Source organism: Barbus barbus (assembly GCF_936440315.1).
Source record: "Barbus barbus genome assembly, chromosome: 8".
NCBI lineage: Eukaryota > Metazoa > Chordata > Actinopteri > Cypriniformes > Cyprinidae > Barbus > Barbus barbus.
In genome coordinates this window covers 11,120,242-11,192,330 of record NC_136736.1, presented here as the reverse complement: position 1 = coordinate 11,192,330, position 72,089 = coordinate 11,120,242, and the positions used below count along the sequence as shown (strand labels likewise).

Here is a 72,089-nt window from a genome sequence, read left to right as displayed (position 1 = left end):
TACAGATAAGACTTTCACACACATCAACCTTCACATGTCGAAATCCTACAGTCTTACATTGCTTTGTTTGCTTTCTTTTGTACTTTTGTGTATTTACATTTGTGGCTATATGTAGCTGTATTAACCTGAATTTAATGTTTTTTGTATTTAATAAATCCATTGATTTGAAATCACTTTGACTACTGTACATTTTTGAAAATATAGACCAGGGGTGCCCAACCCTGTTCCTGGAGATCTACCTTTGGGAAGCACTGCTCTAGACTCTAGAGCAATCTGCACTGCAACTATATGAATATTCAGGCATGGGCAGTATTTCAGATACATGTATTTAAAATACATATTTGAAATACAAAATAGTATTTTGTATTTTAAAGCCTTTGGAAAAAAAATCTAATGTAATTTGTATTTAAATACATTTAAGATGAGTATTTTTGTATTTTCAAAATACATAAAATACTTTGTGCCAGTCAACCTCTTTATCAGGATGCTGATTTAGTTCAGACACACCCCCTCCCCCAACATTAACATTCATGCACGTGAGCTGCAGGCTGCAGCATGGATCAGCGACTTTTCTCAGTTTTCTGCAATTAGGTAAGGGTGTCATCATGATTGTAGGATATTAGAGACCGAATCAGACAAAGTTAAGATTCGATCAGAACATCGAAACATGAGAAGCTGAAATTCCACTGAGAGGCCCCAAGGAAACAGGACAACGTCGTAAATCAGATTCCTAGCTCCAACTAGTCTCAAGCAAGCAAACTAACCAGCAAGCCTCTTTCACAGAACAGCTTATAACCTTGAGACAAAATAATACTTATTGATAATTCCAGTTCAGGAAGGAGACTGTCAAATTTGGGGCAAGTAATCAAGACTGATGGTCAAAGAGATGGCCTGTGATAGAAAATCACGAGCTACAGACTCTCTTGGGCAGGTCTCCCCCCATACAAGACAAAGACTTAGACTGGAATTCCTTAGGAGACCTTTTAACCTCTCTCTGGTCATCACAGAATATGCCTCTTATTCTCCATAGAACTACACAGAGGCAATCTTTTCATATGCACTAAAAATCATCTTAAAAGGCCTTGTGAATTATTTTTCTGCATAGAAATAACCTATATCGTGTTTATAACCCACATATTAGATTATCATGTTTTTATCAAATATTATGTATGGTTTTTTAATCACTATTGAATAGCTGAAGGATTCAGATGGGTGTTTGTTATGTATGAGTTTGAAAAATCATGCTTTAAATGTTTCTTCCAATCAATTCTTTGTCAAAGATATCATAGTCTTGTTATAGAAAATCACGTTCAAAAGTATACTTCGCAAGAGCTTGTAAAGTTCGGACCTCTGACTGAACAGATAGCATGTTGATTTATTGATTGGGTGGAGAAACAGAGCAATACCCCAAGCAAGGATAGTATCTAATTGGTCAAGACGTCCAGATGGGACGGTCTGAAAGCCGAGTTTAAAAACTCAGGACACAAACCCTTTGTTTATTTTCTCCTCTGCTACTCTCTTTTGCCACCGCGTTTTGACACTGCTCTTTGAGCGTGCTCTGGCCTACGTGCCAGCTGCTACCACAATGAGAAGAAAAACCACCTAGTCTCATTAAATCCTTTTATTTTAGTTTATTTTCTTTCCGTGGAGTTTCGTGTACTCAGCTAAGTTTTGCCGCCACGCCTCGTCTCCGAGTTCAACTCGAGTCTGTGACCACCACAAAACTTCTACCAGCCACAACTCCGCATCCTCAGCCAACCCCAACCATCGGCTTCCCAAGACGTCACTTCAACAACTACTGAACTTTCAGCCAATCAGCAACTTCGGGGAACCCCCTTTCCTGCAAGGACGATGACATAAGGGAACCCCTTAACACAGGCAAAACAAGCAAGTAACCTCCAGGTTCTAACTGAATCGGTGCAGTTAATATAAATTTTAGCCTCATTGAGAAACTCAATGCGAGGGTTAAATAAGTGATTGATGGATGTTCAGGTCTATGCAATAGCACATATTGCTGTAAACTTGGGATTTCACATTTTCATTCTCTTAAACATCCTTTCCTCTCTCTCTCTCTCTCTCTCTTTCTGCAACGTGTGAATGTGTGTGTTCATGTGTTAGATTAGTTTATGTTTTAGGTTTATATAAATAAAGTCTTATTTATATTGAAAAGAGAAGTATCTTGTGTTTTGTGCTCACAAGTTAATGTCTTAATCTGCCGATTTTGTTACTATGCAGTTTAATAGTGTTTTCACTATATTTTGGATTTTAATAGCCAGTGCAGAGTTTGTTGTACGGCTCGTTCAGTGAATCGCCGTAACAGTGAGTCTGTTTAAATTCCCTATAAAATCATAAATGATTCCCTTTGAGTTAAATTAAACTATTTATTTAAATTGCATATTAATACTACGTTATTACGTTACATGATCAATTCTCCTTGTTGATTAAAGTTAAAATGGTGCATTATTCAGATTTGCCTTCAGTAAACATGAAAGAATAAAAAACACAGACAAGTGGAAAAATAGCATTAGCCAATCAGTTTTGATAGTTGTCGGTTGTTATTTATTTATTTTTATTAACCAGAGCCGTTGAGAAACAGAGTTGCGACAAAACGCGACAAAAAAGTTCAAAACGCTCGATCGTCAAGTGATTCACGTAGACCTCAAATAGTTCCAGGAAGTTCATAGTGTAACCAAGCCTTAATTACACAACGATGTATGAAACTGCATGTAGATAATGAATAACATCCCATAAATCTACTAATTAAGTGAGGAATAATAATAACGATTTGTTTTAATGCACAAGGCAATTTGATTAGCTGTGCTGATAATATACAATTTGTTTCTATAAATGTCTTACACAGCGGTCTCTTCTGCTGCATCTCTATGGTGCTGATAGTATTAGCGCAAACTTCCGGGACCTATTGAGCGGCTCCACGATCCGCCCTTGCTGTAAAAAAACGATCCATTGGAGTCAACGGAGTTGTCGCAACTCTCTCTCTCTCTATGGCTCTGTTATTAACTAGCTAGTCAAATGTGTTTAAAGCATTACTGCATGTTAGGGCTGGGTGATATGACAAAACTTTATAAATCATACACAGCGATGATTTAAAGTGTGAATCGATTAAACTTTTTCTAAATCGTTTACATATATAGGCCTATGCCTATCAGAGTGAGCAAATATATCCGTGCAGCTTTTAGTGGGGCAGGAATTACTGGAACGTTGGAGTGGATAAAGAAGCATGGATGAATAAGTTATAGAGTGTGATGTCCTTGGTGCAAATTGTACTTATAACTGCAGTATACTGCGAAAGGAAATTCAGATTTACACTAGCACGTTGCCAGGTAGATTTTTGTGCGTGCACTCTGTGACAGAGTGGAATGCAGACAAGTAACATGCCTGGTTTATATAGCCTACTCGTCACGTCTGAAAAAGACATCATCGTGGCTTTTATTTGACGCGCTTGCCGTTGTATAGTTCTGTAAATCGGTAATTGTTCGCCAAACCAAAAGAATCAAACAATCCTGTTAAACGCAGTAAACTTTAAATTGTAACTTGTGATATTACAACAGGACATTAATATGATAACATGTATAACACTAAATTGAACAATACTGTCTTGTATATGTTTTTTTTTTTTTATATAGTTTTTATTTTCTTTTAATTAACGAATGTATGAAACACGGACCATTACTTTATTCAATATTTCTGCTATGCAGGCGCAAATCGTAAATTTAAGCATTTTACAAACATGTTGCTTAATGAAAATGCCATTGGTCACATAATATTTCCAAATTGTGATTGTGTTCATCTATCTATGCAAATGTTTATGTAGAGACAAAAGAAGGTAAAACACTGTCTGTCACCATCACTTTAATGTAGTGATTGTGTGCATTTGTTATGACACTGATGAATGATACACCAGAAAACATCTTCAGCTTTTAGTTTTATATAAAAAAAAACCTTTGGGTAAATAGTGTTAAATTAATCTAAATGAATAATAAAAAATAAAAAAATTGACATTTTTTAATTTAAGTAGTGATGTCTTGGGAAGCCAATCATTGGGCGTTGGCTGGAGATGGTTCCAAAGTCAGTTGCTAGTGGAAGTTTGAAGCGGTTGCAGTCGAACTGGACTTTGCGGCACACTTAACTTTTGAACACAAAACTCAAAAAGAAAGAAAAGAAACTAAAGTAAAAGAATAAAATGATGTAACGAGACTAGGTGGTTCTTCTCATCATGGTAGCAGCTGGCATGCAGGCCAAAGCATGCTGGAATGGCGCTCAAAGAGCAGCGTCAAAACACTGTGGCAAAAGCAAAACAGAGAAGAGGGAGATGAAAGAGATTTGATGGTGTCCTGAGTTTTTAACCTCGGCTTTTGGAACCCTTCCCAACTGGTGTGTTGACCAATTAGACTTTATCTTAGCTAGGGGTGTTGCTCTGTTTCTCCACCCAATCAATAAATCAACATGTCATGGTCAGTCACATTGTCCGAATTTTCCAAAGTATTGCAAAATATACTTTTGGATGTGATTTCTATAAACAGAATATGATACATTTGACAAAGAATTGATTGGAAGAAATGTTTAAAGCATGATTTTTCATGATTTTTGAACTCCTAGGCCGTTCAATTAAAAAGACATACATAATATGTGATTAAAATATGATAGTCTAATGTGTGGGTTACATACATAAAATGGAGTTATGCGTATAAATCATTAGTTGCTCATAAGTCCTTTTAAGATGATTTTAGGTGCATATGGAAAATGCAATGTCTGTGAGGTTCTGTGTAAGACATATTTGTTCTGTGAACAAAGGAATTTCAGTCTGGTCTGTGTCTTCTATGTGGGGGAAAAGTCAATCTAAGGAAACTCGTGATTTCTATCGTGGAACACATGTGACGGCCATCTCTTTGACCATCAGTCTTGATTACTTGCCCCAAATTTGACAGTCTCCTTCCTGAGTTGGAATTATCAACAAGTGTTCATTTTTTTTTAATGTTGCAAGCTGCTCACTGACAGAGTTGATTGGTTCGCTTGCTTCAGACGAGCTGAAGCTAGGAATCTGATTTATGACGTCCTGTTACAGCCTTGGGGCCCCTCAGGAATTTTGGCTCATGTTTCGATGTTCTGATCGAATCGTAAATTTGTCTGATTCGGTCTCTGATATCCTACAATCTAATAGGTAGAAAATTAAATTTATTGTTAGCTTCCGGTTTTAGCTGTATCCCTTGTAACCACAACCAGTTCCTCCGTTGTGAGCCTGTCTGCTCCTCTAAACTGTCCGGGTGCTGCAGTGCTTTCGCGGTTGACTGCTGCAACTTTTTTCCTACAATATCACATTATTAACTACCCTTTTAGAAAATGTAATCCTTTGTGGATCCTCCTGATCTGTTCGTCTTTGTCCTATCCATGTTTCTTTGACAAATATGCATTTATCTACATGTCGTGGTATAGGCCTACATGGCAGAGATGTTCACAAGTCTTTAACTTGGAGTCCGAGTCAAGTCTGCCTTTGTCACCAGAGCATACCTGTCAAGTTTTGGATTTGAAAATAAGGGAAATTTTCCGGCACCCATCGCGAGCAGTCCCACCACCCCAACCAAGCTCCAGTATCCCTTACATTTTAAGACAGGTGACAAGAAAGCTAAAATCACCACTTGTCAACCACTTATAAACTACAATTGGCTTTATGCACAGCTGCACTACTTCCTGAACTTCAGGCAGCTCATTTGTTTCCTGTCTGCCATTATTGGATAAACTGATTAATCCAGGTGATCAGTTTGTCCAATAATGGCAGACAGGAAACAAAGGAGCTGCCTGAAGTTCAGGAAGTAGTGCTGCTGTGCATAAAGCCAATGATAGGCCTACCTTTGTTGACATTGACATGCTGTGAACATTCATAGCCTAAATGAAAACACAAAAGGGTATATATGAAGAGCATTTATTTAAAGGCTTATTTGCATATTTTCTGTTCATTTAACATTGCGTCTTTACATTTACATTTCATTTTCATTCCACATTCTTTTCACATTCACACACTCATTCATTTCATATTGCTTTTTTGTACAGTTTTTCTTTTAATTTCACATAACTTTTCTTTACTCTTTTAGTGACTTATTGTACTCATTTGTTGCAGACTTTGCATTCTTTAAGACTGTTTTGGCAGGAGTGCCTTCCTTCTCTGTCCTGGCGTCCATCATCTGTCTGTTTTTTCTTCTTTTTTTCCCCGCGTCGTCACTCATCAACTCATCATCTGACCTCACACACTAACCTGTAGTAAGCTACTGCAGGTGGCAGTTATCGCAAGGCTAGTGACAGAGCTCAGATTTTTTTGTGGGGGACGTTTTTTTTTTAATAACGCAGGTTAAAATATGGGAGATTTACGGGAAAATACTAATACGGGAGGACGGCGGGAAAGAAGGGTAAATTACGGGAATTTCCCGGCCAAAACGGGATACTTTTTTTTTTTTTTCTTTTTTTTTTTCGTGACGTATTGTCAAGTATGGTGACCCATACTCGAAATTGGTGCTCTGCGTTTAACCCATCCAAGTGCACACACACAGCAGTGAGTAGTGAACAAATGCACACACACACACACCGGAGCAGTGGGCAGCCATGCTGCAGCGCCCGGGGAGCAGTTGGGGGTTCGGTGCCTTGCTCAAGGGCACCTCAGTCGTGGTATTGAGGGTGGAGAGAGCGCTGGACATTCACTCCCCACCTACAATCCCTGCCGGCCGGGGACTCGAACCCGCAACCTTTTGATTACAAGTCCGACTCTCTAACCATTAGGCCACGACTTCCCCATACTTGACAGGTATGCACCAGAGTCTGAGTCAAATCTCGAGTCTTTGGTCACGAATCTGAGTCGAGCCTCACGTCATTTAATGGCTCGCTAAGAAAATCCCATTCAGAATCCTCATGTATTGAAATCTTCCTGATTACGAAGCTGTTATAATCTATAGACAAAACATATGAGCTATGATCTGCTTTGTTTAAAAAAAAAAAGGTGTTAAGATGTAAAGTTAATGTATATCCAGCCTGTTACTTATGTTTTAATTCATTACCATGTTCAAGTTTTTCTGTAATAATTCTATAATACGATTCCGATCTACCATGACACATGGAAATATTTGACAGATATTACAAAACCATGCAAATAAAGTATTTCTTTATGATATATATTGTATTTTTACATTTAGATAAATGAGAGGCCTTGTGACAAAAATAAAATAAATAAATGTTTTTTTCAGGATTCAGGGTTTTCCTCCTGAAATATATACTTTTTTAATATTTTACTTAAAAGCAGTATCTAACCTACTAAAAACAATGTAGCTACAATAATCAAAATAATCTCATCTTGAGCAGAAAAGAAAGATAACTAACAAGTTTAAATTCCATCCTAGCCATCTAACAAAACATTTCCCAATTATAATTAGGCCTACACAGGCTCTCTCTCTCTCTCTCTCTCTCTCTCTCTCTCTCTCTATATATATATATATATTAAATGTTCTTAGCCTACAGATTAATAATGCTAAATGTAGATCAGAAACGTGTTGTCACATCTGGGCTGAGTTCAGCCCCGACAAAGCGGTGCAAAAATGTTGTCAGTCGACTATGCATTACTTTACGGAGAGCTTACGAACTACTAGCTACGTCCTGCCTTACGAACAACTGGTGCAACCAAATAATTTATAGATTTAGTTACAAACTATAGCTTCGTCATCCGTGAGAGAGAAAGCGCTTGAATAAAGATGAAAATTAGATGAAAATCTTAGACTAGAGGATAGCCTTGTAGTTATATAAGTTTTTAAGGATGTAGGACTCAAGTTGCTTTTAAAATATTCACGAGTCCTTTTCCTCGAGTCTGAAGTATAGTCTGAAGTCGAGTCACTAATTTGAGTGCCCATCTCTGCTACACGGAATAAAAAAAAAAAAAAAAAAAAAAAAATTTTTTTTTAAATATATATTTACATTTATTCATTTAGCTGACGCTTTTATCCAAAGCGACTTACAATTGCTATATATGTCAGAGGTCGCACGCCTCTGGAGCAACTAGGGGTTAAGTGTCTTGCTCAGGGACACATTGGTGTCTCACAGTGGATTCGAAGCCGGGTCTCTCACACCAAAGGCATGTGTCTTATCCACTGCGCCATCACCACCCCATATATATATATATATATATATATATATATATATATATATATATATATATATATATATATATATATATATATATATATATATATATATATATATATATATATATATATATATATATATATATATATATATATATATATATATATATATATATATATATATATATATATATATATATATATACACATATACACATATACATATATATATATATATATGGGTCATTCTAGAATTGGGGGTACATTTTGCGTCTCCTAGATAAACCTTTTATTATTTTTCAAAAAAAAAAAAATTATTGAAACAGTTTTGAATAATTACACAAATTATATCAAGCTATCACTAAAAATAATATTTATGTGTATTTAGGAACATTTTTGTCTTGAAAATATTAAATTCAAGATTCCCTCTATACCTATTTTTGACTGTCTATGCCGCCTGAATCATACATTCAGCTTCAATTATCATGAAATAATTACGTCTAATTTTTATATTTTTTGTGTGATTACTCTACTATTTCATGTAAACAGTTGCATAATATATCTATTTTCTGTATTATTTGTAATTTTAGTAATTAAAAAATACATTTTGTGTCTGTCCCTACGTTCTGGTCAACTCTGTTAACTCTGTTATAAAAAGGCATAACAATCTTTAAAGCACTGATAGAAAAAGCATGTGACTTGCTCCAAGTGATGTCACTTCCTCTGGTGGGAAAATCTGAAAGGCACTGAGGTATGTCATTATTCCTCTCTCATTAATTTGTACAAAATGTTTAGGATACACCAATAGTAGATTAAATATTTGTCAAATCTGTTATTGTGATATTTCAGTGAATCTCTCATTCACTTTTTTAAAAACAATAATATGATGAAAATGCATAAATTTCTGTTTTAGACATGCCATGTGGTATCTGGTTTGAGGTTAGCATCTTGAGCTAAAGCACAAAATGGAGGAAAATGTCAACTCTGTTATTGTCAACTCTGTTAGTGGTCTATAAAGTTTAATGATAACAGAGTTGACAATGATTAACAGAGTCAAATGTTCCCTATCACATTTAAGCGTTTTGTATTATTTTACAAATATGGATTAATTTTACTGTAAATTATACATTTGTTGTTGTATATCATTCCAGGTTAAGGAAAAAAATGATAGGTAAATGAAGCTGTCAGCAGCAGAAAGGCAGCAGCAATACAGGGCACGGCGAGATGCCAACCCTGTAAGGCAGGCAGAAAATTTGAGAAAGGACAGAAAAAGATGGCACAAAAGGAAAAATGCAGGGCAGACAAATGAAGTGTCTGATCTGTGTGAAAGGGAGAAAAGGTACAAGCGCAGGTATTGGAGAGAGGCACACCAGAGGTGCAGAGCAAAAAGGCAGAGACTTGTAGAGATGACACCACCACAAAGTCCTGAACCAGACCCTGAACCACAGATATCCAGGTAACATTAGGTCCAAGAGTAGAATTTTATTTAGGTTATGTAGACACATGCAGATTGAGGAAAGTTAAGTTCTGTGATAGGACTGTCAACATAATAACTGAACTGTTTCCTCCAAGATGTTGTGTCTTGAAGGTATACTCCATAATTTCGCATGGTCTGTTTACACATTTTAATTAATAGTGCACTGTGCAACTTTGGAACTGCATAGGAATTCTCACCCCACCATTACTTAAAGGGTTACTCCACCCCAAAATGAAAATGTTGTCATTATTCACTTACCCCTATGTCGTTCCAGACCCGCTGGAGCTTCGTTCGTCCTCGGAAAACAATTTAAGATATTTTAGATGAAATCATTGTTAAATAACACTGTCAAGGTCCAGAAAAGTAGTAAAGACATCGTCAGAATACTCTATGCTGGATTTCATCTAAAATATCTTAAATTGTGTTCAGAAGACAAACAAAGCTTTTACGGGTTTGGAATGACATGGGGGTAAGTGATTAATGCCAAAATTAGCATTTTAGGGTGAGGTATCCCTTTTAAAGACAAGCCTGTTTTGTTCTAATGTTTATAAATACAAATGTAAACATATGGCTTACAAGTAAATCTAAAATTCTAGCAAACTGCTATTTCTTAGGTTCAACAGTGCAGATTTAAGTGAAGTGAAGTGAGATTCAGCCAAGTATGGTGACCCATACTCGGAATTCGTGCTCTGCATTTATCCCATCCAAAGTGCACACACACACACACACACACACAGCAGTGAACACACACACACACCGTGAACACACACCCAGAGCAGTGGGCATTTATGCTGCAGCGCCTGGGGAGCAGTTGGGGGTTCGGTGTCTTGCTCAAGGGCACCTCAGTCGTGGTATTGAGGGTGGAGAGAGCGCTGGACATTCACTCCCCCCACCTACAATCCCTGCCGGCCCGAGACTCAACCCCGCAACCTTTGGATTACGAGTCCGACTCTCTAGCCATTAGGCCACGACTTCCCACAAATATTTAAATACTAAATACCAAAATATGAATTGAAATAGGCTACTTAAAATTTGTATTAATTAATTAATTAAACAATTTTCAGACAAAGGCAGTCAGAACGAAGAAAAATAAAACGGGAAAACTCCAAATTATATAGAGAAATTGAAAAGTTGAAGATTTTGAACTACTATCCGCAAATACTAGAAACGCCTCCAGAGACTGACTTGTGTGTCTGAATCCCCTCGATCAAAAACACGGAAGGAGTTAGGAAGACATAAAGTCCCTGCAGAGATTCAAAAATCCCTCTTGTTTCATAATGCAGAAATAAACAGACATATGGGCAGAAATTGCCAATAATTGATGTGCATGCCCAGATTGAGAGAAGCTGTTGAATTTTATTTTCCAGACACATGCAGTTAATTTTCAAGTTCATGAAAGATCTGTAATTTGTATTTGTTAAGATTAAATAGTTGTTTTTGCATTTAAAATGGTTTCAAAAGTTTCAGAGTGTGACAGAAAACGTTGTTGTTTTTGGACTTATAACTATGGGTGGTCAACTCTGTTATTGATATCAACTCTGTTACCATCAGTGTCAGCTCTGTTTGTTTAAGATTTTGCTTTAAAAATATAATTATATGCGTTTTATTGTTAAAAAAAATTATTAGAAGCTGATTAGCCTAAATAGTTTTCTTACTACATGAAATGTTGTAGAATTTCAGTCATTTTTAAAGCTATTTTTAGAGAAAATGCACAATACCTTGGCAACGTTTCAGTTAAAGGTGTTGATATTTTTTACTCTAAAATAAAAAGTCAAAAATTTATCAGGCTTAAAGTTGAATTAATTGATGAAAAGACAGAAGTTCTCTTAGTGTAGAGAGTGTTTTAAATTTTGTCACATTTGTTAACTGTATATATTTGACCCAGTTTGTCTATAACAGAGTTGACAGATTTTTCTGTTCGTACTTAGATTTTCAGAATAATTTTTTAAAATCTTACAAGTTTAAGATCAGCAAATATTGAAAATATTAAATTTGAAGTGTGTTCTATGAAAATAAAAAAGTTTAACATAAAAAGAAAATCCTATTTTTTGTCTTCTTTTTCTATTTGAAATGTACCCGCAATTCTAGAATGACCCATATACATATACATATATACATATACATACATATATATATATATATATATACATACATATATATATATATATACAGACATATATATATATACATATACATATATATACATACATACATACATACATATATATATATATATATATATATATATATATTACCCTTTACATTTTATACCGTGGTTATGATACATAGGCCGCCATACCGCCCAGCCCAAATTAATTTCCAGCATATTAAGAGTTGGATGTAATATCCAGTTATATTCTGAGAGCTACTACATGCAGAATGTTGCTGCGCTCCAGGCAGGTTTTTTGGGCCCGTAAGTCACGACTTCAAACCACGACTCACGACTTTGTAGGGTTCCTGGCAAGTCACGCCAAACTACCTGAGCGCAAGGAATTGTGGTAGCTACAAGTAAACCAGCATGGCGGACCCGTACGGGGCTTATGCTCATTTCTATCGCCAAAGGTTCTTACTCCTTGCTTATTTGAAGGAAACGGAGGAGGATAAATGGCGCATAAGGCAAGATAAGCTGTTTGGTACTAAACTGTATCAAAGAGTGTCTCTCCTATGGTCTTTTGCTTGATATTTGAAATTCGGTGTGTAATGTACCCAAGCTCGAAGCTCCTCAGATTACAGTCTAATAATACTAGTTTTGGGGAAACCAGCTATTTTTTTTAATGAACAGTTCCAGATTCAGTCACCAGATGGCAGCACTTGAACGCTTCAATATGCCCTTGACAGTATTTTATTTGGATACACACTATCACTGAATCAACACACCAAAGCATGTATTGGTTGTGATAATGTGCCAGAAACATATACAGTTTCTTTGGAATTGAGTTAACATTCTTCTTGTTTTCACACAAATTGTAGGTGTGATGTAAAATTTCATGCATAACTCTGATATTGTCATGTGTGAACTCAGTTCTCCTGAATCTAAAATCACAGGAGTCATTTAGACAAAACTCACTAAAGCTAATGTGGAAAACATGAACCAAATGAACCAAAATGCTATACTCCGCTTTCTTAATTGTCTAAAATGTGTCAGTCACACAATAGTTTTTTTGTTTTTGTTTTTGAAATGCCAAGAAACAGAACATTGCAATTTAAAAAGATGAAAATTTTTTTTTTTTTGCGGACTGGCTCATAAATATTGAGGTCACTCAATATTTGGCTGAGGAACCAGAACCAGAAGTTATTGCATAGAAACAATAATTTGATCACATCCAAATGGCATGATAACACTTGTTCCTCCAATCAATGGCATGACAGAATTTTCATTGTTTTGTAATATAGTCATGTTTTATTTTTATGTTGAGTGGAGTGTCCATATGTCCAGATATTCTACTTTCAATATGCAATTCATGTAACAGTGCATGAGGTTTGGAACAAAGACACTCAATGAGAAAGAAAGAAAGAAAGAAACAGAGGGAAGTAACCCACAATTTGCCCATCTAATTCCTGTGAAGGCAACATTGCATCACACAAAAGAAACAAAAGATCAAGGTTTCTTATTCAGTGAGAGCACGTGAAAGGAAATAGGCTAAATATTTGTACCTGAAATTCAATTTCTCAACATACGTAATAGAAGTAATTTGAGCAATTCAAGCTGTTTTTCTAGTACACATGGAGTGAATAATAAGAGGAAATTTACCATCATTTGTGTGAGCCATTTGGCCCAAAAGAGAACGTTCTGGACATTTTCACAAAATAAGATACTAAAATGAGGTGACTGTAGTGAATAAGATAGATTTTATGCTATAATAAAACCAAATGATCACATAGCTGGAACTTCTCTCCGTTTCTTGAAAACACAAAGCATGTCACCGATAGATCAGAGAGGGGAGCTAACATAGAAGATCACAGGCCTTGTAAACTGAAAAATCTGTGATTCCCTGTTTACCACAAAACTATCAAATGGCTTCAGAAGACATGAAATATTACACAAATGGTATGAACTGATTCTTTGATGCTTTTTGTCAAGCATGAAAGATGGTCACTTTGATTATCTGCTTTTACTTTTTTGATGATGATGATAGAATTTAAATAAGATGTACGTTTATTTTGATTCACATTAGCATATCAAAAAATGGGGTTAAGCCTTGCTTTTTTCAAATACATTGACCATTTTTGACAACTTCCTGTCCTACTGTAACATTTGTTTGTTTAAAAATGTACTCTCCAGAGAAATTAAAAACCTTCACAAAAGTATAATACACTCTTAATTTAAACCAGTTGTACTGTTTCATGTTTTACGATATTAATGTTGAGCATGTGTTTTGAAAAATCACCTAGAATTCCTTTAATGCTTAGAGAGTTAAATAGGCTAAAATAATGCCATTTAATAAAGATCACACTAATTAAATGACAGCAAAAACATTTGGAGGAGAAAATGAATAGTTAAAACAAATTTAAATCTGATAAGAAATTTCTCCAGGCCATTTAAGATGTAGAGGAGTTTGTTTCTTTCAAAAAATGTTAATAGATAGACCGGAGTTACTTGTGGATTATTGTGATGTTTTTATCAGCTGTTTGTGCTCTCGTTCTGCCGGCACCCATTCACTGCAGATGATCCATTGGTGAGCAAGTGATGTAATGCTAAATGTCTCCAAAACTGTTCAGATAAAGCACTTATTTACATCTTGAATGGCCTGAGGTTGAGTAAATTTTCAGCTGATTTTTATTTTTGATGAATTCGTCCTTTAACAATAACAAATACTTTGTTACACATACAAATTTTATCATTTGCTTGGTCCCCAGTCCCATAATACCACACAGATTCTTTCCAACATGAACAGTTCACAATTCTAAAAACACAGTTCATGTATTTATGGAAGTGGACTGTGTAAACAGGAATTAATAACAGATTCCAAGGCAGTTCATTCCTGTTCTGGAGTCAGGTGGCAGGCAGCACCACCGGAGCACAGGGACTTGAGTAAGCAGGGACACATTGTTTTAAAGTCCTTCAAACAGAATGCCACAGATGCTGTTTGTGTGAATCGTGCCTTGTCTCCATATGCTCTTCCTCTAATTCCCAATGCAATTCATTGTAGTAGTTGCCATTATTTTGGGCTGATGTCCATCTGTGGCATTTAAGGAATTCTGCTTCCTGCCATTTCCTAGATAGATAAATTCATGCCACTCTGTGATGTGCTGTTGTGGTTTGTTTAAATGACTCGTATATTTTTTTAGCCTCCGTGCTACACATTCCACTTGTGTGATTCATTTAACATTGAAACACAAGTACGCAGGTATAGCGATTGTAAATTAAATAACAAATTCCTTGCTTGGAATAGATAATTGTGTATTCTTGCTGGAGATTCCACTGTTATGTGTCAGTGTTTCGGATTATAGGCTACTGTTCTCTGTGCAACATTTTGGCAGTTCGTCTTTTGTCTCTGAAAGGAAAATGGCCAGTCTCAACAACAATCACTCGATATTTCCTTTCCAGCCCATGTCAAATTCAGCGTTCAGTGTATGTGCTTGTTTGTCTTGAGGGGAGAGTACGGAGTGCAAAGGATCTTCAGTTTTCCTTCCTAAGACTCCAACAAGCTTTAGAAGACCTTACGTATGAAGTGCACGTATTGTGCTTCAGGAGCGTCTCAGGAGAGTGATGATATTCGCTAAACTCAAACCTTAAGTTACCTACATGATAATGCCAAAACTCATGTTGCTGCAGTGTTGGATTGAACCTTGCCTTTTTATGGAGAAATACAAGAAATATGTACTGTATGTGTAAATATCTACATATGTATATATATTAGGGGTGGCATGGTACACAGATGTCACGGTTTGGTACGTACCTTGGTTCGGGGGTCACGGTTCGATACGATTTCAGTACAGCAGGAAAAAATCACCAAATCTACTATGCTTAGTTTCTTTTCATTTATTTTGAACAGATAGTAGTACAGTAGTAATACTAAATATTATATTACAGTGGTGTGAAAGTGTTGGCCCCCTTCCAGATTTTTTTTTTTTTTTTGCATGTTTGTCTCACTTTAATGTTTCAGATCAAAACATAAAAAAAAACATGAAAAAGTGCTTGCCCCCTAAACCTCAGTTATGCACTCAATACTTGGTCGGGAATCCTTTTGCAGAAATGACTGCTTCAATGCGGCGTGGCATGGAGGCAATCAGCCTGTGGCACTGCTGAGGTGTTATGGAGGCCCAGGATGCTTCGATAGCGGCCTTAAGCTCATCCAGAGTGTTGGGTCTTGCGTCTCTCAACTTTCTCTTCACAATATCCCACAGATTCTCTATGGGGTTCAGGTCAGGAGAGTTGGCAGGCCAATTGAGCACAGTAATACCATGGTCAGTAAACCATTTACCAGTGGTTTTGGCACTGTGAGCAGGTGCCAGGTCGTGCTGAAAAATGAAATCTTCATCTCCATAAATCTTTTCAGCAGATGGAAGCATGAAGTGCTCCAAAATCTCCTGATAGCTAGCTGCATTGACCCTGCCCTTGATAAAACACAGTGGACCAACACCAGCAGCTGACATGGCACCCCAGACCATCACTGACTGTGGGTACTTGACACTGGACTTCAGGCATTTTGGCATTTCCCTCTCCCCAGTCTTCCTCCAGACTCTGGCAACTTGATTTCCAAATGACATGCAAAATTTGCTTTCATCCGAAAAAAGTACTTTGGACCACTGAGCAACAGTCCAGTGCTGCTTCTCTGTAGCCCAGGTCAGGCGCTTCTGCCGCTGTTTCTGGTTCAAAAGTGGCTTGACCTGGGGAATGCGGCACCTGTAGCCCATTTCCTGCACACGCCTGTACACGGTGGCTCTGGATGTTTCTACTCCAGACTCAGTCCACTGCTTCCGCAGGTCCCCCAAGGTCTGGAATCGGTTCTTCTCCACAATCTTCCTCAGGGTCCGGTCACCTCTTCTCGTTGTGCTGCGTTTTCTGCAGCACTTTTTCCTTCCCACAGACTTCCCACTGAGGTGCCTTGATACAGCACTCTGGGAACAGCCTATTCGTTCAGAAATTTCTTTCTGTGTCTTACCCTCTTGCTTGAGGGTGTCAATGATGGCCTTCTGGACAGCAGTCAGGTCGGCAGTCTTACCCATGATTGCGGTTTTGAGTAATGAACCAGGCTGGGAGTTTTTAAAAGCCTCAGGAATCTTTTGCAGGTGTTTAGAGTTAATTAGTTGATTCAGATGATTAGGTTAATAGCTCGTTTAGAGAACCTTTTCATGATATGCTAATTTTTTGAGATAGGAATTTTGGGTTTTCATGAGCTGTATGCCAAAATCATCAATATTAAAACAATAAAAGGCTTGAACTACTTCAGTTGTGTGTAATGAATCTAAAATATATGAAAGTCTAATGTTTATCAGTACATTACAGAAAATAATGAACTTTATCACAATATGCTAATTTTTTGAGAAGGACCTGTATATGTCATACTGACCAATTAGATGAAAATTTACCAGTAGCCATTTTTATTCAATAAACACGCTCTATTTAAATTACGATTTTGTTTTGATTTTCTGTGATTTGCTGCATAATTTGCCTGTACCTCAAGCTTGTTAAAAGTACAGTTATACATTTATATAAGTAAGTTCCACAGTTGTCACCTTAAGGACCATATTCTGTACCTTACAGGGTACTTTCGTGGCAAATGTACCTTTAGGTACAGAAACGATACCTCTTTTCTGTGTGTTGGCTGGTTTAGGCAAGGAGTATGGTCTTCTAAACTCTTTGGTTTAGGTCTGTCATGGATAAATGAATATGACAATAAAACCGCCAGTAGGTGGCAGGAAGTCCCTGGCTGTATCCGAAATCGCCCCCTATACCCTCATTCACTATTCCCTACATTAGTCCACTCATACAGTTCACTTGAAGGAGTGAATGAACATGAGTGAGTGAATTCGGACACTGAGTGCACCGGAAGGACTGCCGCTTTTTGCATAGTTTGCTTGCTGTTTAATAATCATTTGATAAGGGCAGCTCCAGTAGTAAGATTGAAGTATTTATCTTGAACTCTGTCACGGAAATTATGTATAAACCCTAATAGTCAATTTTAAATTAATTTTTTGTACCGTGTTGTATTACACTGCATTACGCTGTGGACGAGCGCTTCTAAAATGAATGGATGGATGATTCAGCTGCGGGCGCCATCTTCTGGCGAGACGTGGGAATTCATTCGGCACACGACTCTCACAGTGCATTATGGCGATTCTCTAGCCGTTGAGTGTACATCGGTTGTACACTTGTTTTTGCGGTGCATTGTGGGATTGAATGAGTGCACTCGAGAATATCCACTATGGTTTCGAACACAACTTAAAATGGCTGTCCCCTCAAATAGTGCACTATTTGAGGGTATAGGGGGCGATTTCGGATACAGCCCATGTTTTAATAAATGACTTGCTGAATCATATCAAACTATTCGTTCAAAATTTTTACATGTATATACACACACAGTGGGTACGGAAAGTATTCAGACCCCCTTAAATTTTTCACTCTTTGTTATATTGCAGCCATTTGCTAAAATCACTTGTTCATTTTTTTTCCTCATTAACCCTTTACCTGCCCCACCAAGAAAAAGACAATTGAAAAAATTTTTGTTTGCATTTCTGATCTTCTTATGTCACTAGTTACCACACTCAATGTATTTTTTTTCAACACATCCAATAATTTTTAAAATATCGGCCTCTACCAAATGGTTGATATGTCACTTTACGGTAAAAGTTCCAGAATTCATACATATACTATGAAAATCTGAAAATATGAACTATAATACTAATTTATTTAAAAACAATCAAAATAAAATACTTTTGTGTATTGAATCTTCTTTATTTATTGAAGTATGCCATAAAATATTTCAGGTTTTCATTTTAACACAGGAAATTATGTTTTTCGTGTTTTTTTTTAACAATAAACAAAAATAAATAACACATAAATAACTAAAAGTAACAAAACCAAAAACATTACATTCTTTCTGCATTCAAAAAAAAAAAAAAAAAAAAAAAAAGCAAAATATAGTAATAGTAATATATGTGACTCATGGTGCCAGTAATCCTCCAGCGATGGAAATTTGAAAACTCCCATAAAGAGAAGCATGGAAAGAAAATCTTCAATCTCTTTTGGGCTGGTCTTGATTGGATCTCCCAGCTCCTGGGCAGAGTACAGGTTGGTATGATGAGCAACTTGCTGAATCATCTCATCAGTGAAGAGCATTTTGAAGTATTGGAAAGGTGACTGTACATCCACAGGGGGTTGAAATCTTGATTCTGTGACCTGGAATTCCTCAATGTCTTCATGCTTCCAGATTCTTCTTGTGCCATTGTGTGGGCCTGAGGGGGAACTTCAGCCAGGGGTATCCTCTGGCTCCTTCAAAGAAACGGTTTTTAGAGTGTGTTTTCCTTTTCTTCTTTTTTTACGTGGAAGCTTTGTCGAGGATGTGCTTGTTGAGGGAGCATCATCTTCATCCAGGGACTCAAAAGAACTGTCACCAGCTACCTCTTCTCAGATGGGGTGATAATCAGGATCCTCTATTGGGTCATCTAGATCACTGAGATCAGCATCAGCATCTTGGGGGTTTTCTGGTACAAGGGCCTGAAGAGTGCGCATTCTTTTACCATAGAAACTGTTGACATCCATCTAGTAATTGTAAAAAACAACAACAACAAACAAATAAATAACAATCACTTCCAATTTTATTAATGTTAGTACACCAGCATTTGTCATTTAAGAAGTAAATGCCACTGACAATTATGATTTCCACACATTAATTCTAGGAATTCATTATATTTACTTCAAAAAATGTACAAAAGTGGCAAAAAATGCATACTTAAGAAATTAACTCAGTATATTCATGAAGAAATAACAATAGCTGTGTCATATCCATAGCTATGACTGATCAGAAGTTTATATTTCTCAGCAAATAGTCCATTCTGACTGCAGAAATGGATGATCTGAAAACATTAGCTTAGCTTTTCTACTTTTACCATAAAGTGACAAATCAACCATTTGGTTGAGCATGTTTTTGAAAAATTATTAAAAACATTTTTAATAATGTGATATTTCAGTTTTTCTTTTTTAATAAATCTGCAAACATGTCAACAATTCTGTGTTTTTTCTGTCAATATGGGGTGCTGTGTGTACATTAATGAGGAAAAAAAATGAACTTAAATGATTTTAGCAAATGGCTGCAATATAACAAAGAGTGAAAAATTTAAGGGGGCCTGAATACTTTCCGTACCCACTGTATATACACACACACACACACACACACACACACACAAAAGTTACCTCGAATTTGATTGCTTGAGCAGCATTCTAAGTCTAGTCACTTTCCGTTACAGTCATTGCTGGGAATTTTTGGTGACTAAAAGTCACTAATGGGTCTATGAGTGGTTTTATGAGTGAGATAATTTGCTCAACCGATTTGTTCAAAAATCCTGATTCATCCTAAAACCATCTTTATAAGTCAGTCATTGAATCATTCATTCAACTGATTTGCCTAAAAGCCATGTTTCATTCAGGGACGAAACCAGAGACTGACTGCGTCCGAAATGAGTGGGTACTACTTTTGAATAAGTACTTACTTTGCAACCATAGTAAATATTAAGTATATTAAGTATATAATTTGAATGTGTGTCGTATGCATCAGTTCCATCATTTCATACTCTCTCATGGCCTCATGGGATAGTAAAGTATTCATTAGACTTGCACTTTAGAAATTCGCTGAAAGTAGTAGGTCATACAGGTATTTTTTGCCTACTGCTTTATGAAAACTGTGAATTTGGACATAATACATACTGTTTTTTGGCTATTCTATATAGTAGGGAGCTATGCATATCCAGATGCAGCCACTGTGTTTATGGATGAATCATTCATTCAAACACTTTATTCATAAATGCCGATTCATTCAGGAACAAGTGATTTTATAAATGAGTCGCTGAATCACTCGTTGAACCGGTTTATTTAAAATCTCATAATTCCCAAGTTTTGGGCTGATTATAGTAAGCACTGGTTCCACCTTCAAAACCCAAACCATACACAAAGATAATATGATAGGCTCTACACGATTCAATCCTTATGCTGAGAGAGGACTGTTAATTCACAGACTTGTTTTATTAGAAACTCTCCCCTTTTTATTGTTGTACATCCAATCCAGCACACACCCATCTCCTGAAACACAAGCTAATGCATATAATGGGATTCTCAGTGGCTCCTGCCTCGCCCCTTAAAAAGGTCATAAGTCGTGTTCAATTTCTATAGCAGGAAGAGTGCATGATAGTATAATGGGTGCTATGATGTAATATATGGTGTGAACGGATCGCAGTGGCATGAAGACTATCTGACAATCTGGAGAGCAGGGCAATTGACACCGTTTCCTTCCCTCCTTTGAGGATTTTGGCCATCCTTGAAAGAGTTTCTTGGACCCAGTCAAGACTCTTGTTATTGTCTTAAAGTATCTAGGACACAAGCTGACAACAAACTGTTTTTGTGCAAAAAAAAAAAAAAAAAGTGTTAAGTTTAAACGAAATCCTGAAATTGAACTTTTGAGCAACAGTGTTTGGATGAATGTCAAGGTAATGATAAACGTGTATGATAAAAATGATTGCCGAGAAAAGGACGAAATATGAGAGAATAATTTTAATTTCACCTTAGAAGCTGGATTTAATTTTAGTATGTACTTTCAGTGACATACTAGTAGACTTTGGTTAAAGCTGAAATAACACTTAGACATTACTTATGCTTTGACAAAAAAAGTTTATCTGCTTTGTAATAGCAGTGTTCTGTGTCCTCTGGGGTTTAAGATCATCTTTCTTGAAAATGGTATAAAAGTTAAAACTTAACTATTTATATATATATAGTAAAGTATTCATTAGACTTGCACTTTAGAAATTCGCTGAAAGTAGTAGGTCATACAGGTAATTTTTGTCTACTGTTTTATGAAAACTGTGAATTTGGACATAATACATACTGTTTTTTGGCTATTCTATATAGTAGGGTGCTATGCATATCCAGATGCAGCCACTGTTTTTATGGATGAATCATTGAATCACACATAAATATATATATATATAATCAATTATTCCCCAATTGTAAGTTGCTTTGGATAAAAGCGTCTGCCAAATGACTAAATGTAAATGTAATATACATATATATAATTACTTAATAATTACTTAATTCTTTCTTTATATTTGTTATATATATATATATATATATATATATATATATATATATATACACACACAAGTAATTTGATATATATATATATATATATATATATATATATATATATATACATACATAACAAATATAAATAATTAATTAATACACATCTAGATTAATATTGTGATAATTAATAATAAAATTATGCCAATTTATTTAATGCATAACCACAAGTTCAAATAATTATATGCACTATAATTGCATAGTTTATATATATTTTTGAATAAATGATTAGATCCAGACAAGGATCACTGACAATAATTTTTAATCAAAAAGTGATTAAAATCAAAGGGCTTTTTGCTACCAGGCTTTAGGACAAAATGTGAACCAGCTAAAGTCAAAGCAGGTGGGCTGAGGTGGTCTGTCTTAACTCAGTTGCTAATGCAAATAAATCGCTTTCAACGAACCTCTCCTCTTGGCTAGTTTTTTTTTTTCTTTTTTTCTTTTTCATAAAGCCACACAGGAGCTTGTCTCCCACATGGAGCTCAGTTGTGAAAATGAGTTGCAAAATGGCTTTCTTCAAGAGTAGTAAAGTTGAAGTGTGAAAAGCAAGACTGCATATTTGTGTGTGTGTGTGTGTGTGTGTTGTTGGGCACCACTGGTTGTTTCAGATGTATTCAGACTACATCTGGAGTGTGCGAATTACATTAACAGGCTATAGTAGCCCCAAACAGCCTGAAGCCATGCATTTATAGATCCTGCCTGTGTCTTAGCTCATTCTTAAAGTTTTAACAACCATTGTAGACTCCAATATAGCTGTGGACCTCAGTAGAGAGCAATAAGTAAGTCTCCTCTTGTTTGTGCAAGCAACTTGTGACTTCAGAATGCCAGTATCCGACCAAATAGACAGAATAAGCCTAATATAACCTAACAATTCCCAGATGACACAAAGCAATTCCAGAAGTAAGGGTGAAGCTTTGTCTTTTAAGTAGAGCTTTGTGTTTATGGCTTGAAGAATGGTTACTTGTAAAATCAGCGTATACAACTGGTTCTATTTGAAAATTGTTCCAAATAGCACACATAGTCCTCTATAGACGATGGAGGAATTTCCAAAATACTCTGGTGGCTGAGAACAGATGGAAATGATCAGATGGATTTAGAAACAATGGATCATATTCATAAAGGCTCCAGATAATTCTACTGTCCACAGTAAGATGATGCAGAAAGTGTGATTAATAGATTCTGCATTGAGGATGATCATGTAATCTCACTGACTTTGGTTTTGACCTTTTAAAATGGCATAAAATACTCATTGTACAAACAGATCTATTTACATTTTAGTTTATTTGAGGCTGATCACAATCAAAATGAATCTGATTATGATTTTATTGCACAATGATGTGACGTCTGGAAATTTCCATGCTGAATAGGACAAAAGACAAACTAAGTATTAACATCATGAAATCTCAAATGGGACCTTTTGAAATGATTCTCTGAAATTTTAATTAAAGGGTTGTTTTAGTGAATAATACGTTTTGAACGCTGCCCTGCCTTAATGCCATACATATGCTCAATATCATCTTTGTCGTGGTTTTAAAAGAACCAGTGAGCTCAAGAACATACATGCTGAAGCTGTGACAAGCTGGACTTGCTTAACTGTGGTTTTTTGACCAAACATGTTATTTCAACCAATTTTGAGCCAGCCTGAACCAGCAGAAAGCACTCTTTTATAACATGTATATACTGAAATGATGCATGCCATTACTTTTTTTTTATTAATGTCTTAAATGCTTTAAGGGAATTTTTATAAACGCCATTTTAGAAGGTAAATCTACAGAAAAGGATCAACTGGATAGCGTATCTGTGAATGAGAACTACACTGCTTGAACTAATTATAGGATAATATGAAATAATAATAACCATTAATTAGTCAACTATTCTCAGAGAATAAAAAAAGGGAATTTATTTTCTCAAATTTTACTCCGTCTTTATCCATGGGAGAGCACAAGTTGTAAAATTAAAAATTGATCAAACCAAAACATCCTCATGCAGCCAAAGGAACCAATCGGCATGACTGTAAAAATAAGACCACACTAAACTGAGGCTTCAACTATCATAGTCTGAAATAAGACCAATTTGAAGTTTACTTTCCTACTGATTGTCAAAATATCACATTGTAGATCTTGTTGCGGGTTGAACTGGTCATTGATATTTCTGTCCAAATGTGACCATTGTTTTTATTTTGACTGTAATCTGATGATTGGATTGGATTGGTTTAGACCACCGGTGTAAAATGTGATTACATTTCTAGTTGTTCCATCCTTATTCTCCTTGAAATTAACAAAGATGTGCTAAAAATCCTGTATCTGCTAGAAGCTTAATATATCCACTGGATCTTAATGTACTCTTATTTATTCTGGGCCATAGTTTCCAAAGTATCACAGACTTTATGGCTTGAAATGGCATCTGCTTTGAAAACTTATCTTGATAGATTATAACTATTTTAGGCTCTCCAAAAAGAAGGAATGTCATGTTTAAGTTTAAATTACATTGCATAGAAAAAGTACCAAGACAGATTCTGAGAAGTCTGTGTCTATAGCAGGGCGTCTTTTGACCCCTAGCTGTTTCTTCACAGACGTACATGGGGTGGCTTTAATTGTTGAAAGGAAAAACACCCTCCCGACTTGCCAATATCCACATCCTCTCTTTCTTGCCCTTTCGATTAATTTTTCATAATCACTTAATGGTTTCCTTTTCCCACACGCTAAAAAAAAAACAGGCCCATCAGGGCACAGGCACACTGATGCTTATTCTGGCCTCTCTTGTCAGCAAGGCCTCAGCGGAATTCATGTCAGACCGACTTGTTGAGGAGATGAAGTTGGGCGCTGTTTAGTGCAGACAGCTCATTTTTCTGCACCCAAAAGCTTCTGTCATTTTCAAGAGATTAACATTTAGACCACAGCCATCATCCTGAAACTTGTGTGGGATACTCTGTTGGGGTCGACCTGTGACTGATTGATTCACTGAAAGGCAGAGACGTGGGAAAAAAGGCGACGTCCTCCTTTTTCCTTCGTGAGCTACTCCAGCACTGGGTGTAGTTTGGAGGAAGTCTTAATCTTTTAGCGGAGGAGTGTTTGGGAGGTGTTTACCCTCTTACACTTGTGTGTTTATTGTGGCGGTTTGGTGGTTTCAGGCAAGGAGGAAAATGTAGGAGGGGGCGCTCTGGCTCGACTAGCTGGGCAGGAAGAGGGTGAGGTGCTATGGAAGTATTTGCATCCCATAGGTCAGGTTGCCCAGGCTTATTGTACTTTAATATGTACTGTTTCATATGACTGTACTTAGTAACATGCAACTTTGAGTGACAGCAGGACAACCATGACTCCCAGTGCTGCTAGATCCATCAAAGCAGCCAAAAGGCCAAAAACGGTGACCCCTCAGGAACTCAGTCTGAAATATCTATGATTTATAGCCTCTGAGAAAAGAGAAAGGAATGGGGTCTGTTTTCCAGGCCAATCAGTCAGTCATTCCATGTTCCACCTCTGTGTATTTGTTCTTGGGTCTGTCAAGGATATTGAGAAGCAGTCATTCCATATCTCAATCATTTGAAGAGCACACCCAGCAAATACGGAGCAATCCTCTAATGTTATTACTGTATATGGTTCCCCTTTCATTATGTCTTTGGAACACCAACTTCTACTGTTTCAGTTTTGTGTATATGTGCATGGGTGTGTAAAGAACATATAAAAAAAAAATCAGTAAAGGTTCATTTTAAGGTTTCACTTTTAATACTCAAAAAGTAACATTCTCAAATGTTGCAGACACAAGCATTGTAATATAGGGATCTCTCTTAATTTAGTATATATTATAAAATATAGCCTACATATGTGACCCTGGACCACAAAACCAGTCGTATGTCGCATGGTTATATTTCTAGAAATAGCCAACAATACATTGTATGGGTCAAAATGATAAATTTTTCTTTTATGCCAAAAAGCATTAGGATATTAAGTAAAGATCATGTTCCATTTAAGATATTTTGTAAATTTCCTACCGAAAATGTATCACAACTTAGTGATATGCATTGCTAAGGACTTCATCTGGACAACTTTTAAAGGCGATTTTCTCAATATTTAGATTTTTTTTGCACCCTCAGATTCCAGATTTTCAAATAGTTGTATCTCGAACAAATATTGTCATACCAAACAAACTATACATCAATGGAAATCTTATTTATTCAGCTTTCAGATGTATAAATCTTAATTTAAATAAATTGACCCTTATGACTGGTTTTGTGGTCCAGGGCCACATATATGTAAAATATTCTAAAAAATGCAAGGTAAAAATAAAACTTTCACTCATGTACCATCCACAACTTAACATTGTGGCCAGATGCAATTGGTTATAGTTAAAACGCCTTAATGATGGATTTGTTTATTTAAAACACAGATTTTTGCTTCACACACTGCAATTTGATGGACTGGAGTTGTGTGGATTACTTGTAGATTATTGTTGTTTTTATCAACTGTTATAATATACTGAACATAAACTTGACAACTGGAGTTGTGGAAGTGATTTAAAGTATAAATTGGGTATAAACAGGTTGGCTATTTAGACAAATGAGGACAGGACTCAGTTGATTGCCAGACCCGTAGTAATGCCACAAACAGATTCCACAATCAGCTCTGAAAATAAACTTTGCATTTTCCCTCAAGGTACATGCAAACAATGCAGGCCTGTTGGTGTCATGTGTGGATAGTGTACCTGTAGGCAATGATATCCCTAACCAATTGCAGCTTAGTTTTGTACATCTGAATCCATATAAAAATCATGCACAGGTGAGTTAAGTTACATAACACCCAGTTCGTGATAGGACAGCACATATACAATGCAAAACCTGGCAATGCAGCAGACACTTAAATGATGCCAGGTGCATGATACTGGAGCCCGTTCAGGTGTAAAATACAGGCAGAAATTATAGCTTTTATGGACTTGAGGATTTACTTCATGACCTTTAGCTGAGGTTCCCAGGACCACACACGGGAAAATATATTTCTAAAATATTTCTACTTATTGACATGTTCTGGCTACCACAAGTTTTTCTACACATAATCAAATTTACGTTACTCCGCAGATCTCCATAAATTCATTGTTGTGCTGCATTTCTGTCGCTGCTTATTTTGTTTACATTGTATAAACATGCTAGCTGGGACGTCTGAAACTCTAGTCCTTTAAATGAACAGAACAAGCCACTCATTTATTTACACGTCCGTACTTGTTTTCGTTTCTAGTTCAGTGGAATATACAGGCACCAGACGAAAACCCAATGTTGGCTACATGTTGAAATGTAAACTTCATCCTCATTCACCACTACGAACAAGGTAAGCAAGCCAAAGCAGAGGGGGAAAATAAGGCTAGACATGGCTTTCCCCCCATTCTCAAATACTCATATCCACTGACTGGGCGGCTGTTTCTAGTTATTTCACTGTGAGCACACACGTTATTTTTATCAGGTCTCTCTTGGGATTGTGCAGCGGATGCAGATGCGGCTATGGTACAATCTGTTGCAATCCAGGTTATAGGGAAATCCTCATTTCAGCTGGAAACAGATAAATGGTGCACAATTTTACAGCATAAAGTCCATGGTATGGTCAGAGTATGCAGTGTTAGAGAAGGAAGAGGTGATATAGCCCAGATGCAAAAGTGATGCGATCTTAGTTCTAAAGAGCCTTGCTGAAAAGGAGAAGTGATTTGAGTGCATATACATGGCTTAGCTTAAAACACCAGGGAAGGAGGCCACCTGCTGTATGAATATGCTTGAAGACAAAAGATGTGCTGGATTTAGCTCCACAGCTTGTTTTTGATCCTTCCCATCCGATGGCTGAAGATTGTGGATCCATTATGGAGCTACAGGGGGGTTCTATGGAATGAGAAACAGTGAAAAATCACACGCACACTTTTGGCAGACACAGACACAAGGACTGGGATGGAAGCAGAGGTGATTTATTATATTTACAGTGTCAAGCTGAAACAGTGGGCGGATACCAAGTGGAGTTGGGCCAATCACATTGCTCCTATGTACACATCCACTGAGGTCAAAAGTCTTAAAGACCACTGATCTCCAACCTTGAGGTCATACGTGCACCACTTTCTCCACTTAATACTGCTTTTAAGGAGGCAGGTTGGATGGGACGTAAGTGGAATCCATTAATCCAAGTGTACATTGTCACCAATCAAACTTTTATTGAACTGCGTACATGTAGCACCGTTTTTTAAATTGTCCGTATCCAGGTTAATGTGCTGTATTTCCCTGTTCAAAGTCTTCAATATTGTTGGTTGACTTGCGTAATGATCTTAGATTGTCAACAAGCAATGCTTCCAGCACAAACAAAATACATGTGTTTGCCGGCTTGCACTGTCAATTTGATAGAATTTAATCTGGAATGATGAGTGCATATATTTGGTAGTCAAAACTGAATACATTTGAATCATGTGCAGTATTATTTCAATAAGATAGTCTAGCTTATAAATAAGTTAACAATATATAATACATGTTATACTTTATTTTACGGGACTTAACATGATACAAAAATATTGATCACAGTGTATTTTTCTTCGCAGAGATTCGAAATGAATGCTATGAACTAGGGAGTTTCAAAACATTTCATGGCAATAAATTATGTAATCATTATCTGACAAATACGTATAGACAATTCAATTAAAACAATGAAAAAACATGGCTCCAGCCTTTAGAAATCTCTATCGGTCCTTGATAGCTCACCCCATGCTCGATATGTGGGGTTGAATGTGGACATTTCTTGTCTCCCGTTACTTGACGCTAGTCCACATGACTAGCATATGTGAGTCAGATAAGCAGCAGCCAAACACAGCACTGCTCTAAATGTCAGCGAGTCCGTTAGCATTCAGCTCCACCTGCGCTTAGCTGTGTTTAGTTCAGTCTCCCCCAGTATGTGGGTATACAGCGACACAGTTCTTCACTGAAATACAAATTATCGTTACATCCTCTTTTCTTGGGGTCCACATTACATGGTGGCCTGACACAACTAAGAAAAAGAGAGGGGAAAAAACTGCTATTACTATCTGATATCATCACTGTAGCATTTAAGTGCATTTTGTAAAGAACTATTAAAATAATAAAAAATAATCACCATTCACAGTATTACTTATATAAAGTTGATCAATGTGAAAAAAATAAGATAATATATTTGAAAAATAATAAAATGATGGAACTGATAGAAATATACTGTAATTCTCTGACACTTTGACAATAGAGGCTGTGAATTAATATAAACTGTATTGTGAGACAATATTGAAAAATTAAACATTTCTTAACACATTTCCACAAACTGTAATATTTGAAAATAAGGTTTAATTTTAAAAAAATATATTAGTTAACATGAATTAACAATTAACAATACTTCTACAGGATTTAATAACCTTAATGCTAATTTCAACATTTAATAATACATTTTTAAAATCAAATTTTGCATATGTAACATTACTTGATACACTAAACTAACACGAGCAATGAACAAGTGTATATTTATTGTTTTACATAAAGATGAATAAATGCTGTAAAAAAATACATTGCTTATTGTTAGTTCATGTTAGCAAATACATTAAATAATGCTAATAAATTAGACCTTATTGTAAAGCGTTTCCCCACAAAATTTGGGCTCTACCATAGACATTCGATTCCTGCTGTCCTATGCTGCTACATAAAGCATAAATCACCTTAAAATGAGGTAATGGTACAGGGCCTTGGGGTTGAGAAACTGAAACTAATAGAAATTAAGTTTATTTTTTTTGTATCAGTTGCACAGGTCAGAAAGGAAAAGAGCATGAAAAGCCATGTCATATGAAACATTTAGCTAAGGTTTAAAGCAATACTATTTAGGAAGCCAAACATTTATTTTCCCTCCCTGCTTTCTGTATATTCCATATATAACAGTCCGTGAATTTTTAGAGATATAATCAAATAAGAATGGGAAATTATTTGAGTAAATGACATTTCAATTAAATTAAAATATCAAAATAATAACTAAAATTAAAAGGAATTGTAATGGTAATATAAAAATGTTTGTAACAACATCAAGGTGAGTAATTAATGACTGAAATTTCATTTTTGGGTGAAATATCAACATGGACTGTGACAATTGTGTGAGTTTGGGACATTTTGGCAGACTCCAATGGCAGACTAGTATGGTATGACACTCTCTCAGTATCTGAAAAGACAATAATTTTACATCTGAGAAATAACAGCAAACTCTTTCTCACCTGCACGTGGCCAGATGGAACCGCCTTCCTTTTAAGAAGCACTTGTTAGGGGTTTCTGTGCATTCACACACACATTTGGTGCGGTTGAGAGGCAGACTGCTAGGACACACCTTGGCGCAGGTGCACTGGCAGGTGTCTTTGTTGAAGCTCTGTTGAGGCCTGCAGGAAGAGGGCTTTGCTTTACACACACACTGACAGGTGTTCTTGTCCAGGTAGCGGTGAGGTCCACAGCCTGCCATTCGCAGCTCTTTTTGGCAAACACACTGACAAGTCTCCTCGTCCAGCTCTTTGTCGGGGCCACAGAAGTCTTGATCAATGTCTGCAGATGGAGAGAAGAAGAGAAATAAAGAAGTCCTTGTTTTATGTTACGATTTATTTTTACATTTGTGAGGAAATCTTTTGTCAATGCTATGGAATGCCTGGCTGATTCCCAGAGCGTTACACAAGTAAAGAACAATGTCCAGCATGCACATTTGTCTGACATGATAAACTGTTTGCAATACAAACTTTCTACCCAGCATTCCTTATGCTACCCCCAAATGCCTAAAGAGATGTTTTTCTTTACAACGTAATGAAACCATTACATTCGGTGGCTGATTCAACTCTACTACAGTATATCTTCCTTTGTTTTGGTGTGTACAAAATGGCCTAAGAACTTGGCTGGAGAGAGAAAGTGAATTCCTGTCACAAGAGTTTGTGTTTTGTAATGATTAAACTAAACATGGCCATATTATGAAGAATCAGAGTTATGTAGAAGGAGCTTATAAACAGCCATATAAACTTTTTGTTAGCATGTTGTTGCTATACAAATATGCAGAGAACCTTGCAAAATAGACAAAATGTTATATTATTTTAACCAGAATGGTTTTAACTTTAAGTTGTTGTCACATTCATGGCGTGTAAATGGTATTTTTGTAGTGTGGTTTGCTGTTGCCTTTTCAAGACATTTCTCTTGGGAAACTGCTCAGTTACGGTAAATAAAACAACTATATTTGGTTTTCACTGGAAAGGTACCATACTGGTCTGGTTTTGTCGGAAAAACCACATTTAAAAAAAACTTCTTTCACAACACAGGGATTTTTTTTTTTTTTTTTTTTTTTTAATGTGTCACTGTGGATTCAGCTCACATATATGATTTCACACAATGTATTCCCTTTGAGAGATATGGGGGTTACCTCACTTACCATACTTGAGATTCAAGTCAGCATTTATATTGGTTAGAATAACACAGAGCATTTCTGCAGGCGTTGGATTTAGGTGGTTGTTCTGAAACACTTATTTTATTCAGATGGATAAATGGTTTTTATTAGAATATTAGGAGATTGGCTAAATGAGGCTGGATATATAATTTGCTTCACTGGACTCGAGCAGATCAGATGCATTCTGTGCAAGATCATTTTTTGGCACCAACTTTTTGGGGGGCCAATGATGACACACCTTTTAAATGTTTTCAAAATATATATTAAAAACTGCATTTCAAACTTGCAATTGCAATGAATATGCATTTTTTTCTGATGAATAATATTTTAAGTTTTTTTTTTTTTTTTTTTTTTTTAATTAAAATTAATTTAGATTTTTTTGTGGGCATAAAGTTAAATATATCTGGATGATACAACTGTTTTGATATCATGAAGAAAAAAGAAAGAACTGAACATGGTATGGTTAGTTCAGGTTATGAGATGCCATGCGGTACAACGTAGTAATAATAATAATTTTGGCAAATAATTATATTGTTACCTTCAAAAATATACTTAAATAGTTTTTTTAATACAAAGTGTAAACAATGTATCATTACTTTCAAACTTTTAAAATCAATAAATGTTTTATTTATATATATATATATATATATATATATATATATATATATATATATATATATATATATATATATATACAGTGCCCTCCAAAAGTATTGGAACAGTAAGGCCAATTCCTTTATTTTTGCTGTAGACTGAAAACATCTGGGTTAGGCATCAAAAGATGAATATGAGATTAACTTTTCAGCTTTTATTTACAGGTATTTTCATCTGGATCTGATACACAACTTAGAAGATAGCACCTTTTGTTTGAACCCACCCATTTTTCATGTTACCAAAAGTATTGGAACATGTAACTGACAGGTGTGTTTTGTTGCCCTGGTGTGTCCTATTAATTGATTATTCAAACAATAAATAGCACTGAATGTCTGCGCTCAGTTTCAGATCCGTGCAGACTGCATTTATAGTTAGTTAGACGTGTAACCAACATGAAAATCAGAGAGGTGTCTATGGGTGAAAAACGAGCAATTGTGAAGCTGAGAGAAGATGAAAAATCAATCAAACCATTGCACAAACACTGGCAATAGCAAGTACAACCATATGGAATCTCCTGAGGAAGAATGAAACCACTAATGTACTAAGTAATACACCTCAAACGGGTAGATCAAGGAAAACATCTGCAGTTGATGACCGAAACATTGTGACAGCTGTAAAGAAAGAAAAACAACTGTTAGTGACATCAGCAACAACCTCCAGAGGGCAGGAGTGAAGGTATCACAATCTACTGTACATGAACAAAAGTACAGAGGCTACACCAGAAGATGCAAACCATTCATTAGCAAGAAGAATAGGAGACGAGCCTCAGAAATTCTGGGACAAGGTTTTATGGACCAAAGTGATGGAAAGGCTAAAGTTTTGGAGAAAGAAAGGATCTGCTCATGATCCCAAACATACAAGTTCATCTGAAACACAGTGTACACAGGTGTACATCATAGTACACATTACACAAGTAATGTAATGGCTTGGGCTTTCATCGCTTCTTCTGGGACAGGCTCATTAATCTTCATTAATGATGAAACACATGATGGCAGCAGCAAAATTAACTCAGAAGTCTACAGAAATATTTTGTCTGACAATTTACAGAAAGATGCAACTAAACGGATTGGGAGATCCTTCATCATGCAGCAAGATAATGACCCAAAACATAGTGCCAAAACAACAAAGGAGTTCATCAGGGGCAAGAAGTGGAAGGTTTTAGACTGGCCAAGTCAATCTCCACACTTAAACCCTGCAGAGTATGCATTTTACCTGCTAAAGAAGAGACTGAAGGGAGTAACCCCCTAAAACTGAAAGAGGCTGCGGTGAAAGCCTGGAAAAGCATCACAAAAGAAGAATGCAAAAATTTGGTGATGCCAATGGGTCACAGGTTTGATGCAGTTATTGAAAGCAAAGGATTTGCAACTAAATATTAAGTCTTTTTCACTTTAATCTATGTTAATTCTATATTTTCCAATACTTTTGGTAACATGATAAATGGGTGGGTTCAAACAAAGGGTGCTATCTTCTAAGTTGTGTATCAGATCCAGATGAAAAATAAAACCTGTAAATAAAAGCTGAAATGTTAATCTCTCATCTCATATTCATCTTTTGATGTCAAACCCAAATGTTTTCAGTCTACAGCAAAAATAAAGGAATTGGCCTTACTGTTCCAATACTTTTGGAGGGCACTGTATATTTTCTTTATCTTGGACACCCTTATTTATCATTGACACTTGAACAATCAAGCCACATATCTGAAAAAAAAAAGAATCCATTCACACCATACAAATAAAGTAACAGAAGAAAATACAAGCACCAAATAAAATCCAGCCAAAGTTACACGCTCTGACAGCAATCAGTGTTTTTGCAATGGTCCTCTGTCATGGTCAAGCCACATAACTGCTCTCAAAGCATTTCAGCTATGTTTATGTGCCTCAAAGGACATACAGAACATACTTGGGCTGGAGGTGTAGAGAGAGAAAGTACTAGTGGTGAAAAAAATGACCCTTTATATCAGTATAGCATCAGTTCATCTTATGCAGCCTCCCACTGCAAGTTGAGGAAGCTCTTGCTACCTTTGAGCATTTATATGTTTGAGAGGGAACATGAAATTACACAACTGGAAAGAGGTGAGTCCATAATGCTTAGGTATTCGTAGTCAAAGTAAGCTGACCCACAAGATAATGTGCTATTACAGTATGCATTATAAAGCTTTTCTGTCACAGGCTGCGCCAAGTAAAAGGAGATGTGGGACATTTCCATGAAGTATAATATTCCTGACACATTCCTCCTAGTGTGTCTGCTTTAGCAAAGATTCATTTAACCTGTTTCACTCCCCAACCGCTAAAGTGGAGCTGAATGCAAATCTATTATTCCATTTCACTAGGACAGTCAACAAAATTGGCCAGCATGCTATAGCAACATAACCATCCACACCAAATCAACCTGTCTTTTCAAATTTAATATAGTGTCCCAATATGTGTGCAGCTGTTTTATCTGCACTCACACATGCACTATGTATTTATGCCTATTTTAGCCTTAGGGACTTCAGACTGCAGAGCTTATGCATTCTTATGCTGTATGCATAAACCAACAGACTGCTGTATCCACATCAGGTTTGACCTGTCATATTTACTAAGCGTAATGAAGACAAGTATGTCACTACCATCACACTGAACCTGATTTACATCATGCTCCATTTGAACAAGAACTCAGGTTTGCGATCAGATAGAAGGCTGAGAATGAGCGATTATCCTATTTTAACTGAGCACACGTTGCTGGGGATGTTTTTGTTTGGCTTGAACGATTGCCACAAAGCTGAAAGCAGCTATTATGGCAGCTTTCCTCTCTGCAGAAACTCAACCGTGTTTTTGTAGCCTTTGTTTTGTTGACATGTAGTCAGGGGTGTTGATTGCGGAGTTTCGCTCTGTGATTGCACTCTCCCTTCATGACAAACTATTTCCTTATTTCCAGAGTGGACACCAAGGTTGCACTTTCACCACCCATTCTAAGAACAGCATATTTATTTATTTATTTCATAATACATATTTAATAAATAAACAAATTCATAAATAAGTTCACTCATTTTAGTCACTGCACATTTTGGCATATTAATACCAAATATTTTGTTTGTATTTATATCAATAAATAATATGCATTAAATAAATAAATAATACAATTTAAATTTAAATAAATAATACAATAATACATTTCTGCTTTAGTCAATGCATATAATACCAATTATAGCTATTTAATAAATAATTAAATATGCTGTTCTAAATGCAACTGAAGCAAATGTATTTATTTATTCATTCTTATTTATGCTTTAGTTACTGCATAAAAGTCAAATGTAATTAAGTGCAATAAATTGAACTGCTTTAGATTAGATATAAATAATTTATTTTAAAAGAATGCCACAGTTAACACTGAAGAGGTCTGTTATAATTCAGGTATCGGGTTTCTTCTAAGGTGGCCGACAGACTTGCCCAATAGAAATAGGTTTTGCTCAGCAAGAACTAAAATTTGAAGGAACACTGATTACATGCAAAGCACAATCTTCCATAACATACTAAACTGCTTCAAATAATTTCAGCGTGATTCATGATATCTGAGAATACAGACTTAAATCAGCATGCCAAAACCGTTAATATAATAATTCTACATACTTAAAAAAAAAACTTGTATAACGTATATGGATATATTTCTGTAGTGCTGATTGTCTTCCAAGTTATGTTCCAATATTGCTGAATAAATTAAATTAATATTCATCAAAAACTTAAGTTAGTAAAGAAAAGAAGTTCTCTCATTGGTGGGGTCCCTCTTTCAGTATAGGTTTGTTTCTCTCTTTCATACGGTCATGCTCAGACTCACATGCAAAGCACTGCATTGTAAGGCTGTAAACATGTGCATTAGCACTTACCAGAATGTGGTTTTGAAAAAAGGGTGTCGGGCAGTGGCACACATCTGCATAAGCGATTGCTCCAGCTGTGATTCTTTGGGCATGTTTTATTTGCCACATGACATCTGTGGAGGAAATAAGTGATTAGCAAGGAGACAGACGGTAGCGTGGGTTTAAAAAAAAATCCACAATAAAAGGCAAAATAACAGTCTCAATTCAACAAGCGCTGACTCACATAAAAAATGTTAGCTGTTGACTTAACTTATAACTCAGAGACTGATTTCTATACATAAGAGGGTGGTAAAATTTCATAGACACATCTCTTTTGATCACAGGCTGTAGGTCTTAACCTCACTGCAAATTAGCCTGCTTGCATTCTTTGATTCAATAATAAAAAATAAAAAAACTTTCAAAGAGGACATGGAAGATGACCTCAATGGCTACAAATATATTTCAATCTGATCACTGACTTCATTTCTTAAGTAAACACACCTCAAAGGAACAGTCCTGAAAAAGCACAACATGTTATACTGTGTTCTTAGTTTGGCATGACTCTGGCAGTCTGTCAACAGGATGGAAGAGTCAGAGTTGTTTCAGACAGAAGGAAAGAGGGAGTGATGCTATCAGAGTCCCTTGCTGTCCTGCTGACCAGTAGCACATGGTGTTGGAATGGAGGTCTTACTGACTGAAGTAGAAGCACGCTACAATCCTTTAAATCATGAATAGTACGGATCAGATTCTTACAAATAGCTTCTTCAGATGCCACAAATACTGCAATATATTTTAAGAAATCAAAATGTTCTGAAGTAACAAACAAAAATGTATTTTTGCGTCAAGTGTTCATATGGATTTTGCTATTTTGCCAGCTAACACATATAACCGGAAACAAGTGAAGCAATATTATTTCAAACAGGAAGTTTTTCCATGAAAATTGTACGTGCAAAGTAATCAAAAAATGAGACATGGTGGAAGGACACTCGCGTGAAGTAATTAAACACGTTTTGCATGCAGTGAAACAGATTTTTACCATATAAAGTTATAGATGTGCCAGGATCAACTGCATGTAGGAGCAGAATTTGCCAGAAATTACATGTTTCAATACTTTCCAATACACAGGTCCCAATATAGCAATTGTTATTTCAATATTGTGCAATATACTAAGTATTGTGATTCATTTCTGCAATTCAGTGCGATTTCTTAAACTTTTAACCTCAAAAGGTATATTACACATGCCTTTTCTTCCCTGAAACAGTGAAAATAAATTAATAAAAAATAATAATAATAATTTTAAAGGAGAAATGCATTCTGTTATAAATAAAACCTTGAAATAAAAAAATAATAATAATAAAATATAATTGTTTAAATCAGTACATCAATTCAAAATTAATATCAACAACCAACTGGCACATCTATCTTTTTCCATTTCATTTATTTTCCAACTCCAACACTGCCTACTATGAAGATCCAAACTGAAGTCACAGATGAGCTCAAACTCATCTTCTTGTCTGCTCCATTATCAATCTATCTTCTCATGGCCTCAGATTTTAAGTCCAGGCTGCAGCTACTGGGCAGTGAAATCACAGACTTCACCCAAGATAAACTTTACTCTGGCTTCTCTTTTGTGAAGTGATATGAATCTCCAAAATGGGAAAGTGAGTGTTACGCTAAGAGTGGATCAACACTGGTGTGAAGTGTTGCTTTGCTTTTCCATTAAGTGTGGACTGCAAATCGTCTGGGATTTGATATTGTCTGCAGGCAAGAAAAATGATAAAGAGCAACCCATTGAGGAGAGGCCTGTTCTATTAAACAGTGTGAGGAGGTCATTTCTAAAGCCTCTTTGAATTTCAAGGCATCTTTTCCATTTGCATTGAGTGTAAACCGTGTATAAGCATATGGTTTTAAACATCTGCAATGCATTTACATATATCCACAGCTGTAAGGCATCTATAAACTTCAACAATGTGCGGCCTAAGGAGATTTAGTTTTAATTACGACTTCATCCGTAGATTATTCGACTATCGATGTTGGAAGTCAAGCCATAAAACAGATTCTAGCACGCAATATTTTTAAATTATTATTAGTACATCAATAAATCTAAGAAACTGATGTAAGAGTAACACTCTGTAGTTAAACTGCCACAATCCATACAGTCCAGTGAAACTGAAAGGCCAAGAGCAATGCTTTTCCTGACCCCTAGAAAGACTCCATCCACTAAAAATATCATGTAGTGGCTCACTATGAAGGGAAGCTGGCGAGAATTCTGGGAAAACTACTGAATGATGTGTTTAAAATGGCTTTCTCTCATATTTAAACAAATAGCCTGTGCATATTTTCAGCATGGGGACAGAACTTATAGCTAACATGTTAAAAATGTTTAGCTTGAACATTGAAAGAAAATTGCCTCAGATATCTTTGACATGTCAATTGTTATTACTAATGTCAATTAAATTATTAATTTAACTGAGTTGGATACAATTCAAACACAAATACACAAAAGCTGAGGTTGTATTAAGTAGAAAGGTAGATAAATATTTGTTTTGTTGATGCAGTACATATAATGGAAACTATGTACACTATGGAAAATGACTACACAATGACCAATAAAACTTTGGTACAATCAAATGCTCTTAAAAGCATATTTTTATTCATTTTGTTTAAACACTTGTAGACATCCACGTATATTGCAACCTCAATCATTCATGGTAGCATATCATACACTGTTTTGCATAATGCAAGTTCAGTATTGATTACAAAGTATTGCTGTTTAATTATAAGGCCCTACATGGTTTAGCTCCTGTGTATTTATCACGTTACAATCCATCATGCTCTTTTAGGTCACAAAACTCTCGACTTTTGGTAGTACCAAGAATATCAAGAGGTAAAGGAGGTAAAGCAATGAAAATTACTTCTGATAATATGCACCCATTGTATGTTAAGTCTGAACTTTTGCCTTCAGGTCGAAGATTTATGATGTTTAATATTTTATCAATTATAGTGGGAGAAAATCCTTTTTACCATGAGCAGTGAAATGCTTAATTTTTTTTTAACACTTACATCTTGTGTTTTTGTTGATATGTTTTTTGTCTTTCTATTGTTTGCGAAACACACGTTGAAAGTCACTGAAACAGAATTTCCCCAAGGAGATAAATAAACTACTACTACTACTACTACTAGCGCGTTTTCACATTTGGCTGCTAAAATCTGGAATTGCCTTCCTGATAATGTCTGTGGCTCAGACACACTCTCCTGGCTCAAATTTATTTTGCCAAGCATTCACATAATGCATCTCATAACCTTGTACTATAGTTATATCAGTTCAAATGTACATGATTATCTTGTTTGAAATATTATGAACAGCAGCTACATTATTCTCCATTTGCTTTTCTGTCTCTACATTAGGATATAAATGAAGTTCATGCCAGCTCCAGTTTGGATCCAGCCTATCATAAAGATTTAGTTGACCCCAACACTCATGAAGAGATGATGCCCACCCCTTGTGAGGGCTTCAGATGATGTCAACTCTGAACCAACAAAAAAGCTTCCAACTCTTTCAAATATTGTAATCATTATGATCACATCATTTAGCCATTGCTTTAATGTTTCACTTTTTCTGCTTAAATGTAACGTTAACTAACTGCATGATTTATATAACCTTTATTTCTTCCATGTGGACATTATATTGACACAGTATACGGTGAAATACTAATATGAAAGCTGAATAAATAAGCTTTCCATTGATGTATGGTTTGTTATGATAGGACAATATTAACTATTTGAAAATCTGGAATCTGAGGGTGCAAAAAAATCTAAATACTGAGAAAATTGCCTTTAAAGTTGTCCAGATGAAGTCCATAACAATGCATATTACTAATCAAAAGTTAAGTTTTAATATATTTATGGTAGGAAATTTGCAAAATATCTTCATGGAAAATGAAAAAAAAAATCGATAATTTTGACCCATACAATGTATTTTTGGCTATTGCTACAAATATACCCCAGCGACTTAAGACTGGTTTTGTGGTCCAGGGTCACATATATAAAAGCAGTAAATGCTGTGTGACTCGCATACAAAAAATGTGAAGACGGAACATTTTATGCCTAGAACCAAATTCAAATTTACTGTGGGTTAACTTTGAACAAAGCCAATCACAAAGTCAAATTTAGACCTAGAGACCCCTCTCTCACCAAGTCTATCCTAAAGGAAATACCACTCATGAACAAGTCCTTGGAGAGCAATTTTTTTCTGAAAAAAAAAAAAAAAAAAAGATGTGGAAGTGAATGATCAGGTTGGGGCCATTCAGACCCATGTTATTTATTACTTTGTCACCCCCCCTCTCTCCCTCCTTTTGTCTTTACCACCCTCCACTCTCTCCTCCTCTCTGTTTTTGTGAGTTTAAGTGGCTCAGGCATAATGTCAGGTCCCCAGGCAGATTTGGCTTCAGAGTTATCCAGCGAAAAACCAGGCTCAGATGTGGGCTTCTCCTCTAGATTCAGAGAGACACTTCACGGTCTGCCCTCAACCTTTGCACTGGAAGATATGTGTGTGTGTGTGTGTGTGTGTGTGCGTGTATGTGTGTGCATGTGTGTGTGTGTGTGTGTATGTGTTTGTGTGTTCAGTCTTACACCCTGCTGAGAACTGACTCGGATGTAACAGCTCCAGTTACAGGTCCACTATCATTAACCTCCCTTGGCTAAAAGGTGAGAGGTCAGGACCAGTTAGCATGACCCAAGGCTGGATCAGGCCCAGCGAAGGACCATTCTCATGTATAGATCAGCCCTCCTGTCTGGCTGTCCATGAAATCACAGCTTTTCTACCTAGACAGTATGGGTGATATATTACCCATGTAGAACTGTTTGTCATTAAGGGTTTGTTCACACTGCACACAAATCTGAACTGGGTTTCACATCTGATCTTTAGGATGGACTGTCCACATTGTCATTTGCAAATGGTGAAATATGATCTGTTTGTTTTTAGTCAAAATGCAATGTATCTGCCTCACTTGTTATAGTAATGACAGAAAATAGCCAATATTTCTGTCTGATACTGAAGCCAATAATTATTTTCATGTTAAAACCAATACAAATAAATGGCCGATATTACAATTCTACACTATTTGGTTGACATAAATTGTCTCAATAAAAAATGTAATTAAATAAATAACTAAAATATATTAAAACTTTTAATAATAACTCTTAATAATAATAATAATAATAATGATCATCTTAAATGCTAAAAATGTATTTAAGCATCACAACACTAAAATATACAGCATGAAAAATGGATATTCATTTGGAGATTTGCTAAATATTTAAGTGCTATTACTTGATTAAATTAAGGCAGCAGCTATTTGCACTAAGTGTAAATAGCAATAGATGCTATTTACACTCAGTGTAAATAGCAGTATTTTTTAACAATATGCTATTTACACTAAGTGCAAATAGCTATAGATTCTATTTACACTATGTTAAAATAGCAAGATTTTCTGCTATTTATACTACTTATTGCAAATAGTGGCAATTATCTGCACCTCAGTATTGTAGTACATTATAAAACAGTACGCAATAATAACATACTGAGTGTAAATTATAATTTTAATTCAAATTTATTAAATGGATGCCACCTTATTGGGACAATAAAGCCCTCCCTACACCTACCCTAACCCTACCCGATACTTTATTTTCAACTTTTTGATTATTTCCTTCATTTTTATTGAAAATAAATGCCTTTCTGATGCGATTTGAAAAGGGGAAAAAAATGTTTGGCAAAAGGTGGGCTCGAACTCGGGTCGATCGCGTCAAAAAGCATGCGCCTTACCATCTACGCCACTGAAACTGATGTTGAATTAACTGCTTTTTTATTGTTGACTAACCCAATCACACGTTAGTGGGCGGAGTTAGTGTAAATAGCCTTTGCCAACAAGATGGGCTATTTGCACTTAGTGTAAATAGACATTCCGTTAAATTAAATGATTATTAGATGATGGAAAATGTTATCCAATACATAAATATAAGGTACATAAAATGACATTTAAATATCAAATATTCCTGAAACAAACAAACAAATAAATACTAATAAAATAAATAAATACTAATAAGTACTAATATACTGTGCATGCCTAGCCATTATGTATAAAGAAAATAGAGGATGGAAAACTGAAAATTAGCCTCTTTTGACCATCCCCTCAAGTTGCATGAGACAACAATGGCAAAACTATATGAATTCTGCCCTACAAAGGCAAAAGACCTTAACTCTCTAGAGTGTGAAACTGAAAAAAAATTTATTTGTCCAGCCAAATTAATTATAGGTAGGACACTGGAAATTTGGAAATGAGATGTTTTAGTAATGAAAATTATCTACATTAAAAAAGTGGGCTCTAACTAGATTTTTTACCCCTATTTTGAAGTTACTGTACTCTGCTTTTGCATTGTCTGCAAAAAGTGAGAACTCACACCAAGGCAAAAGGCAGTAACTTCCACATTATCAATATTTGGTTGCTGATCACCATTTACAAAATCGTTACAGTTACACCTGAATAAAATCTACTGATCATGGGCTATCTCATATAGGCTATTGCATGTAGTAATGTGACTGTATTAATGTTTTTTGTTGTTGTTGTTTTTGACTGTAACAAGCAGACTAAATGTAAAACCTGACCGTTTTGCAACCAATTTATTTGCTATGCTCAGTAACGTAAAAGAATGCTAGACATAACATAATTGCTTTTATATTGACTTGAATGAAAATAGCCTGACCTAAAAGAACGATTTATGTGAACACCAGCAACAAGCAGGAATAATGTTCAGAATGCTGGTGGATTAAATATCTCAGAGGACATTCATCGCCATGGATTGATTTTATCGGGTTACAAGAAAAGGTAGGCTATGGATTTAATTGCAAACTGTTGGTAGGCTACTGATTTTATGATTGATACATGCTAGCTACGGCATTCGAGTCCACACACATCAACTAGAAGTGACATCCTGGTGAATAATCTGCATTATAAAGAGGAAAAAAAAAAATCTTTAAAGATTATTCACGATTACGTATTGCTGCCAAGGTATTTGACGTGCAGTTAAACAAAGGTAGAACGCTGTAACTTAATTTGAGCATTCCAAACAAAGTGAAAGAGCTGTAACTGGTGTTTTATGGTGTTCTGCCTTGGTTTCCCCAGGGCTTTTGGAAGTTATGGTTGAGACCAAACAAAAACCAAAAACAACGGAATTGATACTTATGCACATGATAAAGTCTTGATAATGTCTTGAATGTCCCAAACATATCGATAACTAATTTTCGACCAAAATTGAAGTTACGGTCTTTTACCTTTGCCTTTGCTCATGCATCCATTTATTCACCTAGTAAATGTTTCAGAATTCTCTATAAGAAGATGATGAGACAATACTGTGCAATTTTTATGTCAAAGATTAGAAATGTTGAATGAAAAACTAACTCTGATTAAACCATTTAATGCATCATGAAGATGCATTCCATGGGGTTTCAACCTGGTTTGTAAAAATCAAAGCTTTGCTGTTCAGACTGCCAACATTCAATGAATTTGAGTCAAATACACTAGAATATCAGAATAGAATTTCAGTCTGAAGGCATATGATGAAAATTTGAGCAACCACTGAATAAGCTTGTTTATGGCAACAAAAGCAACAGTAGGTGTAACTGACGCAAGTGTTAAGATTGCACCCCTACTGAACACAGTGTGTGTTATGTATTTGATGACAGAACAAGTTTTTGACACAATGTACTGTAAACACCATTACATGTTAGTCTGCTTTGCATTCTAAACTTCAAACATACCATGCAAGCTAATCAAACAGATGGCGGCATAATTAGTGTTGCGGGTGTTTACTTAGAAAAAGGGAAACAGGTTGTTGAATATCAGAACCGTGAAATAAAGCAAATTGCAGACTAGGCCCGAAATGGTTCAGTGGTAAACTACACATGCACAGGGTTCTCAATGTGTTTCCAATTACCATATGCTCAGTGGCATAAGACAACACATTCCTGAGAACAGAGGGGGGAGTTAAAAGAACTTATGATATGGTCCACGCGAGGTGGAAGATGACCTACTGGATGACTAACATGTGCACTTGCACCTTGCATAATGCAAAACAGAAGACTCCATTTGGTCTAGCAAGGTGTCAGGAAGATAATATATAAGCTAGGATAACTTAGAGAACATGCTTATAATGTGACTACACTGCCATACACGTCCATAGGTCACATACTGTAGAGACAAATCAGCATTCCCACCTCTACAGTAATTCAACAAGCCCATATGTTGTTTGTTACACAGAGCTGATTCGTTCTTTGCTGGGGGCTGTCTGTAGAGGTCTGCAGCTCAACTGATTTACATTTAAAAGTCTAAAGATGATATAAATATCCTTCTCCATATGTTAATGTAAACTATGCTACAAGGGATAGTCAGCCTGCACTTTGAATCACATTAAAATGCCAAAATGAAGGTTGGCTGTTCAAACAAAGACATATTTTACATCAACCTCTTCACTCTGTATTTCTCAATGCTGAAAACACTACTTATCATACCTACAATAATGGTCTGCTAAACGTTCCATGAATAAAAAATGTGCAAGAGATTGAAATCAGTTGCTGTAACCAGGAGATCTTCAGATCAACAGAATAAAGCCGTATTGGTGGTATGAAGGTAATTTTATATCAAGATAAAAGTATGCATTATCGCAATATTGTTATTTTTGCTGGAAAATCATTCTAATGATGTTTTACATAAGGAATAATTGATGACAGGCCAGTGAACTTTTAGAAAAATAATGCACACCTGAGGTGGCAACTCAGCCATGACATGAAGCGAAGAAAAGAGGTTATTTTGCTGTTGTAGGTTATAAGGATCTTTGAAATAACTTAAATCATCTGACAAAGTGATTAAGTAAACCTGCCTGGAACCACTTCACCTGTGTGTTTCCTAATAAAGAAAATTATTGCACGTCCTTAGAACGTTCATCAAATAATCAGATTCAAGCATTCAACATCCCCCCTAAGCATTACATTACAATGGTGTAATTACTATACTCCAGTAAATTAAATATTGTTAAAATGTTCTATTTATATTTAATATTCTCATAATATACATTTTTGATGCACGAGGTCACAAACCACCAAATCAGATTATTCAGAACAAATAAAGCCAGTTTTTGCAGCACATTATGCAACAATTGAGCTAAAACATACTGAAAACAAATTGAAATTGAACATCTATATTAATGCACCAACCTGCAGCACTGCTTACCAACTGTAAACAGCCTACTGTTAAGTCAGGTTACACTGCATTTTATAGAAAATATTTTTATATTATATTTTTCTTATTTTTAAAAAATATTGTGTTATATTCCATTTTACTGTCTAATTCCTATATGTCAGCATATTGTTTGTACTTCTCCACTGCAAGCTCCTGTCACAGACAAATTCCTTGTGTGTGTAAACATACTTGGCAATGAAGCTTTTTCTAATTCTGAATTGAGTAGTTTACATTGCAAGAGTCCTGCTGCAATACTGTATACATTGCAGACTATAAGAATTGAGCTTGCATAAACATTGCATCAACAGAATAATAGAGTAAGGGGATGGTGTTTCACAGCTCCCTCCAAACTGACTATGTATAAATAACTATGCCATTCATTCATTATTAGTGTGTTAAGTTCTTTCTGGAGAAGTTATACAAGAACTTTACGAGAAATTTACGAGAAAGAGTGGGAAAACAATAGTAAACTCCTGATGAACTGATGAAAAACACACGCATATTGGCATATAAAGAGCAGCTGAAGGTCAAAAGTCATTAGGTAACAGTCTGAGTTGCTTATGATAGCCCTAGTGATGTCTGAATGTTTCTCCTCCTGAAGAACCTCTATTTTGCTAACATAGTGAATCATCACCTCCAAAACAATACAGAGTGAGAGAAAGCGAAACGCAACCACGAGCCAACTGCTGATAATCACTACCAGCCCTCTGCCATTTCATTGCACAAGGGTTGATAACACCAATAGGGTTTATATGCTACGTTACACTCTAGACCACACATCTGAGGTCAAACACGTACGCTTTCTCCTTCACGGCAAACAGCGAGACTTTGTTAACACCTTGCAGTCCAAAGTTGGACGCTTGAAGCGGACCACCCTGCGTTAAACCCCCGGCAGTACAGACAGCCCTCGTCTTTATCAGATGGCACAGGTTTGGGCAGTATTTTTCCAAATATAAGATTAGAATCGAGCTGAAGGCATTCAAAGCTGACCTGGAGTGATCTTGAATTAATCTGGCCTTGGAGTCAGATTAAATGAAAAACTTCTCTTATTCAAGAACAAATTCAGAAAGCACACTGTGCAACATGTATGAGATCGCAAGATAGCAAGTTCCCAGCACGGGTGTTGACCTTCACAGCTGTAAAGACAGCTGTAAACAATTAAAGAGACAAGCACAGTAAATGATGTCAGCTAAAGGTAAAGCTGCACGTCTGCACTAAACTCTCTATCTCTAAAAAGTGGCATCCTCACATGCGCAGACGTTATAATGTCCCGGCTTGCGTGAAAACATGAGAGGAATGAGGAGATAAAGCCTCAGTGTGTCCAGGAAACCAAAAAAACATATAACACACTTCCACAGTGCAGGTCGCCCTAGGAACACATCTGCTTTTTCTTAAGCAAGACCTGGCTGTGCAGGACCTTGTTGGGGGATGATGCCTCTTTCCTTTTCACTCCCCCTACTGCAAATCACTTTGACAGGGGATGGCTTAAGAAAAACAGCACTGAAACACATAACAATAAACAGTTCTTTTCTCCAGTTCTTCACTGGGAGACTCAGGGTTGCTTTTAACCATTTAACATGTTTTGATTTGACATGCAAACATGCATGATGAATAATTAAAGGGTCAGTTCACCCAAAAATGAAAATTCTGTCATAAATTAGTCTCCCTCACGCTGTTCCCAACACTTGATACTTTCATTCATCTCATACACAGAGCACATCTCATAGGGTAATAGAAGATGAAACACGCTTGCTTGATTCCCGAGAACCAATTGGGTTCATTTTCGTGTGTCATGAAAACACATGCTAGTTCATACAAGAACCAATGAGGTTTATTCTCGCAATTCAAGCAAGTACCATATTTTGATGTGCTCCATAGAGGTGGCCTGATCAATGTTTATATCTGAATAAAAGTGGTAAATTAATCATGTAAATGTGATAATGATTCTTCAGAAGCTTAAACACTGGATTCATATGGATTACTTTTGGGTAACACTTTATTTCGATAGTCTACTTTAGACATTCTACTAACAGTAAGTAACTTTGCAACTACATGTCAACTAGCAGTCATTAGAGTATTAGTAGAATGTCTGCTTATTATCTTCTAACACTTTATTTTGATGGATACACAACAAACAACATACTGACTATGAGAAATTTTGAAAGTACATGCCAACTTATTCTACTAACCCTAAACCTACCCTAACAGTCTACTCTGAGAGTTAGTAGACATGTAGTTGCAAATTAATGAGAATTAGTTGATGTCAGGATTCTGCCCTGACAGTCTTGTCTGTCTTGTCCCTGTTCAATGTTTCTTTGTTTGTTTTGTGTCTGAGCACATGGCTCTGTCTCTGTTTGTGTTTGCCACATGTTCCTCTGGTCCAACCTCCCTGTTTCCCATGGTCACGCCCCCTTGTTTAGTCCTTGTCTAGTCCTCATTTACGTGATTGTGTCCACCTGATCCTCATGTGCTCTGCTCCTTTATATTGTACTCCTTTCCCTCATGTCTCTGCTGGTTCGTTGCGTGAGTTCCTTGTGTGAAAGAGAATTTATTGTCAGTCTACTAGTCGTATTGAGTAGTGTTGTTTTTTTGCTCTCCTTATCTGTCTAGCTTGCATTGGTTCTCTTGAGGTTTATCAAGATTCCTTTGCTTTTGTTATTTTGCTCTAGTCTAGTTCCTGTTTTTTTAATTTTGTTCTAGTTTTCTTTAGCCTCTAGTTTGGCTTTTCCTTATTTTGATTTTCGTCTTAGCCAGTTTATATTCCAGTTAGATTCCTGGAATTTGCTTTTTGGTTCTTTTGATTTATTTGCTCGCAGCAGTTTGATTTTGGTTTTTCCTTTTTAGTCATAGCATGTAGTCATAGATGTTTTATTTTGTTGCTTGTTGTTTTGTCTTGTGGTCTTGTCTTGTTTAGTGTTTGTTCCTGTTCTGTGTCCTGATTCCCCCGGGCTGCCGTTCTCAAGACCTGGCTATCTGACTGGACTGGTTTCACTACAGCTCAAAGTATCAAGCCCTGGCTGCTGTTCTCAAGAACTGGTTAGCTGATTGGACTGGGTTCACTACAGCTCTAAGTGTCAATCACTGGTTACCCAAGCTGCTGCCTGATCTCCATTGATATCATTGACTGGTGATCTCCTTTGCTCTCTAGCCTAGCTTGGTCCAGGTCTGACTTCGGTCATCCTCCTGTTTTCCAGCGGACTGCCCTTTTCTATTGTTTGGACTCACTTCAGCCCTGTTTATTTAAATCTTGTCAATAAATGTCACTCCCTTGATAATTCTGCATCTGGGTCTCTCTCTAGTATCTGCTGTGCCAAGAACCCTGACAGAACGAACCAGCCATCACCAGACCCAGCAGAATGAGTCTTAAAATTGTTCCACCTGCCACTGCAGAAGGGAGATTGGCGCTCCAACGGGCAGTGTCATTGCTTCGTCAGGAGGGCATGGATCCACGGGGCTTTGCTCAGTTCTTTTGGACCATGGCTAGGGGCCTAGAATATGATGATGCAGTCCTGAAGGAGGTCTTCAACCTCGCTCTGGATGACCCCCTGCCACGATGGGAGATGGAGCAATTGCATGTTTTGAGTTTTTGGGACTTCTCCCTTTATGTGCATCACCGTAAAGACTGGCAGATCCTTAACCCGCCTGAGGATGTCTGCAGTGACCACCCTGCCCCCCTTCCTCCTTTGAGTCAAGTCCACGATCATCATCTGACTCCTACTGAGAAACGAAGGAACAGAAGAAGGCGGGCGGCTCGAGTTGCTGCATCTACCAGAGAGTCTTCAGAGTCTGCTCCTGCCAGTCCAGAGCCGGTCGAGTCTGCTCCTGCCAGTCCAGAGCCGGTCGAGTCTGCTCCTGCCAGTCCAGAGCCGGTCGAGTCTGCTCCTGCCAGTCCAGAGCCGGTCGAGTCTGCACCAGTCATCCCTGAGTCCGTTGAGTCCACCCAAGTTATCCTAGAGTCCAAGTCTGTTCAAATCCTCCCAGTTCGGGTCCAGGTATCTTCAGTCGTTCCTGAGTTGTTTGAGAGGGTTGCAGGCACGCCAAAAGTGGCCAATCATGCACCTTTGAGCCCTCCAAGACCTAAAAGGAGGGCACACATTGTGCAGTCAAATGCTCTTCTTTCAGAGGTCCCAAGCACATTGATCCAGGACGACCAGAGTCAGGAGAGTCTGATTCAAGAGGTCCCTAATCCTGTGGTCCAGGAGGACTCGACTCAGTTGGTCCTGTTTTCTGTGGTTCCAGAGGTATACAGCCTGGAACCAACCCCTAAGCCGCCTACTTCACCAGCTAAGTCTGTGTTAAAGGAACCTGAGTCTGCACCGTCTGAATTTATGGGACCTATTTCGTCCAAGGTGGGCACTGCTGCTTCAACTGAGACTGTTCTTGACCTGGCCATGGAGGCCATTCCAGAGCATCTCACCCTGCCTGTTATGGCCATGGAGGCTACCTCAGAACAGCGAGCCAATCCTGTTGTGTCCACAGAAACCAATCTTGTTTGTCATCTGATGCTTTCAGAAACCCTTCCTGCAATGGCCATGGAGGCCATCCCTGAGCAGCTCGCTGTCATTACCACACAGGCCAATCCTGAGCAGCCAGTACTCTCAGCCACAGTTCCGGTCCAGGCCTCACAACCTCCAGGGTGTACTCCAGCCCAGGAGTACCCAGAGTTCTTCGGAGTAGCCCAGGAAAGCTATCCCCAGTCAGTCCCTGACCCTGTCAGTGCAGCCCAGGGAAGTACACCTGAGTCAAGTCCAGTGTCTGTCCCTGAAGTTCTGGGGAGTGCGTCCAAGTCAGTACCTGAGACCGTTTTTGTGCCTTCTGAGCCTCTTCCCCAAGGGTTCACCCTCCCTATCAGAGCAGTCATGGCCCCTGAGTTTGTCCCAAGGTCTTTCACCAGTCAAGAGTTGGCCCCGGAGACCGAGACCACTAAGGCCATTTTCAAGACTCCACCAGCGAAACAAGTCCATGTCTCCAGAAGGACCACCAACAAGGTCCCCATCCCACCCTCCCTGTCACCAAGGCCTTACGAGTTCGTTAAGCCGGCAACTCCATGGTTGGCCACAAACTCTTTCCCTGGAGTATTTTCCTCCCCAGTCCCACCTCCTATGTTTTCTGGTTGTCCTGGAACTCAAGGTTTCCTTCCCAGTCGGCCCTCCCAGTTTGTGCCCCCTTTGCCGGGTGTGGACGCCTGGAGGCGTCCGTTGGGGGGAGGGTACTGTCAGGATTCTGCCCTGACAGTCTTGTCTGTCTTGTCCCTGTTCAATGTTTCTTTGTTTGTTTTGTGTCTGAGCACATGGCTCTGTCTCTGTTTGTGTTTGCCACATGTTCCTCTGGTCCAACCTCCCTGTTTCCCATGGTCACGCCCCCTTGTTTAGTCCTTGTCTAGTCCTCATTTACGTGATTGTGTCCACCTGATCCTCATGTGCTCTGCTCCTTTATATTGTACTCCTTTCCCTCATGTCTCTGCTGGTTCGTTGCGTGAGTTCCTTGTGTGAAAGAGAATTTATTGTCAGTCTACTAGTCGTATTGAGTAGTGTTGTTTTTTTGCTCTCCTTATCTGTCTAGCTTGCATTGGTTCTCTTGAGGTTTATCAAGATTCCTTTGCTTTTGTTATTTTGCTCTAGTCTAGTTCCTGTTTTTTTAATTTTGTTCTAGTTTTCTTTAGCCTCTAGTTTGGCTTTTCCTTATTTTGATTTTCGTCTTAGCCAGTTTATATTCCAGTTAGATTCCTGGAATTTGCTTTTTGGTTCTTTTGATTTATTTGCTCGCAGCAGTTTGATTTTGGTTTTTCCTTTTTAGTCATAGCATGTAGTCATAGATGTTTTATTTTGTTGCTTGTTGTTTTGTCTTGTGGTCTTGTCTTGTTTAGTGTTTGTTCCTGTTCTGTGTCCTGATTCCCCCGGGCTGCCGTTCTCAAGACCTGGCTATCTGACTGGACTGGTTTCACTACAGCTCAAAGTATCAAGCCCTGGCTGCTGTTCTCAAGAACTGGTTAGCTGATTGGACTGGGTTCACTACAGCTCTAAGTGTCAATCACTGGTTACCCAAGCTGCTGCCTGATCTCCATTGATATCATTGACTGGTGATCTCCTTTGCTCTCTAGCCTAGCTTGGTCCAGGTCTGACTTCGGTCATCCTCCTGTTTTCCAGCGGACTGCCCTTTTCTATTGTTTGGACTCACTTCAGCCCTGTTTATTTAAATCTTGTCAATAAATGTCACTCCCTTGATAATTCTGCATCTGGGTCTCTCTCTAGTATCTGCTGTGCCAAGAACCCTGACAGTTGATATGTAGTTGATATGTAGTTACAAAGTTACTTATAGTTAGTCGAATGTCTAAAGTGGACTATCAAAATAAAGCGTAACCTACTTTTGTCTTTATGAACTTTTTAAAGGTTCACAGTTTTGATACATTAGACTTTCAATGGAGGCAAAGAAATTTCTCAGGATTCAGTAAAAATCTCTCTATATGTGCCTTATGGATTTGGAATCACATGTGAGCGAGTAAATGATGACAATTTTCATTTTTGGGTGAACTAACTCTTTAACACTTAGATTTATGGAAGCGTTTTGAAATATTGGAGACATTCGTAAACACAGTCAATGAAGTTAATGTAGCTAAACTTGTATTTGCTAGCAATGCCTTGAATGCACTGTACAGCACCAAATACACAATGCAAAAGACATCAAGCAAAAGCTGTCAACTAGTTCATATTTCTTTACTGACGCAACACCTCCTGCTCCATCTGACAGGGAGCTAAACAAAGTAATCAAATGTTAAACGGCAGCAGCACACGGCATGTGTAAAGGCCAATTTAGAGGGGTGTGTCACCCCTCTTTGCCTTTCCCAACATGGCCAACATCTCTGTGATGCTTCCCCTCCTGTTTGCAAACAGATCTCTGAGCAATGGAGCAACAAACTGGCTTCCATTGCCACACATGTGGGATTGATAGGTTTCCTCTACACAGAAAGAGCAGCCGCTGTTTTCGCACACAAAGCGTGCATTATTAACAAGTCTTTCACTCCTTTTCTTTCCTTTCCTCATTGCGTGTGCCAATGAGTCATAGTGTAGCACGTTGACTTCTGTCACGAACAGGCGAATGGGCCAATCCTTCGTTCTTTGAGAGGATAAAATGGTAAACATTTACACAAAGTATGTGAGGGATCAACGCAGGGCTGAAAAGGGGGACTGTGCTTCATTCTAAAAAGTACGAAGAGATAGTATTTTGCAACTCATTTTTTTTTTTTTTTTTTTTTTTAAATCAACACCTTTAATGTTTATGCAAGAAAAAACACTATGGAGGTTGAGCTACAGGGATTCCCATGACTAGTGAGCTTTCTTAACCTACTTTTTGGAGAACAAATTAAAATGTATGTTCCTATTATATAATGACCTCAAAATGTGTTTATTTTTTTATTCAGCTGATTCGTCAAATTTTTTTGCTGCAAGAATTCATACAGAACCCTAATTAATAATTAATTAATATAATAACCCATTGCTAAATACTAGATGCAGCTTAAAATACAACAAGAAAATATTCAATTCACTCTGTGCTGTCGATATCTGGTAATCACATTAAAACAGCAGTCAAATATGCATATAATACCTAACTCTTCAGTTTATGTGCACTCAGTTATGAATATATATGCAAATGTATGAGTTTCATGACAATCTGAATAAACGGTACATTAGATAATGATTAAACATTACATAATATAGAAATACTAAACATGCTAAGTGGTATTATGGAATACTTCAGCTAAGCCGAACTTTCGAGCTGATGTAGTTACTGTTGATTCATCTTGTTTCTCAGTTCACAGTTCTCGCTATTGGTCTGCGCTCTGCTCTACGCTCATTAAAATCTCTCATTGTGGCAGCAAGAGAAGTGGCAGAGGTATCAAAAAAAAAGAAAATGGGTTTGGGACTAGATAATTTTTTTTTTAGGCTGTCTCTATTTCTCTGGTGGCTAAAATTCAAGGCCATCAGTGTTTCTCTATCAAATTAAGCATTTCAATAAACTGAAGAAGATACAGTGTGCTCCACAGTGGGAACCAGTGATTTGACTTGAGCTTTTGCAAGCTATAAACACTCTCTTACAGAACTACTGTAAGCTTGTACATACAGTATGAGTCAGGGGGGCATTACACCCTAGTATATAGTCAGCTTAAAAAACTCTGAAGATCTAGTTTTTCACCCATATTGTACATAATATGCATTGTATTAAGCATAATATGCATTTTTCCTCAGGCAAAAATACCTGGAATTAATCCCATGAATTGTGTACTTCAGCATAGACAGTTAGATACCACCAGCCAAATCTAATAAAAAAAGAGTATAATTTTAACATCTATTACAAACAACATTTATGCTGTTTGCATCAGGCCACAAAAAAAAAAAAAAAAACATATGCTTTGTAGCTCACTTGTCGGTGCTGATTAGTTAATCAAATCTGCACACTGCATGGTAAGTTCATTAAGATTCCCTACTGGGAATTTCCTGCCTGAAAAAATTACTAAAACAACAGATGAGCAGGAAGTTCTCGGTCAACCTTAACAATGGGTAGCCACACCACCAATATGAAAATCAATTTGATGAGCTACTGTACGTCATTGGATGTGCAACTACATCCAAAATACACACATCAGTGTAGCCACATATCCGCTGATGAGACGCTAAAGAAGGCCAAAACAAACAGGGAATAGAGTAAAGTCAATTTCTTGAATGTCTTGGTGTGATAGTTTATCTCTTATATAAGTTACCCTATCATCAGTTGCTCCCACTACAGCAGCGTGCATTGTAACACTTCAGCACTTACTTTCCCTGTTGAAAAAAAAAACAGCATGTGCTGGTTAGGTATGTTTTGAAGCATGGTTGCTGGTCCTTAGCTGGTCATGTGCTGGTCATAAGCTGGTCCTAAGCAACTAACTCCTGCTCAGGACCAGCACATGACCAGTTTAAACCAGCTCAAGACCAGCTCAAACCAGCACCCATGCTTCAAAACATACCTAACCAGCATATGCTGGTTTTTTAACAGGGTTGTTCAAGATTTCTGTTAACACGGAGTAATAGATTTTAGAAAACTGTTGCTCTGTTGCACAACTTGTTCTGTGCCTCTACCTTTATATTTATGCATTTGGCAGACACTTTTATCCAAAGTGACATTCAGTTGTATTTGCCAGGAGGAAAAGACAATCCCACAACGAATTGTGACAGGATCAACAGAAAACAAAAATCCAAGATGGTGGATGAGAGAAATGTTGATTGGAAATAAACTTTTAAATTCAATACTGTATCACTAAGTGTTAATAAGCTCAATGGGATACATAATTGATTTTTCCCAATATTTGTATTTGCTACTTTATATGTTATGATATTTATTAGATTATTGCACCAATATCTTAATGTGCAGTTTTAAATGGAAAATTAGGTCTGTTGTCAATAGTGTAGCGATGTGTGAAGCACAGCTCACACAGAAGTCACTTCCAAACCAAGCAGCTTTTTGTTGTTCAATACTTTCTGTTAGCAAAAACCAACTTGAACACATTACAAAATCTAGATGGGGAAATCTTTCGGCCCTTACTTGAAATTACCTATCTCATGGATTCCTACTAAAATGACTGGATTTTGTCTGACTTTAACATTGTCCGTCATTTTGATGGACAGGGTCGTAAAAATTCTGTCATGATCTATTATTATTATTTTAATTTTCATATTTGAATTATAACACATTTAATTGCTTTTATTTTTGTTCATGTTTTCATTTTTAATAATGAACCTAGAGGACGAGCATAGGCTTTATTTATTTATGCACAGAACAGATTTTCATATTTTCGCTTTTCATGTTCAACATCACTGTGTAGTGATGGGAAGTTCGGCTCTTTTGGCTAGGCTCCGTTAGAAGAGCCGGCTCTTACGGCTCCCAAATGGCTCTTCATTTAGTATCACTCTGAGCCTTTTATTTTAGCCCAATTTAGCAATTGTGAATGGTTTGTGTGTTGGCAAGCAATTTTTTATTCAGCGTTTTCATAAAAGCCTTATTTTTATGTATTTTTTGTTACAAAAAAATAATAATAATACACAGAGCCCTGCATTTCAGCCCGGGCCCTGACCCTGACTTTTTTACACCCCTAGGGCCAGGCTTCGGGCCAATTATCACGTCATTTTTCTGACACGGGCCAGGCCTCGGGCCTGTTTTAGGCTTCTCCTTACTTTTTATATTTTAGACATCCATCAATTAGTGATGAAAACAAATTCCCACGCTGGTGGAAACAACACGAGACCGTGCTACCGCGACTGTCAAGAGCGGCTCGACAGTGTTTAGTGTCCAGCAGCAGCAGAGAGCATGCCGTCAGCACAGCTGAAGACTTCTGCGCTCAAATTCACGCAATAGGCTAAAGCTTACAGCAAAGCCCCAGCAAAAGTAATTACCATGAATGTGTCAGGGGGAAATAGTAAGAAGATATTTGAATTATTTACTAATAAACTAGTGTTTTCTGTGTCAGTGTCACAAAGATGAAGATGACGATCCTGACTCGCCATCTCCTCGTTAGACGCACCTTTAGAAAGAAGAGCATCTTTACAGATTATGATTATACTGAAAGAGTTTTTGTTTGTCTAAGCGTCTCAGGCCAAATTTGAGTCCCGTGCAGGGCTCTATACACAGTTATTATTATTTAACAGTTTAATAAAAATTTTATTGAACAATTGCACACAGAACCACAGCAAACAAATCAAATAAATAAAGGCAAAAGTCTTAACATTAAGACACTTCAGTCTTTAGTGCAGGTTGGCATTCAGAAATATCAGATGCCTCAGCTTGGATGGGCTGATGCAAGTCTGACTATGCTCTCTCTGACTATTTGTCCTGTTTTTGAGAAGACTCTCTCTGAGGGGTCTGATATTGCATCAATGCAGGATCTTCCAACCATTACCTTAACCAACGCGCTTGCATTTAAATGCGGCTCCCCCGCCTCTTTCTGTCACTCTGTGTAAATAACCTTGCCTGTACCACAACACTCGCAATCTTCGGAGCGTGTGTCCCCTTCCTTCTTTCACGAAAAAAAATATAAAAATAAGGCTTTTACGAAAACAGTAAACAAAAAATGACACAAACAAACAAATACAAACAATTCACAATTGCTAAATTGGTCTAAAATAGAAGGCTCCGGCTGAAGATTCGGCTCTCCCTGACTGGAGTCGGCTCTTCTCGTTCGCTAAAAAGAATCGGCTCTTAAGAGCTATTTGGCTTCGTTACTTCTGATATGAAATACAGTCTCAGATTTCAAATTCTGTCCATTTTATTAGGAAATTCAAGCAATAAATACCGTTTTGGCGCTCTTTAATGTGGCGTGATAGATCGCTATCGACACCTCAAATCAAGCGATTCGTTTTACTAGTGGGTAGGCCTACTCGTCTGCACGTAATCAAAGGCATAGCAAAAGACTTGTGACAGTTTTATTTTTTGTTCTGGAGCTGATGATCCTGCGCTCTGCTGCCACACTGGAGCACACTTGCCACCAACTGGACAGGGGTGGGAATTACAGTTATAAATTACAATAGATCACCCTTAGTGTAATCTGTCAAAGTGACGGCCTTCAGATTTTTCCCTTCACTGCCAAAAAAATTCTGTCAAGGACAGAGAATTTTCAGTTAATGTGACCTCTGGTCTACACTGATATTCTATTCTAACCTCTCCAATATTCAAAGCAACAGATAAATAAAAGAATAGTGCAGACTTTACACATCAAAACCTTTCATCAAATCATCAAAAATCTTCATCACACTTTGAAAATAGTGCTTAGGGAGATGTAAAGGAATGTGAACACTTACTCTGGTAAGGCTCTTCGAATTATTGAGTGCTGCTGTCGGTACAAATCCTGTTTTGACAAACAGCTGCAGGAAGTGTGGTTGGCGAAGCTTATGGTGACTGGCTTGGCCCCATACTTCATAGGAACTGTGATTTCAAACAACTGCAGAATGAAAATGGAAGAAAGGTCATATTTTCAATGAAATCAAACTGAAGTAAGGTGTGAAACTGCATGAAGGGTTACTTTAAGGAGTTGCTGGATGTCAAAATTAATTGTGGGCAGTCAATTATATCTAAATCAAGATTAATGAATGGATTCATGTCTAAAGGAGTTGTGCAACTGTGATTGCACAGAGCCCTTCTGCGAAATCAGTGTACAGACACAACCGCAACTAGTCTGATCAAACAAACTGGTAAGGGGAAATGGGTAATAAGGAACTCGTGCAAGATAATTTGCAAGGCAGGCAAATACTGTTAGACCAATAAATCAAAACTTCCTCCTGCTATGAGGAAACATTCCAAGGAATTTATGTTGAATGTGCAATTGTAAGCGGTAGTAACGGAAATGTGCTCCTAAAATGGCCAGATACATATAGTTTTATTTCAACGTTTTTTTTTTTTTTTCATAAATGACAATGATAAACATTGTTGATTTTTTTATGAGTATGATTTTTTTAACTGCCAGTTATATTGAGAGCACATTAGGAAAGAAGATGTGCTTTCAAAGAACAGCTATGCCTAAAAGCATCATCGGTTCTGAGTACATGATTCAATGAATTCCTTAAAAGGACATTTTACCCAGAAAATAAAATTCTATCATTTACTCACCCTTATGATGCTCCAAATGCATATGACTTTATTTATAATGTGGAACACAAAAGGAGAACGTCTGAGTAATGCTCTGGTCAAGCTTAAAAAAATATGACATAAATGCAGCATAAAAGTAAAATAAAATAGGTCCATATGAATTGCCTGCTATATTCCATGTGTTTTGTGTATTCCATGCGAATTCAAATGCCAAACAGCATTTGAATTCGCTGCTTAACTTTCCCTTCAGTTCTATGAGTGTTAACTCACCACTTTTAGGATATTTTCCTGATATTGTATCTTTTTTGAAGTTTGATGGCTTCAGTTGATGCAATTGAAATTTCATGGAAAATAACATGGAAAGAAAGCCACACAGGCCTGGAACAACATGAGGCTGAGTCATAGATGACATCAATTTCATTTTTGGTCTCTATTGTCTTGTCTACTCATCATGCACTCTGTGCAGTCTCTTTGAGATTAATAGTAGCTGCTATAGACCTAAAGACTTCATATTCAGAACCAAGGCAGTAAATTATTTTAGCAGGACAAACAAACAAACAAGTTTCCAAAACCTCTGGAATGGTAAACCTCCCACGTCAGTTCCTGTTGGATTAACAAACCACTCTCAAGACACACATAATTGAATTGTGTTTGATGAGAAAGAGAATTATGGGATGTTACAGCCTCACCCTGACCCCACTGTTTGGCTCGCTTCACCTCTACCTTCTTCTATGTTTCTTAGGTACACAAAGTCATGTAGCAACTTTCTAACTGAATAGCTACTGTACATCTAAAGACAACTGCTTTAGCATTCAAAATCTGTGGAAATTTAATGTATTGATGAGCTCAATCCAGACTGGAAAGACAATACAAAGGCACAGTGTACTTAAGAAAACTATTTTAAATATATTTAATGGACCATTAACACATAATATTAATCAAGAACAATGGAAAAATTAACAACCCATTTCTTCTCTGCAAAGATTGAATTGGTGAAATGCAATAGGGTGAAAATCTTTGGAAATAATCTTTGATGTTCGCAGGACTCTATAATTTAGTTATTAACTGCTTTTAACAGGACAAGTGATCCCAAAAGCTTCACTTGCTCACCCTGTAAATGTGTCAGCCCACCAGTCTTGATGATAAAAACACTTTATTGCAGTATTAACAGTCTACTAGATGCAGGTGAAACAAGGGTCAGACGAAACCAAAAGTCCATTTAATGTTTTCACTCTCTGTCTGAGACTAATGACAAGCTAACAGGTTCACTTGTCACAGTTGCTTCACAGATATTTCACTCTTGTTGGCGTTTTTAAAGGCTATGCTGTCAGTACATTATATTGTGCTTAATGTAAATAGCTCATCAACACTAATACCAGTAGTTCAAAATCGCAACCATATTCATCTAATGCATACTTTACTCTTGATCCAGTCATTTCGTCAATGAAATATGGAGCTTGTAATTTCATAATGCAAATCTTACTAAGATGTTTTGAAATATCTTCATATTGCATCTGCTGTTCAGGCTTTGTGCCCAGAATGGGAGTTTTACGTCTCTGGCGCAGTAGCGTGGACATGGAGACCTTGACCTGCTCAGGCAGCTCAACTGGTGGGAGGGCGTCATGGTTTAAATCACATGAGGAGAACCCATTGCCTGCTAAGGTCTGCCCGCCCAAAATAAGTAGGTAATTAAAGGAGGCCTTCTTGCAAATAATTCACAGCCATGACCTCCCAACCAAGCCCCTGTTTCATCCACAACTCTTTAAATCAAAGCTTAACTGATCATCTGAGTTCTATCTACATTGGGAGTAGGCTTTAAAACAAAAACAGGCACTTTTGATTGAAGATTATTCAAGTTTACTATGTTATTACATAGAGGAATGGATTTATAACTAAGGTGTTAGTTAAGGGTATGCAATGAAGAAATTACCTGTACATTTATCTGTATTTGATGCAATGGAAAATAATCTGCATCTGTATTCAGATAGAACCAGATGTGAGTGAGGCTTAAACCAAAAGTGTGCTGAACCTAAGACTAGATCTACAACATTATTCTGGATACATTTGAAGATGGCATCTTTGCTTCAAAACGCTCTGTCCACATGACCAATTTCAAGTGTTTTCCAAAAGTTTCTCATCTACACTGAAACATAAAGAAAAATATATATAATAATAATAATTCTCACTGAGATGATAAATTCAGACTCAAAGTTCTCATACCAGTCTTCTGGCAGATTACACTTTTTTTTACCATTTTTGCAGGACTGTGATATGAAGAGTTTACACAATAACATATATTTAGCAAAAGTATGAAAGTGAATTGCACATAATTGCAAATATCTACCAGTACTATATGTGTGACATGGCTAAACATGCTTAATTTTCAAATAAATGTTCAAACATGCAAAATATTTGAATACCTCCATTTTCACACTCAACACTACAATCTGACAACAACATTTTCAAATGTATCCACTTGGGAGAGTGCCTTCAAAAAGCTGTTTTCACAGGATAAAATGTTGTCTCAGTGTGAATATAACGCCAAAAAGTGATCAAATTAATGTAAAATGAGTGATGTAAAATGGAGCTTAAAAATTAATGTCAATACTGCTCACCTTTGGTTCCCTCCATCACATAAACAGATTTGTGGATGCAGACACAAGCTGAAAGCATCACTCACCGTCTTGCTGATGTATGAAGTGCTCATGTTCTTGCACACTTGCTCCTCACTGTTACAGCAGCCCCCACATCTGTAGACAGACACGCAGGGTGGTTTATAGAAGGTGTTTGTAGCTGCCCCAAACTCTTTCCCCACATCTAAACAAACTTGGCGTGGCATGCACAGGGTGTTTCTCCACTCTGTCTGAATACCTGGAGGAAGCGCAGCAAGACAGGAAGAACAGACACATTAAAAAAGGCCAACAGTGAAATGCATGGATTGTATGCACTGCAATTATTGCAGATCACGGTCTGACACATTCTTGGCATCCTAAAGAAACTTTGTCTCAGGATTGTCAAAAAGTCTTGTCTGTTAGACAATAATGACAGTCTGTGCTGGTCCTAAATGAATAGTCACTCACTTGTAAAAATGTCAAGATTGATGAAAGCAGCCGCATAGGAGGCCTCCTCCGACCTTGTTTCTGTGGAGCTGTGATCTCTGTGAGGAAAGCGTGATCCCATCTTGGAACGACACTTCAGCATGCTCCAGTAGCTGGGGTAAACTATTCTCATAAGCTCGTCCACGCTACCTGCTGAACGCAACTGCTCCACCAGGTCTGGCTCTGAATTCTCCTGATAAGACAAAGAAACAGAATAAAACTGGGAAAAAGCAGCTTGTCAGCTGCTTAACCTATAGGGAATTGTTCCATTACACGATTCATATTTACTTTGTCATAGTTCTGTTAACTTTTTCCTTGGGGATGATGCCACAGGTGTCACAAATCAGAAAATTACTCTTCCTTAAGAGAGTTACACCAGAGTAACACAAATATCTTTGTTTTATGTTATGTAAGTTTTGGAATGAGCGTAAATGTAAATGAGGGTAAGAGTAAATGATGACTGTTTTCATTTTTGCATAACTACAGCAACACTAGTGTTACACTTACAGAAGAGAGTTAAACCAGAGCTAGACATAATGAAGAGGGCTTGATCAATGTGCTGGAACAGAACATTGCCTTTCCACTACAACAATTAGGCATGCCATATTGGATATATCCCAGAGTGACTAAGAGAAATATCCAACTGTTTTTATTGCATGTTTCAATCTCTCATTTACTTATAAAAGATGGTTTGGGACTTTACTCACTGAATCAATATTTGAAAATCTAATCAACGATCATAAACACATGCGATTAACTTTTCCATTGTTTTATTATCACTAGACAGTTAGAACAGGACCACTTTGGTTATGCCGTTTGCGCCTCTGTTTGTACATATCCTAAGCAGATGCTTTCTTACTAACAAAAAGCTATTGATTTGACCATACCAGTAGCAGTTTATGTTGTGTTTAATCAAACGGATACTACAAAACACTGTTTACTCATCAGATGGGGTCTTAAAATGAACAGTTTTCCATTTCATTAATGTGTAGAAATTAGAAAGTCTGAAACTAAGACACACAACTCATGCCTTAATTGATGGAATGGTCAGACCTCAATGGTCTCTCGCGGTCTCTCGCGACCCAGAAAGTATTGCTTTCTCAGTAAGCCAATGGATGTGATCCAGGGTTGCCTGTGAAGAAGGGGCTTTGTCAGACACCTCAGCCCACACAATCAACCCCCCCCCCCCCCTCCCAGTCTTGACCTCCCCTCAATCCGCAGCAGAATGAGAGTTTGTAAGAAGTGTGAAAACACCAACAGCGTCTGAAAACAAGTCCCCGATGGAAAATGATACTGCTGTCAGGGACATTCCAGGAAATGTGCCCAGTTTACCCACATGGCTGATCATGACCGTCGATAACAACGTGCACCCTCCCCCACTTGTGGAGGTGTTAAAAAAAGTGAGAAAACAACTTGAATTGAACCACAACAGAATTCTGCGTTCCCCTTTAAGAAGGCCAGTCTTTGTATTGGTCCAGTCTGCATCACTTTATCCCTTCTTGTTGTCGAAATCTCATTAGGCAGATCCCCAAGTTTACTGAAAATAATTTAGTATCTCAAATGGTAGGAAATAACTTCTCTTACTCCTACATTTTGTTGTAAAACCCATTATTTACATACAATAAAATATTTTGGCGGGATAAGTGCAAGCAATGATTTTCCAGTCCTCCCGACTTATCTCATTTTCAAAGGAGATCCTCAGAACAAACAAGAGCATTACAGCTGGACAGTTTGAAAGTATAAATTTGAAGGCCATTTTTCATGATACAGGACACTTTACTTCACCAAAATCCCACCCTCAACAATAAAAATGTAACCATTTACGTGAAATATGACTTTAAGGCTGCATACTTTCAAATGTTATCATGCAACGTAGCTGAACAAGATTTTAAACCAACATTGTTACCTGCAAACATTCAGTTGCACACCAAGGAAAATAGCTCTAATCATGGAAAGAGGAAAAATATAATCCTTGTAGGAAATGACCGCTTCTCCCTGCATTGACTCCCTTCTGTTTATTCAGGAAACTCAAATACCACAAAAAGAGTATGAACAAGACTATTGTATATGGCCTCTTCCATGCCTTTGTTTACAGTGATTCTTGAGATAACACACTGGTCTGCTTCCTAACAGAAACAATGGAGACTGAGAAAATGATGTGTGGTGTTCAGCATACAGACACATTCACACGTGAGTCAGTCCCAAACTTCAGGTTTGGTAATCGTAAAAACACAGATACAATGCCCTATTTTTATGTTTCAGTGGCAACTAAAAAAAGAGACTGATGGGAGAACGATACAAATGGGAACCATGAAGTCTGAGGGCACTTGACCCAGAAATGAATTCATTGTTTCACTATTGTGGTCTAATTCAAATTAGGGATTGTATTACCAAATAAACGCCAGTTTCAACAACAACAACAACAATAATAATAATAATAATAATAATAACATATTATAAATGATTATTTACTAAAATAATGCATATTTTATCCACATTTGCCTGCCAGTCTCAACATTAAATATCATGTTAAATTCACATTTAAATTTAATATAAATATTAAATACAGATTGCATCGAACAGCTTAGAGCCATTTTATTACAGAAAAAAAAGTCGTAAAATTTTAAGAACATTTTAAAGTTAAAGTGAGAATGGCCTCGATAAGGGATTGCATTTGTTTCCGAAGGACAGTGATTCATGGGAAGTGATGAAATGATGACCTGATGATAGTTGCATATAACATCATTGGTCACACATGAGGCACATTGTGATGTTGAAAAAAAAAAACATTAATTCACCTCTAATGCGAGAAAGTATGTCTCATTGAATGAATCACAATAGAAAACAGCTGGGTTTAACACTTAGAACAGGATGCCATGTCCACTGTAGCTAAAACAGGATTTGATGCCATGCACGCAAGGGATCCCAGTAATGACGATGACCCCATCATGACTGCTATAATTTTAAAGTTCAAACTTGTGTCAACAGTTTGGTGCCAATTATAAAATGTGCATCATTAGACAGAAGGATCATTTCAGACAACCCCAAAGCAACACACTCTCTTGACGGCTTAGTGTTTCCTGAAGCAAACCACAAAACTGACACAATGACAAAAACAACTAGATCCTTTTTTGGCAATGAGGTTAGCGTTTATCCTCTTAGCTGATACCAGCATCCGGAGCTATTTTGGATGAGGTTTCTGGAAGGCACCCTCACTGAATAAATTCCTTTAGTCTGAGTCAAAATCCTTCATATTTAGGCCAGGTTTATACAGTTTCATTTCCATTACAGTCACCCCATACTCCTATGCTAAAACCTAATCAAAACATCAGACTTCACAATTACATTTTTTTTAGGAGTTAAAATTTTCATATTCTCTTAAGGTAAAGACATTGTTTGCTGCCAATTATGTAATCAGGCATTTTTTTATGTACTTGTAAAAATACAGTTATTTCAAATGTTTTTTTAGCAACAAAACAGAGCATTTCATTTCATGATTTCTGATTTCTTACACAGATAAATTATTTTTATACTTAACCAGTCTGTAATAAAATAAAACAAGCCTTTTTGATGCTCCAAAGGCCTCTCAAGCAATCACTTGCAGTTTATTATCTATAATGGGCAGTTATGAGATTGTGAATAGAGGACCAGACAGTTTAGAATCATAACAGTGGATAACCAGATTGCTTCTGCACACTTACAATCAGTACTAAATAAATAAAAGGCAAAGCTAAAGCCATTATTGTACTAATTTCTACTTAAATATATATATATATATATGCTGTCACTGGGGAGCATTACAGACATCATCACAGAGCATCACACATGCTCAGTGAACTCAGGTGGAACATGGCCCCCGTCGTGGACACTACAGCAGTGGTACATATGCACAACAACACATGTTGCATCTGTTCCAGACATACCTTTCATCCTCAGTATTGGACTCCAGAGAGCAGGCTTGCGAATGGCGCTCTGCTCGCTGAACTTGAAAGATGTCGTTGAAGTCTGCTGAGGGCATGTCTGGGGCTAAGTTTGCCGACACTCATGAGGAGAGGAAGAGGATCTGAGATATCATTAACCCTCTAATGATCTCTTAGAAACCCTAGAACTGACTGTGAGCTTTGAGGCTTTGACCTAGGGGAGAACCAGTTCCTTGGAGAATAAGTCTGGCCACAAGTCTGAAGAGTAACAGAGACCCTCTTCGACATCCAAGCTTCCCACATTTCAGAAAAACAATCCTAATCTGTCCCGTTTTCCTGAAGCAATTGAGATGTTCCCCAAGGTAGAGAACTCTACTATAAGCTCATGAATGCTATATTACGGTCTCTCATATGATTTTAAACTAACTGCTGGACTCAGTACACACACTAATGCTCATGCATGCACTCATTTGCATGGAAATCATTTTTTCAGTCTTAAACCTAGTGTCTGCTACATCCATTAAAATGACCTAGCAGCACTGGTTACAACACAGAGCGGATAATAATACAGGACTCTGTCAGTGTCTGAATCAGTACATTCAAAAACAATATTTTCTAAAATATAAACATCTAATAAGCTCTAGTGCAATTGCATTGCACTATTTACACTTTGTTTTGCGCTATTGCTAACTACACAAACACTAAGTTGTTTTTTATTAAAATGATATCAGTTTTCACATTCATTTGACTTCGAATCTCAGCCAAAATGGAAAGTCATTTCTGTGGCAGACCAAGTCATTACATTTTGATAAAAGATTATAAAGGCAAACAATTTGTTTTTGGAAAATTTGGAACAGCATGCACTGATGAATCAAGAACAATAAGACCATGAATGTGCATTAGGAAAGTAAACAGGGTTAATTTTGATTTCATGTTGATTTAGAGATTGGTCTGAGTCCCATAAGAACCTCTCTTCCTTTTTTAGAAAGAGTTGCTTTCTTGGTCTGATCCGTTTCACGTGTAGAGGCGGGCATGTGTCAGGGTGCAATTACTGTGCACTTCTGACACGTACTTGGTTAAGGTTTCTGTGGTGCAATAAAGTTATTAGCCTGGAGGGTTGCCCACTACTCAATAAGACCACAGGGATATTAGGTCTGATGCTCTGTAACCCAATTCTTAAGCTCTCCAAAACATAATAGAACTCTACACAAAATCCCAATGAAACTCCCTGTAGGCACACAAAAAAGCTACACCGTGGGGGAAGGAGGGATGGGGTTCTTGTTTTGGCATAGATTTATATGAAGCAAATATCCTGCCTGAACAGAAACTGTCAAGAACTACATTAGTAATGTCAAAGCAGAATCCACTCTGCGAGTATTCATACGTCTTGGCATGTGGATTGCACATCTCTTGTGAAGTCTTAAGAAAGCTTTAAAGGATTAGTTTGTAAAAAAACAAATGTTCTGTCATCATTTACTCACTCTCACGTTGTTCCAAACCGGTATGACTTTGTTTCCTGTGTAGAAAGTCAAATCAATTAATTCGCTGATATTCAAAATTGCTCTTTTCCTTACACGGTTTCTGCTTCTGAACCATTTTCACGGAATGGAAAAGAGCAGCTTGGACATTCAGCTAAAATATCTTCTTTTGTGTTCCACATACATGTTTAGAATGACATGAGGGTGAAATATCTTCTGTCTAAAGATCTTCTGTCTGATCGTCTGTCCTATATCTTCTGGTGAAGATATAGGACACTAATAATCAAATTGAAGGAATTTTTGGCACCTAGCAGAAAAAAAAAAACACTTTTTAAGAGTGACTTACAATATTAAGAACTACACACATTTGCTTCATGTAGTATAATAAAGCTTTACGATTCATCTAATGCACTACTCTCGTCTCCATTTTCCAGAAGTGATAAAATTTGTGCTTCTACATTGGATGATATATTTGTTTCAGAACAGACTTTTTTCCTGGCCTCAGCCTACATGTGCACTACCTGTTCCTTACTCTGTCTCACTCTGACTAAATGAACAGGTCAATACACAAAACCCGTTTTATCCTTTAGAGCGATGATAGCAGAGGTTTAGAAAGCTTTCCATTTCCTTTGTAATTCTATAAATCTTTGTTAATCTGTAAGTCTTTGTTACACTGCAAGTCTTGACTTCTCATTGAGATTTGCACAAATTATTTCATATCCACTTGTGGGTAATATTTCTTGCTTCTATTGTATTTTAAAGTGTTAATTGCCAAATTCCCCATCTAAAGTTAAAAAATAAATCTGCCATTTCTTCTTAAGGAAGGTTTCTGCATGATTGCCCACTGAACAGTCAAACAAGCCATTTCATTAAAGGCAGAGGAAGCTTGGTGAGGTTTTTTTTATTTCACAAACATAAGGGGTGTCCAATCCTAATCCTGGAGGGCCAACATCATGCAGAGTTAAGCTCTAACTAGCTCCAACACACTTTTCTGGAAGTTTCTTAATTAGCTGGTTCAGGTGTGTTTAATTAAGGAGCTAAACTCTGCAGGATGTTGGCCCTCCATGAACAGGTTTGGACAACCATGATATACAATACATTATCTACTGTTTGTAGCTTAAAAAATAATCATTGTAATAGTGACCAATTTTACAATATTAATGATAATGCTAACGAGTATAAAGAAATGCATTTCTGATTTAATGGAGTACTTAATGCTTACTGATAGGCCTCTGGGGGTACAAGACAAAATAGTTAGGAAAAACTGCTTTATAGTCTACCACCAAGGGCCTAGTCTCCATACTTCAACAGTTTACACTCCCAGAGTGGCCACAAACTGGCTAAAAAGTGAGTGATAAGTTGTTTCCTAGAAGGTGGCAGGTAGTAAAAAGATTTGTCTGCTCTAACACGGATTCCAGTGCTTCTCCTTGCAGATGAAATTGCAAAAGCAGTCTGAGATCTGAAAAAAAAGTGTCAAACACACACAAAAATGTCCCCCAGATGCTTCAGGCACACTGCTGGGCCACAGTCAGAGCTGAATTCCTCTGCTGAAGGGGACTGAGACCTACAGCCGGTTTACAGACAGCAGAGAAAGAAAGAGACAAACGGTAATCTCAGAGTTACAGCTACTCAAATTGAATGTACGATCACTACAGAATTTTAAAGATGTACAAACTAAGAAGTATCTGTGTACTCCTTTATCTGCCCATGAGAGTGTGACTGTTTGAGGAGGTACATTTAATTTGGTTATCCTTAACAAATACTATTACAAAGACAAAAGCTATACTCTCAGAAAAGAGAGTTACAGAGAAAAAGTGCTTTCATATTTTCAGTCAATATTGGATTCCATTAAGAAATCTCTCAAGCCAATATGAATCAATAAGGCAACAAGCGTCTACATTGAGCAAGCAAAGCTCATTTGCCAGATTTTCAGGAACAGTTTGCAGTGCTGTTTAATTAAAAGTGTAACTAATAATACAAATAAAACATAAAATTGATACAAAAATATAAAAGACTGATTTAAAAATATAAAATCTAAACTGACATTAAGCCTTAAACTATATTTAGCTTTTTTTTTTTTTTTACACATGTACAGTAACCGATGCCACTGCAGCCTCATCTAAAATAACTTGAATTGAACTAAACCTCTCATCAAATCACCCACTTCTTTTTTCATTCAAGAACTATGCTGTACTTCCCAAAACACTTTGAAGCCTTTCAACCATGTCAGTCATTTTGTAATGTACATAATTGCACAATAAAAATAGGTTTTAAGAAGTAACAGCTATTGAAATATTTTGCAGTAGTTGCCTAATTCAAAGAATGGTTGAACTGCTGACCTGCCCAAAGACCTGACGTCTTCTTGCTTATGTCATCACGACATCTGACTTTCCCTGCCCCCAGGTGAAAGCTCCTCTAAAGTTGTGAAAGTGCTGAAAGGTGGTTGTGCTATTTATGAAGTTAAAGGATGAGCAGATCTGGCAAGTGGATTGACTATTAGAGTAGAAAAGATAAGAGAGGCAGATGTGGGTAATCTGTTCCACCTGTGCTAACTTTCTTACCTGGGAAGTACACATGACCACACACTCACACAGGAGATGACGTCCCTGGGGAATCCCTTAGTTATCACCAAAGGGCAGAAATAAATAAGCATTGGTTGAAAAAGCTCTTTTCCTTCTAGCTGGAGGTGCTTTATCATGGGTGGTTTATTCTCAGGCATTCATCACTAGCCATAAAGACAGTCATACAGACTGAAATATAATGCTTACTTAAACCAGAGTGTCTCAAGAGACTTGCAACATAGCAGCTAATAATATAAAAATAGGCATTCCTAAAGCAGTCAACATCCCTGTTAAAAATGATGGAGTTTCTGTAAAGCCACATGACAAAACCAAACGTCAGTCCCAATGAATGAGGTCAAGACTGCAGCAGAGCCATTAAGACTACAAATCAGTAGTCCTAGCACCTCATGCGTACTCCCTAAGCACCCACATTTCCCAGGTGACCCCTTCAGAAAGCTAGTCTTACTTGACAATAACTCTCTCTACATGCACAACCCTAATGATTTACATTTAGAATCTGAATTACAGGACAGCTTTGCCAAACAGATGAGAGATGGCCATGATGGAGAAGTCCAAGGAAGAGAAATAAGGGCAGTATATTAGTCGAGCGCTGACTGATGCCCAATTAATTATTAAGTCACCCATCCCATACATTCATAGCATACAGCCACATGTGCAATTACGGAACAATTATTCAATTCCATGGCATAAGCACAAGACAAGTATCCCCCAAGTGGACTGAAAGCAAACCATTCGAAATTGAGTACATTTCTATGTTGCTGTCGCACTTACGATTGACTTTCCCTACTCTCAGTGAATTCCAGCTAAATTAATCTTAATAACCATTGAATTTCACTGTGACCCAACGGAGTTTAAAAGAGAGAGCAGTGAAAACAGAGCAAGTCTAATTTTAGGCAATCATGATTAGTGTACAGCCCATGTCGCACATTACCAATGGGAATCATTTCAAGATCTTGTCAAGATGTCCACGTTGCTGCATGTAGCATATGGTATCATTTATACACTGCACATATTAAAATTCCAAAGAGTCCACTGCTGCTGCATATGAAAAGATAGAATGTTGTGTCAAAGAAATCATGTATAATGGCTGTGTGAGCCAAAAGCACTACAGAGACTAAGAAATAACATTCATCTAATCTCTTGTGTGCAGACAGGTCACTTTGGAGCTCCCAAGGTAAGAAGAGATATTAAAATAAATTGCACCAATTGAGTATATTGATCATGATGTACATGATCAAATTAAAATGTTTAAAATCATACCTCTTTCTTTCTTCTTTCTTTCTCAGTGGGGAGACAGAAGAAACAGAGAGAGACTACTTCTAAAGTTGTTGGCCCAATGACACCTGCTTCCACTTTTTATGGCAATATAATTATGCTCTCAAATAATTTCCCTTTTAAACCAGTGATGTGTGAATGCTTAACTACAAAAATATATAAATTCCCCTTTTTACTTCAAATGTGAATCATTTTCTATCTTTTGTGTTTTCAGCAACACTGCTGAATTTGAACAAAAAAGAGGGCAGTCATATATAATGATGAGTAAGGTCAAAGGTAAGCACCATGTGGCATCATACCCTAAACCGTTAAAGTCTTTTAAAGATCTGTCCAAGCTTCAGAGTTTGACATACCTTTTTGAAATACCTTAATTTCATTCATGTGTTTCTGCAAAGGTATCTTAATAAAATTAATCAGTATATAAATCTTGGCTAAGTTCTACAACAATCTAGTCACCAACAGTGACAGTGAAGTTGACTGCTGATATGTTGCCTCAATGCTCCAAGCAGTACTACTAAGATTTAAAATAATTTTAGAAACAATTATTAAGAGTTATTAAAACGTATTATGAGTTGCCTTCATGCTAAATAAAGGGCAACAAATCATTACCAATAAATGACGCCTTAAACCAATTTCTCTACTTTTAATATAAAGTGGAAATTAGCTTGCACCGGCATTATGGCATGGTACTTACCATGACATCCCCTTGGTCTTGGTCATAATCATAATCATAGTAGTCGTGACTTGACTCCAAAGCAAGGTTTGCATAAATCAATGCGAGACAGAAGACAGAAATTCCAAATAAGTGCATTTTAGAAGAAAAAAAAATCTCTGAAGTCTGAGCAGAGTCTGTTGGAAGTTCCTCTTTTTTCAGCTTTCAGCAGCAGGTTTCTAGAAAACTCTGTCCTTACACTAAAATAACACCCATGTATACATCCAACATTTTAAGAAGGCACTTCGATACTGGTCCATGGAATGCACTGTGAACTCTTCCCGTCACAAACGGTTGTGAACATCCACTCCGTGCGCAGAGAGTGTGGAAGTGCGCGGAGCGCTCAATGGCATGTTTTATGCAATTTCACGCTGTTACTTTGGATCCTTCTCCACCCCCTCTCCGTTTTTCCCCAGCCTGCCTCTCCGTGCGCCGTTAGACACATTCCGAGACGTCAAGAGAGGAATATGAGTCATGGCACGCGCGCTTTCTCAGGTGTCAACTACAGCATGTCAAACGCATTGTGTAAACGCACAAGCGCACTAAATTAACCTCTACAGTTGCCGCATTTTGTGTAAGGTGAAAGGTCAAATAAAGGAATAGTTTATCCCAAAATGAAAACTGAGACATCGTTTACTTACCTTATGTTTTTGGGACAATGGAATGGGGACAGGGACATTGAGTCTTGAGCAGAACTGACGCAAGAGCAACATAAAAGTAGTTCATGTGACTAATTAAATTAACAACTTTAAACCTATTCCTATGTTTAAAAAAATTATAAAAATTTAGTAGCCTACAACTTGTTGACAATTAAGTTGTTTGCTGCAAACTCAATTTAAACTGTAAAAATTATAATAATAACAATAAATGAAAATAATAAATAAAAATAAAAACAATGAATAATGCAGGCTGATTTATGGATGGCTATTTGGGCCTCTCTGATTGGGACTGGGTTAATTGGGATGACTGTTTAAAAAGTGGAACAGTGTACCTGAATTCACCCTATGCTAAATGAGCTGCTTTGGGGAGGTTTTAATTCTGTTGGAGGGCTCTTCTCCATAGGGGTTTTAGCCCTCAAGTTCAGTGAGTGCTCTTCTAATGCTGTGGAATGCAAGTTCCACTTGAGTCATTGTGTTCCATTCACCGCTGTCAAATGGTTGCATTTAATTTTGTGAGCTTCTCAAATACTTTAAGTAGCAGGCTAACATGCACTGTCAAATGCATTCAGTGTTAACACTAAAGGTCTAGTTTGAATAGGCTCAGGGTTAAGGGTTTGTGAATAATAACCTAATTAGCCATGA

At 37.1% G+C, this 72,089-nt stretch overlaps 1 protein-coding gene across 1 annotated transcript; it reads right to left on the bottom strand.

Moving 5' to 3' along the window:
* Positions 1 to 27,821: 27,821 nt before the first annotated feature.
* On the bottom strand, positions 27,822 to 71,214 carry LOC306873503 (vascular endothelial growth factor C-like). Its single transcript, XM_079422836.1, has 7 exons — positions 70,771 to 71,214; positions 60,804 to 61,014; positions 60,404 to 60,594; positions 56,940 to 57,079; positions 35,852 to 35,955; positions 30,137 to 30,455; positions 27,822 to 28,902 (listed from the first exon to the last, which is right to left on the bottom strand). Exons 1-7 carry the CDS (start codon positions 70,885 to 70,887, stop codon positions 28,788 to 28,790), a joined length of 1,197 nt encoding a protein of 398 aa, XP_079278962.1. The 5' UTR covers positions 70,888 to 71,214; the 3' UTR covers positions 27,822 to 28,787.
* Positions 71,215 to 72,089: the final 875 nt, after the last annotated feature.

What these genes read in the sequence shown, in the direction of transcription:
- LOC306873503 (XM_079422836.1), bottom strand. Translation starts at nt 70,887, where the DNA reads ATGCACTTATTTGGAATTTCTGTCTTCTGTCTCGCATTGATTTATGCA. An exon ending in AAGACCAAGGGGATGTCATG is followed by an intron (nt 61,015 to 70,770) that starts GTAAGTACCATG and finishes TTGTCTTATCAG; the next exon opens with GAGAATTCAGAGCCAGACCT. An exon ending in TTTTTCAAAACCACATTCTG is followed by an intron (nt 30,456 to 35,851) that starts GTAAGTGCTAAT and finishes CTCCATCTGCAG; the next exon opens with ACATTGATCAAGACTTCTGT.